Source organism: Corylus avellana, chromosome 2, assembly GCF_965113065.1.
Source record: "Corylus avellana chromosome 2, dhCorAvel1.hap1.2, whole genome shotgun sequence".
NCBI lineage: Eukaryota > Viridiplantae > Streptophyta > Magnoliopsida > Fagales > Betulaceae > Corylus > Corylus avellana.
The window spans coordinates 3,712,600-3,783,668 of record NC_142491.1 but is presented as its reverse complement, the minus strand read 5'-3'; the positions used below and the strand labels follow the sequence as shown (position 1 = coordinate 3,783,668).

The 71,069-nt window shown below is 36.2% G+C and overlaps 6 protein-coding genes across 6 annotated transcripts; 1 reads left to right on the top strand and 5 right to left on the bottom strand.

Moving 5' to 3' along the window:
- Positions 1–1,135: 1,135 nt before the first annotated feature.
- Positions 1,136–10,371, bottom strand: LOC132179023 (AMMECR1 family). Its single transcript, XM_059591639.2, has 5 exons — positions 10,005–10,371; positions 4,746–4,865; positions 3,105–3,219; positions 2,402–2,495; positions 1,136–1,698 (listed from the first exon to the last, which is right to left on the bottom strand). Exons 1-5 carry the CDS (start codon positions 10,106–10,108, stop codon positions 1,493–1,495), a joined length of 639 nt encoding a protein of 212 aa, XP_059447622.1. The 5' UTR covers positions 10,109–10,371; the 3' UTR covers positions 1,136–1,492.
- A 1,443-nt stretch (positions 10,372–11,814) lies between these two features.
- LOC132174535 (leukocyte immunoglobulin-like receptor family A protein) lies at positions 11,815–20,891 on the bottom strand. Its single transcript, XM_059586176.2, has 4 exons — positions 20,695–20,891; positions 16,051–16,140; positions 13,880–14,147; positions 11,815–12,282 (listed from the first exon to the last, which is right to left on the bottom strand). Exons 1-4 carry the CDS (start codon positions 20,735–20,737, stop codon positions 12,009–12,011), a joined length of 675 nt encoding a protein of 224 aa, XP_059442159.2. The 5' UTR covers positions 20,738–20,891; the 3' UTR covers positions 11,815–12,008.
- Positions 20,892–39,622: 18,731 nt separating this feature from the next.
- Positions 39,623–45,095, top strand: LOC132165038 (F1F0-ATPase inhibitor protein). The gene is made up of 3 exons (XM_059575550.2): positions 39,623–39,896; positions 40,448–40,546; positions 44,857–45,095. Exons 1-3 carry the CDS (start codon positions 39,750–39,752, stop codon positions 44,860–44,862), a joined length of 252 nt encoding a protein of 83 aa, XP_059431533.1. The 5' UTR covers positions 39,623–39,749; the 3' UTR covers positions 44,863–45,095.
- A 3,946-nt stretch (positions 45,096–49,041) lies between these two features.
- Positions 49,042–56,332, bottom strand: LOC132164972 (DEA(D/H)-box RNA helicase family protein). Its single transcript, XM_088512506.1, has 8 exons — positions 55,820–56,332; positions 54,402–55,042; positions 53,146–53,340; positions 51,859–52,046; positions 50,905–51,118; positions 49,961–50,092; positions 49,588–49,763; positions 49,042–49,469 (listed from the first exon to the last, which is right to left on the bottom strand). Exons 1-8 carry the CDS (start codon positions 56,166–56,168, stop codon positions 49,244–49,246), a joined length of 2,121 nt encoding a protein of 706 aa, XP_088368632.1. The 5' UTR covers positions 56,169–56,332; the 3' UTR covers positions 49,042–49,243.
- Positions 56,333–57,997: 1,665 nt separating this feature from the next.
- LOC148587208 (uncharacterized) lies at positions 57,998–59,680 on the bottom strand. The gene is made up of 3 exons (XM_088513858.1): positions 59,210–59,680; positions 58,603–59,149; positions 57,998–58,452 (listed from the first exon to the last, which is right to left on the bottom strand). The coding sequence occupies exons 1-3, from the start codon at positions 59,678–59,680 to the stop codon at positions 57,998–58,000; spliced, it is 1,473 nt and encodes a 490-aa protein (XP_088369984.1).
- Positions 59,681–61,894: 2,214 nt separating this feature from the next.
- Positions 61,895–70,840, bottom strand: LOC132182294 (uncharacterized). The gene is made up of 5 exons (XM_059595496.2): positions 70,446–70,840; positions 70,205–70,365; positions 69,969–69,999; positions 66,726–66,828; positions 61,895–62,224 (listed from the first exon to the last, which is right to left on the bottom strand). Exons 1-5 carry the CDS (start codon positions 70,806–70,808, stop codon positions 62,118–62,120), a joined length of 765 nt encoding a protein of 254 aa, XP_059451479.2. The 5' UTR covers positions 70,809–70,840; the 3' UTR covers positions 61,895–62,117.
- Between the last annotated feature and the right edge of the window lie 229 nt (positions 70,841–71,069).

Below are 71,069 nucleotides of genomic sequence, written 5' to 3'. Positions count from 1 at the left end.
TTTTATATGTATATTAGAAAAATATATATTAAAAAAATTGAGAAAATGATATAAGATGTTTGTTAGAGTTGATAAGAAATTTATGTTCAATTTAAGGATAATATCAGAAAATATTAAATAGATAAATAGTTATTTATAATATATTTGTAAGTATTTTAGAATTGTCTAGAAAATATGAATTTTATTTAAGAAAATGCAAATTCAGTCATGGTTCATTATATCTTTAAAGAATTAGTCATGTGCTTTGAATTTTATAGAATAAATTCATGTGATTTGCTTTTGTATAAAAGTAATATTTCTGTTAGTGCATATCTAACAAGAAGATAATGTCACGTGGCCACTTAGAGATGTCATAGATGTCACATATTATACATCTATCCATGTCAATATTGAATTCTTCATATGCATGTCACATTCGTAAATAACATAATCTAACCTAACTTACAATTTTATGCTAAATAAAAAAAAAATTAAAAACAAAAAAAAACAAATAAACAAATAAGGGTAACAATTGCACCTCATTTAGGTTGGCAAAGGGGTGGCCGCCCTTTTCCAATGTGAGCTATAGAGTCGATAATTGACAACTTAAAAAGTGATCGCTGAGAAACTACAACTAGAGTCAGAGTTAATATTTGAACGACGTGAACTCAACAAAGCTAAAAGAAAAGGAAGTGTGGTGCATGGTCAACAACACGCCTACCCCTAATTAATATATGAAATTAATAATAATACATCTTTTAAAAAATTTAAATAATATAAAATCATCTACACCAACTTTAAATCATAACCATAAAATAGATATTATCCATCTTATTTGAGATGGAGAAAATCCTTGTCCGTGATACATACCTTGCAATAGACACACTCAAAACAAACTTCTTTTTTCTTTGAAAGAATGACTTTTAAGATAACATTGATCACAGGAATTAGGTTGTAAAAGTTGGGGGTTATATTTTTGGTTTATAGATTTGTCAGTAAAAGTGCTCAAATTGAATAAAAAGTTATGAAAAACACAAACCTGTGATTCTCACATATGTCAAGAGAGACTCGTCACTTTATTATGCTAGTTTGCATAAATTAGCTACAAACTGATATCAACGGGTAGCTAATTTATGTAGGTGAAGATTGCCAAAGCTAAAGTACAATTCCAACAAATAATATTATTGGATACTGGAGCAGAAGATAAACATAATAAGATAAAGCACTCCGGGACCATTTTCAAGTTACAAACACAGCATTCCCAGAGAAGCTGCTAAACGTGAATATTGGGTATGGAAATCAAGGAAACCTGTTCTTTCTGGTTTCTTTCTCCAAAATCAAATGAATTTGAAGAATGATATGGACAGGTAACAACAATTACCTGGGTGTCAGGGCTGGAACACAAACAAATCCAGTCCCACCCAATTTAGTTTTTTTTTTTTCTTTTCCTTTTAAATTATTCTTGTCTAGACCAAACTAGCTTTATGGTCGTAGCAAGAGCTATTTTGGAGAATCAATGGTTCCCGGGCTTGGCCCCAACAATAGACGGAGCTGCTCCCCTGGTTTCCTTGACAAAGGCAACATATTCACCGTATTGCATTGTAAACAGTGTGCTCTGGTAACGGGTCAGTCGTATACGCTTCCGGAGTGACTCGGAAATAGAGCCATTGTAGCCAGCTTTTCGCATCAGCGAGTCTATTGCCTCTGTTTTTGTCCAACCTAAACCGAAGTAGAGGCAAGAAATGGAAACTTGATCAGATGAACAAAACTACACTTCACACAAACTTAATTATTGGTAGAGGGAAGAAAAAAAAAAGGGAAAAAAAAGAAAACTCAATGCACTTCAAGGTAATCTTTGAATAAACATCTTATTCTTCCTTGGAAAATAAACCTAGCACTATGGAACTCTACTATCCAAGAAAATGAATATACACTTTCAAAAAAGATAATAATCATGTCACCTGGCTTTCCATCGGAATATGTGGTCTGTTTTATACTCAAATCAATTTTAATTTGGAAGTACTAAAGCATGAGAGCACCACGAAAACAGATTTGCAGTAAAACTGGTGACTAAGTGACCCAATAAACAAAAAAGACGATACATTAAGGTTGAACTCAATCCCTTGGGACGACTAGACATGGGTTTTATAGAGGATCTTGGTTCATGTTCACCAAAGGGAAGTGGTAATAAGACCACCGGTGTAGTTACAGAAAGAAAGTAGCTGAAGTAACGAAATATTAAACAGAAACAGATAAACAAGACTTATGGTTCATCCACTCACTCAAATTTGATTCAAGAAGATTATAGTATAATCAGACAGCGTAAAGGTAAAAGAATTACCATCGTTTTTGACAACAAAAAATAACCAAAACGAAGTTCATGTAACAATTGAGAGACTTGTACCAAAGTGAGAATTGTTACCTTCATGGGCAGCAACATCAGGCAAATATGTGGCACTTCGCCTTGTATTATTGTCCGGATCAGTAAACTCAATAATTATACCATGCTTTCCAACCTGCAGTACGAACTCACTAAGTTCAGAAAGTGGGAAAAGACAACAAAATAAACATACTACAAGACTTCGCTTAAGCAAAACATAAGTATTCTCCCACTGTGAACCCATTTTATGCTGCTCATAATATTATGTAGCAAGAAAACAGATGCGCGTTGCTAGATTCAGCATCTGATCATCAAGCTACACTATGGTATTAGCATTACCAATTAAAATATTTAAACAATTATAGAGCTAAATGATCCAACCACCTCCAGGTTCACGACCATTAACCAATCTAAAAATTCCATCCATCCCATTATCATGGATGCATTTGGAAGTAGCTACGGAGAAAACAATATTCCACAAGAACATCTAAAATCAGCTTCTTCATAGAATTACACATTTGACAACTTCAATCAACCCCACTTTTAACATCATCCTTAATCAGTGACAAAGACAATAACACATCAAACTGTCAGGATCAACCGATGAGGTATCCTTGGGCAAAGAAATGCTATCAAATTGTATGAGCAGGCAATGGATCATATAGCAGAGGATAACAAACTAGATATGACCATACATCCTGATCTAAAGTGCCACAAAAGTCAAAACAAGTAACCAGGCAGATACCTCCCAATCAAGATAGTGGTTAGCGGTTTCATAATCAGTCAGAATGGAAACTGTACACTCCAAATAAGGTAACTCTTTAGCCTGTATAGGGGGAAACCTGCGGTCCCTCAAAGCGCTGCAATATATTACAGATACAAAGAAAAAGGTTCAGAGGCATGCAACAGGAATAACAAGATAAGGACTAAAACATAGCAAAAACAACATTTGCAATATCCTTCTCAATGCCAGACAAGCCTCTAGATGAGGCAAAGACAACCCAGCTTAACCTCAGGCCTAAATCTAGATCTCAATCACAACACAATCCAAAGAGCCATGGGCCCACTAAACAAATTTTTATTATTTCCTTTCCAGGGGGCCAGGGGCTCCATGACGTGTAATGGTCTTGAAATATGACAGTGATTCAAACAATGCATTTATCCCTTGGACTTCTAAGTAAAGAAATTTAACAGCCCCATATCTGGGGGATCCAATCCAGCCGACCGACCCCAACTGAATTTGGTCTGATTCAATCAGTTTCAGTTGGGGGGTTGGTTTAGATATTTAACTTCCAAAGGGTTATCAGGTTGGAACTTGGTTTCATGTGGACATAAGTCAATTTCCGGTCTGTGACCCTTTAGTATATAAAGATAAAGTTTTCCTGTTCCACAGACCAAGCGACTAACCCTAGCACCGCATGGACCCTGACCCCCATCTTCCAGCAGATTCCAGAACCCAGCCTCTCTTCTCCTATGCCAAAAAAAAAAAAAAAAAAAAAAAAACCCTAACACCACATCTAAAAATGTAAAAAATCTCTCACTGTCACAGCCTTTCTGCCACTGCATCGGTGTCCTCTCCCTCCCCCACAGTCCATCTATTCCCTTCACCTCTCAAAAAAATAATAATATATAAAACTTTTCGTTCTCGCAACTGCCGTTCAAACTTTAAGGGTCTGAAAAGAAATCTCATCTTCTCTTTAGGTCTGCCGATCTGAAGACATCTCTTCTGAAGGTACTTTTTTCAGTCTATTTCTATCTACAGATCTCCCCATCTGAAAATTTTTGTTTTGTTTTTTTTTTTTTTCTTTTTTTGTTGAAATTTTTCCATAGTTCCAAGTATATGAGTTATCTTTTTTTACCCATAGATCTGTTTTTTTTTTTTTTTTAACTCTTTTTTTTGGGAGTACCTGAAGGCTGAAGCTTGTTTGATCTGTGCTTGCAGGCTGCACTCTTCATAAGCAGATAAGGACCATGATAAACGCTACTTTCATTATGCCATGTGTGTTTCCATTTTCTTTTCAACGCCCTTCATTAACTATAGTTTAAGTGGCTATTCCAGAAATTTGTGTATGATTTTCTAGTTCTTTTAGAGTACACCATTATAATTTACAGGTTAAGCATTATCTACTTATGTTGACTTAGTATGCATTAATTATTTACAAAGATAGCAGAAAAAACAGAGCACAAGACAGTGCTTTTTTTTTTTTTTTTTTTCAATTCTTTAGTTTCCCTATATATATGAATATAAAAAAATAGCTATCATATATTGTCCAAGACTAACTCCTAATGAGAGGAGTACATATGCAGGTCCATGAGTGTGAAGTACGTGTCAAAACATACAATACCTGAATAGTTTACATGCCAAGTACATGTTTTATGAAAATACCTGTTTAGAGCATAGTCCCTGAATCCATTAATTAGCCAACGAGCTTCCAGAGTTCCAATACATCCACGTAATCGAGGCTCCCCACCATTCACCAATTTCTTCCAAGTAACAAACAATGGGCTGAGGCCAAGTATTGTTTGTGTCAGATAAGGATCATGCAAAAGAAAATTCTAGTGTGCATATTACAAAGCAATTCATCTCTTTCTTCATAGCATTCTTTAATAAAAACACATAATGAACAACACTATTACAATATATCCAATTACCATCAAAAAAATGCTGTACGAAAAATGTGTGATACTGTTATTGGATCCATTTAAAATCAAAAGGAAAAGAACAAACGAATGGAAATACACAAGCCATGTATTTGGAGAAGATGCTACAACTAAACTAAGAGAAAGAAAAAAAAAATCATTTCAGTGATGAAGAAAAATGAAGCAAAATGGCAATTAAGAGCACAGCCCATTTCAAAGAGGTACATTATTTATCCAAAAAAAAGTGGTATTGTGAACTTGCAAAGACACTATGACAGTGTGACAGCTACATCCCCATCTCAGTACAGTAGCAAAAAAGAAAAGACGGAAACCAAAAAAAAAATCCAATTCATGATAATTAGCACATTTTTAGCAGCATTATCTAGGTCTGAGAGAGAAAGAAAAATGCAAAGAAAGCCCTGGATGAAATTACTTCACAACTCAGATGTTTACAAGTAATAATGGAACACAATGCCTAATATAACCAATAATAGTCCTGTGGTCAACAATAATCTAAGTCAGCAGAAGAAATAATTCTGAACAACAGGACGTAAACAGGAAAAAGGAAACTTAACACTTATCACATGTTAAAGGCATATGCAAGCAGCAATGATAAGCTTTTACGAAGAAGTTGGAAATTGTAAACAATGAACATAATCCGCTGCTGCATTTTTATTTTTTTTTCTCTTTTCTTTTTTGAATAAATCAGGTTTGTATATATTCTAACTTCTAATCAAGGAGGCATTACTCCAAAGGCCACAAGCTCCCTTCTCTCAATCAGCTTATTCTTCTAAATTACTAAATACATTAAATTCTTCAATGTTCATCATTAACAACCATCCTTGGGGTATTACTGGCATATGCTATTTTTGCACAATTCTCCACAACTAATTCTCTCAAACACAAGTACCAAAAAAAAAAAAAACTCTCAACCACTGCTAGTTTACAAACCAGGCACTTTTTAGATAAACAAGTTCACATTGTCTCTTAATTGTATTTGATCATAAAAAGAATCACCAAATCCTTGGACTTACTTATAGATCCCATCAGATATTATTTCCATTGACAAAAAATTTCAAGATAAGATTCTAAAAGATTACATAATTATTTGCAGAACTTATTTCACAGCTCATATCAGTGTTTTCTAGCACAGAGAAGTCTCAATTAGTTATATCTTAATTAAAGCATTGACAAGGAAGAAGAGGAAAACTTTACATGGAGCATTCTAGGATTGAAGAGGAAAACTTTACATGGAGCATTCTAGGATTGAAGAGGAAAACTTTTCTGCCACCACTACATTTCAATCACTTGGTTGAAGAGAGGTAATGGAATAAAGGAGGCAACTTTTTCCAATATATATCCACTAATGTATATTACAAGTATTTACTGCATTTCTTATTGACATCTTATAGCATAAAAAGAGGAAAAAAAATGGTAATCAACTGTCAATGTTTTGGATGGGCTGCATAAACAGGCTTTAGGCATAATCATTAAGGTTTCCTAGAGCAAAAGTGAAAAGCAAGTCATGAGCCTCAATGGACTAAAGTGCATGTTCACATTCATGAACCAATGGCCATTGGGCCAACTGGCATCTCCTCTCCCCATAGAAAAGGGTGGCGGTTGGTTAAGTCATGGGCTTGATGTTGTTCAGGTACTTGACTTATAAATACTCACAAATAAAAAAAAAAATGCATGCCAAGCAGAGAGAGAGAGAGAGAGACCAATATGCAATGCACTCAATCAACATTTTAACTAGCAGATATCATAATCCTGATTCAAGCACATGACATCAAACTGAACCACTCAATCACATGGTTTTAAAATAGGCATGCAGAAAATTTACACATGCATTTGCACATATGTATATCCATGAAAAGATATCTACATTGATAATTTGAAGAACTCTAATATTGGAGAGTCAAACCTATTAACCATAACTAAAATTTTGAGCTGGTGTAAACATAAAGAAGGTCAGGGTTTCTTTGTCTACTTCGGCATTCTAACTCTGTACATCTTCCATATAAAAGTTGGAAAGCAATTCTACATGTCAGGTATATCAACCTAAAATATAATGCAGACCATGGCAATATGGAAAAGTGCAATCAAAATGATTGAAACATCAACTGATAATAATATCACTGAATAGAAAAACTGAAGACAAAACACACAAAAATGAGTGCAGTCTATGATATAATGCATATCATGGTAATATGGCAAGGTGCAATCAATATGATTGAAAAATCAACTGATAAGAATATCAGTCAATAAAGTGAGGGCGAACATACAAAAATGGAGGGCAGTTTGGGCTTTAAAAGGGCTGGAAATTGGAATCGAGCCTCAATACTAGGAATATTTGGTCTTTGTTTTGCTAAATTTGGTTCACTATGACTGCATGGGTAAAAAGCGGGAGCGCACACACACATATATTTTCTTCCCTTTTTGACAAATAAATGAATTTATTAAAAAGCGTATAAGGCGCAACCTAAGTACCCAAGAAGTATACAAGAGATACAACTAACTAGAAGAAGAAAATATCTCAAGAAAAACATGAAAACTATAAACATTAGAGAAAAAAACTGTTGTCTAGAGGTAAAGAGTCTAAAAGAAAAATTCCTTAAGATCCCCCATCGTCTATTCATGGTCTTCAATACATTAATTGTTTCTTTTCCTCCAAAGACACCACATAATGCATGACAAAAACATCTTCCACATAGAAGCATCCTAAAACCTACCACATTGCCCTTTCTAGCTTGCGAAAAGGTCGACTACTCAATTAGGAAGAACCCAAGCCTGAAAATGGTATTCCATAGGGCACTAGCCATCTAATAATGGAGTAAAGGGCAGTCCACTTACTCCCCACTCAACCACAACAAGATCTTGCTTTCTAAGATTATACATGGTTAGGATCTTCCCCACAGCAGCCGGCCAACCAAAGAAAATCACTTTCAAAGGAGCCTTATTCTACTAAATACTCCTCCAAGGGAATGAGTGCTATCGTGGGGAACAAGGACATTGTAGTAAGATCGAACAACACTCTCTTGGAATGGGTACCCACCAAAGCTTGTTTTCGTCGCCTCGTCTCAATTTGAGGGAGTACAAGAAGTTAAAGAACGAGTTAAAGAGATCCACCTCCCAATTATGAGCTGCTCTGAGAAAGTTAATATTTCATTAATAAGAGTCACTGAAAAGCACCAAGTAGTCAGCCATAGAGGCATCATTACAACGAGCCAAACTGAACAAGTTCATAAAAACTGCCTTGAAGACTTGATCCCTACACCACATATCATGCCAGAATCTAATTTTAGAGATATCACCAACCTCAGATCTAGTGTGCCAAGAGAACTCCCTCTAGCCTCTCTTGATATGCTTCCAAAGTTGCACCCCAAACGACCTGTAAACCTCATTAGAACGCCACCCACCCCACACGCTACCAAATTTAGTGTCCACTACCACCCTTCACAAAGCCTCTCTCTCATGAACATGACGCCAATGCACTCTCTCAAAAGAGTTCGGCTAAACAAAAGTAAATTATAGACCCCCAACCCTTCTCCTAAGTTCAGAGAACAGACCTCCAAATAGAATTTGAAGCCTTCACTGATACTACCCCACAAAAATTCCCATCGAAACTTTTAAATGTGGTTGGCAACACCAACTGAGAGGGGGAAAAAGAGACAAGAATTAAGCAGGCAGTTTAAATAAAGTACTTTTAATTAAGGTAACACCCTCCCACCCTTAGACAAATACATCATCTTCAAACCAGCCAAACGATGTTCTATCCTCTCAATAATGCCATCCCATATAGATTTGGCTTTAAACAAAGCACCCAATGGAAGGCCTAGATATGTCATAGGAAGAGAAGAAATTTGGCAACCCAAGATGCTGGCCAGAACTTCCACATCAATGACATTTGCCAACGGGGGAACTAACTTTGATTTAGCAAGATTAACCCTCAAACCTGAAACCGCTTCAAAGCATAAGAACAAGCAAAGCAAGTTACGGAGATGATCTAGGTTAGCCCGCAAAATCAAAGTATCATCCGCAAACAAAAGGTGGAAAATGTTGAAAACATCATCATGCCTAGAACAAAACTGAAAAACCTAAAAATAGACCCTCATTCGCTAATGCGGAAATCATTTGACTTAATGCCTCCATAACAATAACGAACAATAAGGGGGACAAGGAGTCTCCCTGTCTCAAACCATGAGAGCTACCAAAAAAAAAAAAACTTCTTGTAGTGTCGTTCACCTAAATAGAAAAATAAACCGAAGACATACAATGCCTTGTCCACTTACACAATTTCTCTCCAAAACTACATCTCCTCAGCATATACAACAACAAAACTTCCAAGTTAACAAAATCATAAACCTTTTCAACATCCAGCTTGCACAACGCACTTGACTCCTCGGATCTAATCCTACTATCAAGACACTCATTGGAAATGAGAATAGAGTTTAGGATCTACCTACCCCTGATGAAAGCATTCTATGGCTTGGAGTTAATCTTCTCCCCTACCATTTTTAACATGTTAGCTAGGATTTTGGCAACTATTTGTAAACTCCAACCACCAAACTAATAGGTTGAAAGTCCTTAATATCAACCGCCCCAAGATTCTTCGGAAAAAGAGTAATGAAGGTTGCATCAAAGTTCTTTTCAAACAAACCTCTAGTATGGAAATCATGGAAAACATTCATGATACAAACCTTAAGAACATCCCAACAAGCTTGGAAGAATGCCATAAAAAAGGGCTTTCACCACCTCAAAGACCTTTTCTTCCTCAAAAGCTCTCTCCAATCAGATGGCTTCATTCTCCCCAATGGAATCCAACAGTATGACCATCCAACCTAGGATCCAACTACGACATTCATAAACAAGCTATTGTAGGACTCAACATCAACAAACAAACTCAAACGACTAAATCGAGCTCCAAAAAAGCCAAGAAAATCCAAAAACAAAGAAGACGAAAATGGATGAAACACAGGGAGGCAGGGTTTTAGTTGAGAATTACTGGTGACCATCATCGAAGGCCGGGGGAGGAGCATCTTCGCTGTTGTAGTGAGCGACGAGCGTGTCGAAGCAGAACACCACCATCTCACGGTTCGCAGACACCATGTTCGCTCTTCTGCGAAACGTCAAACAAACAAACAACAAAAGGAAACGTTTTCTATTTCTTTAATGTATATATGATCAGATTCTTTTGGAGCAGATTTTGTCAGCTGTTGCTGCTTATGTTAATGGAGAGAGAGAGAGAGAGAGCGAGGGAGAAATTTGTCCCTGAAATGATTGCGGATCATGGAAAAGACAAGCAAGAGAGAGAGAGAGCGCACACAGAAGCTTTCGTCTTCTCCCTTGCTCTCTTTTTTTTTTTTTTTTTTTTTTCTTTTTGTGTTCCTACAGAGGTACACGCCTTCTCTGCAAATTAAAAAAAAAAAAAAAAGGAAAAAAGAAAAGAGGGTGGGTGTTTGTTTCTGAGAATACCCTCGAGAATAGGGTTAATTTCGGGAATAGCCTTTACGTGACCCCACTTGCTTCACCTTTTTCTTTAGTAGGATTCCTTGTCGGGACTGCACTGCACTCAGGTGGGTGCGTTGTGTCCGCTTTTGCATTTGCTCTTTTTTCTTCCTTTTTGCCTACTTTTTTTATTTTTTTTAACCGTCAAATAATAAGAAAGTACATTTATTTTTTTAAAACTAGCACTCAATTTTTAAATGTCATTTTCAAACTAAAAATTGCAATATCACCCAAATTATAAAAATATCCTTAATAAGATGTAAACTTTTGGTAGTTTAGCAATGATGCAATTTTTAGTTAGAAGGATATTGCAAATTAAGTCTTAGTTTGAAGAAGTATGTGTATTTTTTTCTTACGAGATAATAGTGATGACAAGTTATTCGAGTATTAAGTTCGGGTTATATCAATGCATAATAAAACTATATATGTTAATTCAAACTCAATCTATTTAATTAAATAAGTGACATTTCAACCGTGACCCATTAATTTCGTGTCGGATTTCCGGATTGGATAAACCTTATGTAATGCATTGAGCTCAGGTCATGTCGATATATGGGTATAAAACTATATAAATCAATCCTAATCTACTAATGTTACGTTCGGTTCGTGTCAAGTTTGCAAATCATATAAAATATTATTAATCTTTGAAAATTATCACCATACACTATAAGTATCACACAACTCCACTTTTTGTCCCTTTTCTTTTACCACTAAATTGGATTATGGTGTATAATCTAGTCAGTTTGAGAGTACAGCCGCATCAATATCCCTAGGGTTGGGGTTCTAACATACCCACATTCGCGCAGCAAACTCATAGTTGCACACTACATTTCATGCAGGGTCATTTTACTCATAATCCCAGTTTTGTTCACCTCCTTGAGTTTTGTTTTTGGTTGCAACTCTACTCACTAGCCATCAGTGTTGCCAAGTTCCCCTCTAATTTATCCGGACAAAGATCCTCCCAATTTCATTTGAAATAAATAATATTTATTTCATGGTCAAGATTTAAAATTAGTGCATCTAACAGTGTACATGATTCTACGTTATTTTTAATTTTTTTTAAAAAAAATGTGCCAACATTGATTTCACATACACCGTTAGAAACAATAACTTTAAATCATGTCCAATTTCATTTGAGGGTCTTATGCCAATTTATCCACCTCTTAATTTCCATTAATCTTGCTAGCTTCAATAATTGGGGTTTCATCCTTGTCACTTTCTGGCCCTATCATTGAAGTATTCTATTCACAGCATCAATATCCTGACGCTGTCTGTCAGTATATCATTGTGCCTAACAGGATTGAAGGTATAAAATGCCATACCATTTTATCTTTCTGGGCTATGTAAAAAAGACTCCGCAGGTCTGTCCGTCCATCGCCATCACCAGCACAACTACAAACATATAATCCTTATTTGAAATTACAGAGTACATCAAATTTAATTCCAAAAACTAATAAACAAAACCTACCACAACACATAACTTCAGATTTTTATTAACATATTAGTCAGAGTCCGAGTCATGCCTCCTTTTCTCCTTGTCTTTCCTGGGTTTCCTCTTGTCCTCCGAATCACGAGATCGCCGTTTCTCGCGCCTTTCATGCTTCTCTTTTTTCTTCTCTTCACGCCTCCTTTTCTTTCGGCTACTTTCATCCTCAAATTCCTCCTCTTGGCGTTTACTAGGTGACAGATCAGGCACAGCCTCCTTTTCTGCTTCAGGTGGAACATCATTCGGAGTGGGTTGAAGAGAACTTGTTTCTTCCCAAGCGCGGGGTGCCCTGCAGTACATAAAAAGAATTAGCACAATGGATTAAAGGGGAAAAAGAAGAAGAAGCAAAAAGAAAAGATTTAGAAGGCAGTGCATCACTGTTTGTACAAAAGTTGGTGTCAAGACTCGCATTTACATTCAATGAGCCTCCATAAATGAAACTAAAGGAACCAAAAAATAGTAAAAGCTACCAAGTTAGAGTTAACCAGGTAAGATGTCAAATGTTAGACAGTCTTTTCTAATATTAGAAAGAGCAGCTCTAACACCAAAAAATGATTAAAAAAAAATTCTGAACATCTTTTCTGAATGGCCTTGATAGCATTAGTTCAGTGATTCTAATGCTGATCATTCGTGGATGATTACGAAATTTTAGAACTGTATATACCCTATCCAAGTCCTTTAGTGCATGACAGTATGTCAGGTCAAAGAAAATAGGAAGTAGACAGCTACTATAATTCAGTTCCAATAAAACTTTCGCATAACCATCAGTAGGATATCCATTAGGATATAAAAACCATTCTCTAAATCAAGAACACGAAAAATGAAAAATAATGTGAAAAACGAATTTAGTATGGTGTATCCTTCACTTTCTGCCGGTGCCCCTACTTTTTCTCTAGAACTATTTCAGATTTGTTTTTCTTAAACTGTCAGCCCTCAAACATCAAACAGAATTCAAACAATTATGATTTACCTAATGGGGTATAAAAAATTCAGTCTTTCATCATATGTAATGTGCAATAAAATCATTTACTTTGAAACAAATTAAGCATAGAATACTCCAACAGAACTTAACCATTACAAGTCATGTTGCTTCTATAAGGAGGGTACAAACACAAAGACACATGCAGCCCAACCTTCAATCACACTAGAAATAACACCTTCAATCAGGCTCCATCATAAATTAGAAGCCCATTATAGACTACTTTCTGGAACTTTAATCCTTGGGCCAAGCCTGGACTCTTGGTAACTGACACTTGGACTGGTCCAAATCATTGAATACTAGATCAAGGAAATGGAGGACAAATATTTTGATATACAATCTAATGATGATTTAAGTCACTTGAATGGATAATTCTTATATTCTTTATCATATAGGGCCGGGCCTGCACCCAAACATACGTCTCTGGGTAGCTTCATGCCTTCACGCTGAGGCCAAAAGCCACCATCATGTTCTGTGAACATATATTTAATCTGTGAATTTGAATAGAATCAAATAGACAAAGCCAATTCAAACTTATCACTTAAATAGACCAAAATACTCAAATTACTAGCTTAATTCCATTTTTAAAGTAGACAAGCTTGACTGGTAGTTCAAGCATGTGGCATGTTATACCTTGCCCAACCAGTTTACGTCAGCCACCAGGTTACTGAACTTTTTAACAAACCTGTCATCACTAACCCTCACAACTGCAAGGGGAAAAAAGGATGACATCCTTCACTAATTGTACCTGGCAGAATGTTTAAAAAACTTTCTCCAAAAAAGTTTGTAAGTCTGGTATGCATCATGAAAAATCTAAATATATATATAAATTGGAATGGCATATCAGCAGAACCTAACCCACTTTTTCTTTTTATTTATTTATTTATTTTTGTCTTCAGACATATACCTTGCAAAACCAAGACCTTGAACCTGAGCAGCTTCAGCATGCCCTGCACCCAAGTCCTCTGCAGTAGAGCCTCGCTTCACAAGTTCAGAAAACTCATGCTTATCAAGCCGATTACCTTGAGGTCGGCTAGCACGCTTAGGAGCTAAGCCTAAAGCCTCCCTCATGGCCTGCTCCTCCTGTTCCTTTATTCTTTTTATTTCTTCTTTTGCAGCCTCCATCTCTGAATCCCGAGAATTTTTGTCCCTGGTATACCAGTGTAGATCTTTCCCTGTTGCATCATCAAAAGGTGCAATAAGAACCTAGAATTTGTCTGACCGCATGAAAGATAACATAAAGCTATATTTCTAAAATCCAGAAACAAAGCTTGTACTGATTTCAGCATCAAACCATTTTGCTATTGCTGTACAATCAGAGAACCATTTCAAATCAAGTCATCAGCCTGATACTGACGAAACTTAAAGAAATCTCAATTATGCAGCCAAAACTGGGAAAATGCTAAGTGACCTTCTATCAACATTTCCAGAGATGGACTTGTTATATAGCTAAACAATCAAACAAAGAAGCAAAAGTTTTGCACCTATCTATTTTGACCATAACCAGAGATTATCCCTTACTAGTAGCATGTTTGAAATTGTGTTGGGAAATAAAGCTTTTAAAGCCAAAAATAGCTTTTTAGAAGAAGCTTCATTTTTTAACTTTTCCCAAAAGTGCGTTTTGGCCCTTTTTTAAACTTTGTATATATGCAAATATCACATGCAAATAGCATACACTAGTGCGCTTAATCAGAAGCCAAAACCATGGTAGCACACCTCTTAGCAAGCCACGTATTGGTTAGCCAAGGGCATAGTCAATGCAATACTTCATCATTCAGAGTAGTAGAAATTATTCATCCAAAAAAACAAAAAACAGAAAAGAGAATAGCTGTAATTCTGACAGAATTAGTGGAGAAACCTCAACTCAAATCAATTAAGCCTTCATCCAAATAAATTGGGGTAGGTCTTATGAATCCTTGTCAACTGATTATGGTCACCCACATATTTTTTCTAATATCCTATCCAAAATCAATATTCTCCATTGGCTCCCAATATAATATATCACTGTCTACTAGTTCGCCCCATGCTATTCTAGGCTTCCCTCTGCCCCTTTCCACTCTGTCAACTTGAGTTAATCACCTTTATTTGCTGGTGCATTCACCGGTCTCCATTGCATATAACCCATAAAAAAAAAAAAAAAAAAAAAAAAAAAAAAAAAAAAAATTGCATATAACCAAACCATCTTAAGGGATTCTCTCTCATCTTTTCTTCATAGGAGCCAAGGTTCTTTTTTTTTTTTTTTTGATAAGTAAAGATATATTTATCAAAGGCGCAGAGGGGCGCAACCCTAGTACACCGGGAAAAAAATCTTTTTTTTCTTTTAATTTTTTTTAATTTTTAATTTTTAATTTATTATTATTATTATTTTTTATTTTAATACATTCTTAGTAACCAAACCTCTCAATACTTTTGAGCGAATGGTTTTATTCCTTTCCTTATATTTCTCCATTATTTTTAAACATACAACTCAACATTCTCATTTTGGTTACGCTCATTTTGTGAACATATTGTTTCATAATAGCTCAAAATTATGTACAGTCGAGCAAAGCAAGTTTTTATACCGGTACAATAGGAATTTTCTTCAACCTCATATATTCCACAGCCACATAATACTTTCGAAACATTTTAGTACTTCATCCACCCCACTCTTATTCTATGACCCACATCCTCGTGAATCTTCCCATCTTTATGAATTATCAACTGAAGATACCTAAAGTGATTGCTCTTTGGTAAATATTGAATATCAAGTTTTACTATCCCTCCAAACTTCCAACTTAGAGTTAACTCCTGTTTTAATCTCATGAACTAACACAATATCATTTTTTTTAAAAAAAAAACATTAAACATGGAACCCTATCTTGAATCTGTGGTGAAAGTTTACCATACATAATATGGATTTTACAAAGAACTGTAAATATAAAACAAATCCATACCCTGTAAAATGCTATGCAGAATAGAACTACGGGCTAGTGGAGTCTAAAATCTATTTTCAGAGAAGTAATCAAAGTGGTTGTTTCTGTTGATACTCTGGACATATCATGCTAAGACAATAAAGTAAAAGTAATGAGAAACTGTTACCTTTCTGCCATCTTCCTACAGGAGCCTTGATACTGTGACCAAGGTAGTTCTCTCGATGTTTATCAGCTTTTACATCCTCCCAACTAAATTCTGTGCATTACAAGCAAAGCACCGAAAATTAACAGAAAGATTCAAATGAGAAATTATGAATGGAAAAAAAAAAAAAAAAAAAGTATCAACAGAACTATCTTCAACAACCACATAGATGAATACTCGCATAAAAAACCTGTCTTTTGGGCAACATCAAGGTGACATCCTATCAAAACTATGTTTGATAGTAATGCCAATTAGAGAAAAAGAAATCCATCTGATAGTGTTTGTTTCAGTTCACTCAAGAGGCTTTCAACAATATCTATGCACTTTTCCAGAAGAATCAGATGCATTAATTGCTTACCACGTCACCAAATCTAAAGCAAAACCCTCAAGGTGATGAATTACGCTTATCAAAATATAATATGGGCAATGTACCATCACCCATATATGTTTTTTTTCCAAAAGAACTTGCAGAGCTATGGATACAGGGAGGTATTTCCCAAATAATTACAAAAGGAAATGCTAACCAATTACAAAACTAAACACAAGCACAACTTATAAACAGCCAATAAAAATGAGAGCAATTATGAACAGATGTAAGCAATATGAGTTCAAGCTGATTTGTGATTGGTCAAGGTGGCTAAGAGGAAACACGCCCACTCCATATTCTTTAAATGGGCAAGGCTCAGATACTGCATGCAATAAGTCTAAATAACTACTTAGATCTTGATTGATTTGCATTCCTTTCAAGCATGATTTCACCCTTAGAATCATTATGCTATTCCACTTAATCGTTGGCTCTGGGTTCAATAAGTCAATGCTAGATGCATTGCAGAATGACCTTCAAGAGGTGGACATGCCTTTGTTAATACAATTGCAATTATACACCTAGGTTTAGTAAAATATCTGTATTTCATGAAATAAAATTCTAAAAAGCACCAAAGACGACATGAGGCAAGGAAGCGATACAAACCAAATTTGAAGATAGGACAATTTTTGAGAAATTATAATATCATATAGTTGGCACATGCACATGTTAATTAATTAATCGATAAATATATAATTGTATGTAAATAATATAACAATTTCATGTATAACGCAATATTATTTTTCAATAGTTCCTCCATCATATTTTGACATATATAATTTTTTTTCCTAGTGTTATGTCTTTAAATCTATGTCTTCGATCAATCCGTTTATATCAGTATGCTTATAAATAGTAGCTTGCATCAGAGAGTCTAACCAAATTAATAGGCCTTCAAAATATCTATGCAATAAGAATTTAACACATACATATGTTATACTTTTCAATATATTGCTACTATATAAAACCTAATTAAAACACACTATTTCTGATGAAAGATGTCATATCGAGGGAACATCGAACAGTCCTTCACATAAATGAGGAACATCCAAAAGAAAAGGCTGGCAAGAGAGGTTAAATCCAATAGACAATAAAAACAGCCCAAGGAAGAGATGAATATATATATATATATAAGAAGGAAGGGCATTAAGTGTTGAGGAGAATTTGAAGAAGGCACAAATTGTTAGTGAATTGAAAAGATCCACTCTCATGGAGGAAGTGAGTTGGAAGCAAAAATATAGGATCTTGTGGCTCAAGGAGGGTGACACGTGCACAAAGTTTTTTCACATTATGGCTAACTCCAACAGAAGAAGGAACTCCGTTGACTCTTTGTTGATTGATGGCACAATTTCTTCCAATCGGTTGAAGATTAACGAGCATATTATCTAGTTTTATAAAAAGTTAAAAGCTCAGGTGGAGGCCTGTGGAGGACAGTTTTTTCTTTGATTCTATTGATAAGGTTGAGGCTAGTTGGTTGGAGCGAGAATTTGAGGAAAGGGAGGTGTGGAAGGTTGTGAAAGCTATGAATGGTGTCAAAGCGCCGACCCTAATGGTTACTCTATGGCGTTCTTCCAAGCTTGTTGGGTTGTTTTGAAAGAGGACATAATCAAGTCTTTCGTGAATTCCATGCTAGTGGTAAGTTCGAGAGAAGCCTTAATGCTACGTTCCTTGCCCTTATTCCAAAGATTCCAGGGACTGTCAACCCTAAGGATTTTCACCCAATCAGTCTAGTGGCTAGCATTTATAAGATTATTGCTAAGATTCTAGTGAACATGCTTAAAATGTTGTTAGAGAAGATTATTTCTATGTCTCGGAATGCATTCATCCGAGTTAGGTAGATCTTAGATCCTATTTTTATTTTGAACTAAGAATGCAAGAATGAGATTTCGAGACCTGGGGGTTACTTGTAAAATGGGGTTAGAAAAAAGCTTATGATCATGTTAAATGGGATTTTCTGCAGTACATATTGAGCAGATGGGGTTTGGGGGGAATTGGTGCTCACGGATAGCTCACTATATTTCCTTGGTGCGTTTCTCGGTTTTGGTGAAAGGGTTTTCCATAGGCTTCTTTAGCAGCTCTTATGGCTTGAGGCAAGGGGACCCTATGTCTCCTCTATTGTTTTTCATAGTAATGGAGGCGTTGGGAATGATGATTTCAGCTGCAATGAGTGGAGGTTCATTTTCTGGTTTCTTTGTGGGGACAAGGACGGATATCTCACATCTTTTATTTGTTGATGATACATTACTTTTCTGTGGGTGATAAGTGCCAAAAAATTCATATTTTAGCCCTTAATTTACACTTGTTAATCTTGCTAAGGTTTAATCATGCTCTCTTAGGTAACTAGCTATGGCGCTATAATCTTGAGAGAAAGGCTTAGTGGAAAGTTGTAGTGGACTCTAAATATGGTAGTTTATGGGGAGGGTGGTGTTCTAGTGAACCTGTTGGGGTGGGTTTATGGAAGAATATTAGGAGGAGTTGAGGGAAGTTTTGCAGTCATACCAAATTCAAGGTGGGAGATGGCACCACATTAGATTATGACATGATCTTTGGTGTGAGGATGTGGCCCTTAAGGAAGCCTTTCTAGTTTTATTTGGAATTTCTAGTGCAAAGGATGTTTCTTTTGCAGGTCAAGTAGATTTGTTTTGGAAGTGCCATGTAGCCGAACATAAGCTTTGCTAGAGCGGCTCATGATTGGAGGTGGATGCCTTTGCCTTGTTCTTCAAGGTGCAATATTTAGTGAGAATGAGAAGGGATGGAGAGGACAAGTTGTGGTGGGTCCGATGTTTAAAAAAGCTTTGTTCAGTGTTATATCTTTTAATAGTGTCATGGGTTGTAATGATAGTTTCCATTTCCCTTGTAAGAGTGTTCGGTGGACTAAGGTCACATTGAGGTAGTGGTCGGCAGCCATTAGAAAGATCCCTATTGAGAACAATCTCCAAAAGCATCGCGTTATTTTGGTGGATAAGTGTTGTACGTGCAAAAGGAGTAGGGAGTCCATTGACCATCTTCTTCTTCATTGTGAGGTTGCCTGTACCATTTGTTTTTTTGTTTTTTTTTTCCGGTCGATTTGGGCTGTCTTGGATTATGCCTAGACGAGTAGTCGATTTGTATGCTTGTTGATGCACTACCAACAATACTCAAAAGTGTTGTTGTGTAGAAGACGGTGCCTTCATGCCTTTTGTAGTGTCTATGGAAGGAAATTAATGATAAAAGTTTTGAGGACCGTGAGAGTACTTTGGAGGAAATTAAATCTTTATTTTTCAATACTTTATATCTTTCGGCAATTGCTTTTGTTTCTCATTTGGTGATTAATTATCATGATTTTCTTGTTATTTTTACTCCTAGTTAGGAGGTTCTCTTGTATACTTCCTAAGACTTAGGGGCACCTTATGCTTTTAATGATATATCGATTACTTATATATATAAATATAAAATATAAAATAAAATAAAAAAGTGTATGCCAATTGTGCTGTGTCTAAAAGTTTCTCAATCATGAGGATTTCAAAATATAGTTTAAGAAGAGTATTAGTAGAGATATGAACATGTGAGCTGAAAGTTTCTAGATCATGAAGTGGCAGAAAAGTTTTGGATTAAAACTCAAAAGGGGTACAAGAAGTTAAACCAAGATGCTATCATATGCTATCCAAACCACATGTCTAATGTAACCAAATATGATCCTCCTGATCTCTGAAAAACTAAGTTCCCCCGACACAGCATCAAATTTCTTGCCAATAATACTGACACTCGCATGCGTGAGTATATGTTGCATGAATCTGAGTATGCAACTACCACCTCCCCTTCATCAAACGGGAAAAGAAAATATGTATGCCTATTGGAAACAATCTATAAGCTCATCATCAAATATAGCAATGCGTCACACAAGAGACCCAATTCAATCACCGTACTTGAAGCAAAAGAGCAATTAAACATCACTGTGCCGTCAATTACCCAATCAAAACCCCATCATCTCATAGTCCCACTTACCCTTGGCAAAAACTAAAACAAATTTTCCTAAAAGCCTCACTTATATTTAATTCTTTTACATCCGCGATTTTTGGTTTTCTTCGCTTAAGCCGCAATTAGAGCTTAATCGAGTGAAACAACTAGGGTTCATAAAATCAAATTTACATCGGGTAAAACGAATTATGCGTGGAGAGAATATATATATATGTAGCTAAATCAAAACCCTTGAAACAATACAATACAATACAGATAGCGCCAGAGAGAGAGAAAGAGAGAGAGCTTACGATCTCGCCCGCCGCGAACGCCACCTCTAGTAGGATGATACATCAGGAGGAGGAGATCTCTTCGCCTTTCGCTGCTTCGGTGTTCGGTCGATGAGTCGGGTCATATTCCGAGTTTCATAATAACAATTTCCTAGCGGTTATAAGATGGAGAACGTTGCCGTTTTGACTACATTCAATTCACCGACAAGGATCCTTTTCCTGGATCGGGATCCAGCAACAGGTGGGAATTGCCCATGAACTTTTTTGCAAATCTTGGCCATTGAATTTAATTCAATGGTCTACAAATTGCCACGTATTCACTAATTAAAATATAATATTTTATTATTTAAATTTTAAAAAATAAATATAAAACAAAATAATATAAAAAATAATAAAAATTTTTGGGGTGGCCAGTCACCCTATTTTTGTCATAGGGGGTGGTCGGCCACCCTACCTGATTCAGCCACCCCCATGGGCCGGTTGGGGGTGGCTTCACCCTAGGGGGTGGCCAAAGCCACCTCAATGGCAATCGGACACCCCAAAATTTTTTATTATTTTTTTCATTGTTTTTATTATTTTGTTTTATATTTATTTTTTAAAATTTAAATAATAAAATATTATATTTTAATTAGGGGACACGTGACAGTTTGTAGACCATTGGATTAGTTTTAATGGCCAGGATTTGCAAAAAAGCTGATGGGCAATTCCCTAGCTATTGCTGGAGATCCCAATCCTCCTTTTCCTTACCGCAATGAGCTACTTTATTGTTATGGGAAGGTATGCATCTATTGACTCATCTATTTCTTTAAAAATTTATGGAAATTCTAACCATGGGTCGTGAGTGCTTCTCTCATGTATGCTCAGGAAGCTGCTTGATTATGTTGTTTTTTCTTTTTTTGTTCTCTTGTGCTCTCCATATTCTATGGAAAGATTGTTAGGGGTTGTCTTTGTTGGCTCGTGTTATTTGCTAGAACCTTGTGTGTGGTGTTATTTGCTAGAACCTTGTGTGTGGTACTTATTGGCCTATGTTTTCCTTATTATGTCTCCAAACACTCTCCTGTCGAAGGGAAGCTTTCAAAGACAAAGGCCAACAGAATTGAAGACTTAGGGTCCAACTCTGGTTCAAGAATTCGAACTCCCACGGGACGTGTTCCTCCTCTGAATCCCTCTTTAATTGCTGCTGGTGATGTTGGTTTTGCAAAGAGGCTTCCATCTGCTACTGATAAGAACTTCTCCAACATGTGCTTCAACCTTAGGACGATGATTCGTCAATCTAGTGAATGATCATTTCTTCGATGATCTTTTTAAGAATGGTCAGAACCCTCTAGTAACTCCTCGTGATGTCGCTACCTCAGCTACCCTTATTGCTCCGATTGATCCAGTTGATCCTCTGCAGCTTGCTAAAGTTGATCCTCTACAGCTTGTTGATGCAGAATCTGAAGACTCTGAGTAATCCAACCTTGTTATGATTCTTCCCTTTGTCCATTGTGACAAAAAGGGGAGAGAAGTGGTTTTAACTTTTCAAACAATGTTTCAATTTATTTGTGTATTTACTTGGTTTTTTGCTTATCTTATTGACAAAGGTTTTTTGGTTTAATTTAATTTGTGAATGTCTAGTTTTTGTGGTTAGCTTGTGTTTAGTTTTGATTATGGTGCAATAATGTCTCTTGTGTGACATGTTTTAGAGTATGCTCTTGAGTATGGCTTGAAAGAATTTTTTAGGTGGAATCTCTTGATCTCTTGTGAAATAGTGCAATAATGGTCTTTTGGAGTAGTGTTCCATGACCTAACATTTTGGTTTGGAAAGTTTGCACAATGGTTGTCTTTGTGTGTGTGTGTGATTTTTTTTTTTTTTTTTTTGCATCCGAGTTCCTCTTGTTGTTTTTGTAAAGTTTTAAACCTTGTTTAGGGTTTTGTCATTTAATGGCCAAAGGGGGAGATTGTTAGTGATAAGTGCCGAATGTTGCGCATTCAAACCCTTTAACTCGCATATTTGATTTTATTTGATTTTGTGTTTTCAAGTTCCGAATGAAAAATACAATCAATTTCATTAATTTTGAGCTTAAAGCACACTTTGAAAAGACCTAGAAGATTTGGTTAAGCTTAACCAATAATAATAGATGACCTATATGATGTGGTTAAGTTTAATCAAATCAAGAAAATTATTAAATCGGAATTTCTCTAATTGGAGTTAAAATCGGATTTGATTAAATTTTAGATTCTGCACATGTTATAATATTTTGATCATAACTTTCAACTCAAGTATCTAATTAAGGTAAAACAAGCAGCATTGGAAAGCTAACTCAAAATGATACAAATCATTGTGAAATAGGATTTTCCTAATTCCGATGTTTTCTATTACAAAATTGTCCCACAATATAAGAACGCAAATCTGGACGAATGATATTCCGATTTGTACTTTGATTGCTTCCTAATTTGACTAGGAAATTGAAATATGATTTTTATGAGATTTCTAGGGCTTCTAGGGTTTGTTTTACACCCTATAAATAGGTCTTTAAGCCTTGAAGAGAGACGTGCTTAGCTTTAGACATAAATAATCTTCTTGGAGGTTCGACAAGTTAAAGAGAAGAGGATCATGGTAGGAGGCCATCCAAGCACCACGATGAGCAACTAATTCTGTAATAGGACGTTGATGTAACCCTTTTCCAAGTTACAATGGTTTAATTGTATTTTAATTTGTACTTTTTTATATTATGCATGATGATTGTATAACTTCGAGAATTGATCTTAATGTTTATATTCAATCATTATGAATTTCTTATCTTGTCTTATAAAGTCTTCTATATTGATTGAACTCAGTTCTTCATATTTTCTGTGATTATGTGAATGATTTTTTATACAACGGTTTTAATTGACACATGATCAATAGGATTAGATAGGTCATGCCTAGGGAAGACAGATTGTACTATACCCTAGTTTAGTGTAATTTAGGTAGACAGTTCGTACCAACCGAAGATGGGTTATACTATTCCATTTTGATTGGGTGTATCCTACTAAGGAATCAGATAATCCATACCTAGGGAAGAAGGATCATACCGCATCTTAGTAATTAGGTGGACGATCTGTACCAACCGAAGATGAGTTATAATTACTCTTTAAATGATGGTATTTTCTTGATTACTCGAGTGAGACGAACCCTATATCATACATAATATGAATTTTCCTTGTTAATTTATGATTGACCATTGTTATGCGATTATTAGTGAGAATCAATCCCCTATTCTATCTCTCATCACATCTATTTTTATTTTTATGTCTTTAATTTTATGCATTTAATTTAGTAGTAAACAAAATAAAACAATCATCTTTTAAATTGAGTTATATTTAATATTGAAAAGCTTGATAACAACACCCCGCAATCTTTAAGGTTCGACACCCTCTATATAGCCCTATCCCACAAGGATTCATTCTATTGCTAGTGGTTATTTATTATTGATATATTTTTGCTTTAGAAAGACCGCATCAATTAGGTTTTAGGTTGGCCATATTCAATGATATTTCTTGTATATTTTTGTTGTTTAAAACTTTGTGGACTTGTTCTTAGGTTCTTAAGGGTTCTTGGAAGTGTTCTTTGTTTTCCCATCAAAAGTGCCATCAGAATGAGATAAGTAACGGGGAGTTATTGGTCTGTCATTAGGAGTTGGGTCAGGAAGTGGATATGACGGGAGCAAAAAGTTTGACTCCCTGATTTTTCGTCAGGAACCTCGTCAGAGGGGGACAAGTAACGGGAGCAAAGTTGAACTCCTTGATTTCTCGTCAGGAAGCTCGTCAGAACAGGACAAGTAACGAGAGAAAAGTTGAAGCTTTTGTTTTCTCATCAAGAACCCCTTCAGGACGGGACATGTAACAGGACCAAAGTTAGACTTCCTGGTTTCCCGCCAGTTGATTCGTTAAGACGGGATATATGATGAAGAGGAGACATTTGGTTTTCCCGTCATAATGGAAAAGCCTTCTCATTAGGATGTGGAATTCTCAGATCTGCGAATCTGTTCTTCCCATCATAGCAAGAAAGTATCCCGTTAGGACGTGACGAAGAAAATAGGTCTCCTCTATATAGTTTTCCTGACTTTTTGAGTATTATTTTCTCTGAGCACTGTTCACTAAAAGTCTCAAAGTATTTTCTCTCTATGAGTGTTGTGACTCTAGAGTGGTTGTTATTTTGGTGTAGATGTTTCTGTATTTGTGATGTTATTTGATTTCCGCTGTGCATGTTTCTATTTGTGTTAAATGGCTTAGTTCCCTTTGTTACCTGTTTGGCAAAAAGAGATAGAATACGATCCTAGTAATTTTTCAAAAATCTTCAACATAAAACAAGATCAACAAATCTTGGATAAAAGACAACCCACAAATAGCATATTTTTGGATCCAAAATGGTCCAATCAACATAACTTGAAAACTCAGATAAACAATAATACAAATCATTTAGTAAAGTGTCCATAATTAATATTATTCAATAATTAAAAGTAAATTTATTTGAAATACGAGTCAATTGAGAACTTCTATGCAACAAAGCCCAGTCTCATACATTGCTCTAAAAGCCTCCGATTGAATCTGAAACAAAGCATGATGTAAGTGTGCAATGCAATTCAGTAAATAAAATGCACAGTGAAGAATATGGAAATACATTCTTTTGGTTAGGTAAATTGAAAGCTAGTTACATGAAAGTCATGTTCAAATTAAAAAAAATACAAGAATATATATATATATATATATATATATATATATATATATATATATATATATGGAAAAAATATAATTGACTTAAATTATAAATTGCTCGTGAGGTATAAAAAAATATAAAAAAATGTAAAATCAAACTCTCTGGTTGGCACAACTGGTAGCCACCCCTTTCTTTTTTTCTCTTATTTATTTATTTAGTTTGAAAATTGAATTTTTTAGTTTTTTATTTTAGGAATTATAAAAAAAGATGTGTCATTTTTAACACACTTTGGTAGTTTGTTGGGCTACTTTAGCACATTTTGAATATCGTAAGGCTCTTTAAAAAACAACGATTAATTTGGAGGGCTTTATATATATATAAGCCAATTACACTTGTGGAACCACTAGGCATTTTCATTGTCAAAATGTTTTTACAAAGCTATTCACAATATTCATTTTTTGGTAGAATTCATTAAATGAGAACTTTATTCATTCAATTCAAATACAACTACTCTATCCGGTTTTGTTTTCAGCAATCCATGCATTTTGACAATTACTAATAAGTGAAAAAGAAAAAGATTTACTGACAATTGTTTTCTACGATAGTCATAAAAAATATGTTTGGAATTGCGTTTAAGTATTGAAATTACTAATTAAGTGTACCATAAATTAGAAAAGCTGTGTAAATCAACTTTTAGTAAATGTTAAGATTCTTGTGGAAGAAACAGTTTTCAATGTTTCGTGGTGAATAAAAAAAAGTTTCATAATAAACCTTCTATTACCGCCTTTAAAATTAATATTGTAAAAGTTGAAGATGCATCTTTTACTACATTTAAGAATATCAATAAGCATTTACTACATATGGATATGTTTTTCATGCAGATATATGAGCATTCTTTCAATGAACAAAGAAATAGGGAGAGTAGTTAGGAAATCTTTACCAGATCTAATTTCTCATGGATTGTGTGAGTGGTTTTTATGACCGTGGTTCTTGACATGTGTTTCATAACACTCTTTCAAACAACCTATATAAATAGGTGGGGGATGAAGCATGTAGTCATCCCAGCAATTACGTATGCAACTTACAATAGCACTTGATCGCTCATGACCGCGACTATTGAGGCATACTGCAAAACCCGTAAAGAGACAATCACCAAAGGCAGCTTCTTGTTCATGAATTGGCTTATGTATTTCCTTACAACGTTCATATTCTTTTGTAATGCAACTAAGCGTTTTTTGCTTTGGATCCTGATGCCCATGCCATGGCTCTTGTATTTTATGCCTTGGGATTTGAACTTTATCAAGTTCAGAGAAATCAGGAATCATGATGGGAACTGAATGAGTGAAAGAGGTCTTGTCAAGGTTATTAGCTTGTATTTTAACCTTAATAAGGATAAACAACTCCATCATAATGGCCATAAGTATTCCAATACATTTCATAGCCATATCTTTTCTCCAAAATTATAAGGCAAGGCTTAGTATCCTTTAACCTTTTATAGGAACTTGAATGATAAGACACCCTTCCAATAAGAAAATTTAGCCTGAGAATTGATTTGTTCTTGCATCAATTTTATTCAAACAAGTTTTGGTTAGTGGGATTGCTGAAAGTATGATCTCTTTTCAATTGAATGGCTTTTAGTTCAAGTAATACCTTTTGGCAAGAATCGCATGGTATCATATTAATATTTAATGTTAACCCGATATATTTAGCAAAAGTAAATGAACAAGTGAAAAATGGATGATCCAATAGCAACAATATGTTAGATCAATGAACCCATTTAAAAGGGTTTTGAAATAAAATATTTAATTGCAAAAATATGATAAATACATCATGTTCAAATAATTATTATTCATATATGAAAAGAGAATATGGAAGTTATTAATAAAACATGCCCCTTTTTTTTGGAAAATAAAAATTATAGAAAAATCCTTTTTGCAATTATTAAGAGACAATTGAGTAAATGAATAAATTGATTTGATCACATTAAGATATATGGCTTATAATGAGAATGAATGTATCGATTTGGTGCTTAATTAAGCAATGAAAATGCTATAGTGTATGACATTCACCTAAATATAGTTTTATTCAAATGTTACAAAGGGTGAACTTTGATAGAAAAAAAAAAGGGTATTAGGGATTATGAAGAGACATCTAAACATAATAGAATATATCAATATCATCAGTTGAGTTATATGACTTTGGAGAGGAATGAAACGAACTTAAAGTGATGTGATAATTATTAATATATGGTAACTTTGTATAAACATCACATGAATTCTTGGCCTACACGTTCAAGGGTGGCAGCAAACTCGCCTCTTTATTCAAAAGGACTAAATGCCTAGCCTAGTAAATATCATTATTTTCTCTCATTCATAATAGTAATTCGAAATTATCTGAGCTAAAAAGATAAAGTGAAATATATTTTAAGAAGATCGTTAAAAGCTATTGGGATGGGGAGATTTTTCCTTCCCTATAACTACCACTAATGTCATAATGCCCATGTAACGCCTAAGAAATTAAATCACATAAGATAATGACAAAATATTCCAAAAATGCATGGAATAACTTATTAAAGTGCTTGGTTATAAGGTACAAGAGTACTACAGAGAAAAGGAACCATGAATAGAGAAACAAGAAACATTAGCTGCCCCTAAAAGAAATAAGTATTTCTAGAAAATCGCTGATGATAACTTGAAATTGGGTTTTGGAGGTGAAAATGATAAATTTTGAGCTCTAAATGTTGGGAATAGATATGCAAATAAAATATTGCTAAACAAAAAATTAAAATTTCTAAGCCAGAACAACTTTAAGATGAACATGTGAAGAACAATTGCTATTTAAAATTTAGGTAAATATATTATAAATCTCTGAGTCAACGAGCCAAAACTGAAAACTCCTTAAACGTTTTTTCTTCGAATTTTTACTCACTCGCTCAATCGAAAAAGGAAATTAACTGAAACACCATAAGTTCAAAAGGTAGAGTGATTGGAAGCAATTGTAACATATTCTTATTCTTCTACCACATGTTTACTACAGTAATATAAAATCACTAGAGCGCTATAAACTTCCATTATTATGAAATCACAAACTCATATTAAGCGATGTAAAACACACTGTTTTACTAATATTGGTTTTGACTGTTTGACACTTCAAAAAAACTATGAAATGCACGAAATAAAGGCCCCATTTTTAACTTTTGTTTTTTGAAATTTGTGCCAACTTTAAACCTATCACATTTAAAGTCTAACATTGCAAACCCATGTATGTAGCCAAACAAAAAGTAAAATACAATACAATGCAACATATATGCCTGGGAAAAATAAAAACTACAATTCAAATCAAGCCTTCAATAATTCATATTATTAATTCAAATAATTTTTTCTACTTTTTCTTAAAAATTTGTAGGTACGTAGTCAAACTTTTACATTTGGTTAAGTTTTATATTTAAATTATTCTTTTAAATTAGTTTTTTTAATATATATATATATATATATATATATATATATATATATTAGTTGTATGTATGAGATATAATTGTAGTTATGAAGAACAACAATGATTCTACAAAGTTTTAACCAAATTCTAAATGAACTCGTATTGATGTAGATTTAACCAATATGTGAGTAGATCTTTACTTAAGAAAAAAATGTCTGATTGCCATTCAAGTGCTAATCTAAGGACTATTAACCTCATACATACCATTAAAATTTAGAGATAGATTCATTTTATATAAAAAAGATTTGTTCAATTTTAGTTTTTTATTTAGTAATTAAAAAAATGAAAATTTTCACAAAACCCCTTGAACTTCTACCTGTTTTGACATTTTCCCAATGTTCAAAAACTCTCAATTTATAGTATCAAACTTTCAATTATTTGCAATGTTTTCATTTCGTTATGATTTTCCATTAAATCTTATCAAAATTTCCGAAATATCCTCTCTTTTTTTAAAAATAAAAAATTTCAAATATTTAGGCATTGGCCAAGATTTAACGGAATTCGCAAAAATACCTACACCTGAATTAATACTTGTAATTTTTTTAATAAAAAAAAATGGCATTTTGAAAATTTTGACAAGATTTTATAGAATATTCTAACAGAGGGGACACTGCAAAAAATTGAAAGCTAGAGATACCTTGAATTCAACCTTTTTGAACATTAGGGGGATAATTTCAAATGCATGAAAATTGATGAGGGTTTTGTGAAATTTTTTCTTAAGAAATAAATTGACTCCCCGAACCAAAATCTTTGCTATGCCATTGCTGAAGTGTTGAGGAAAAAATTCAAAACACTGTTTTGACTTTTCCAATGTGTCAACCAACATCTTTACATGCGAAAGTAAATTCCTACTTTAATTTTTAAGCACTCACATGTCATGCTAAAAATTCAAGTTAAAATAGTCATTGCAGAAATTTCAAAAATTCCAGATTCGTCGACCAATAAAGAACGCACTCTAACTTTTTCAATGTAGATCGAAATACGAATCTGTTCAAACCATTGCGTCAATCACGGATTTTTCATATCAAAATAAGTGCCCAAATATTTTTAGGACTTATCTAAACATCCCAGAAAAATTCGTAATAACAGTATCCCTTTCTATGAAAAACAACAATACTCTTCTAGCAGGTAAGTTAAAAATAAAAAACCAAACGTGCTCCGTTTGACTTGAAATGTTCCATATCATAACCTTACATGGTAATAAACATGTTTTATGGTTTGGAGCCATCAATCAAAAAATTTGGAGCCTTTTGGAAAAACAAAAGCCGAAAACACCATGTTTTTTGGAAGATGGCTCTGATACCAGTTCTTGGGATCGTTTGCGTAAATTTCAAAAAAAATTCTTTTTACGCAGCGGAATAAAACATAATAATCTCCAAGAAATTTTACCATCAGTATAAACATGTTTAGATTCAAGAACAAACACATAAGTTAGATTACTTACATGTAGCTTTGGCCTCTCCTAGGCATTGTGGCATAGGAGTATGCATCCGTTCTTCCCAGGGTGTGGGGCTAAGTAGTTGAAGCTCTAGCATGCTTGCGAACTCTAGGTATAAGTCAATACTCATTGCGTTCTTCAGTTCTTTGCGTTCTTCGTGTTCTTCATGAACTTGATGGACATGCATCTTGATGTTCTTCATTGTGTTCATAAAGAACTTCTTGATAACATTGAAGTTCATCAAGAACTTCAAGATCTTCGAACAATTGAGGAGAAAATTCCTCCATTAGATCTTCTCTTTGATGACTGAATATAACTATGAGTGTGGGCTCACAAAGTTTTCTCAAGAACTAGAGAAAACTAGAAGCAAAACTTAGAGAGAGAATTTCTCCCTAGGCCGTGTATTCACTATTGAGGGAGAAGAGTGCTTTTCAATTCTTATGTTGAATTATGTGTTGTGTCCCTTTTGCTTCTCAATTGGACCTCTATTTATAATATTGGGATCGCATGAGAGAAAAGAGTTACAAACCATGTGGGACTGGGATTAAAAATCCCAGACATTGTAGTACACGGCCAAGGGGGTCAAAATGACCTCCCTTGCCTCTCCACATAATCTACAACAACTACCGAACGAGCATTTTCAATAATGAAAATTGTTAAAACACGACTTCGCAACAAAATGGAGGATGATTTTCTTGCAAATAGTTTAGTTCTCTATATTGAAAGAGAAATTGATGAGAGCTTCGATTTAGGTTCGATACTTGATGATTTTGTACTTCTAAGAGACTGTAAAGTGCAGTTCTAGACATTTTTTTTTTTTGTATTTATGTCTTTTTGATATAGTGTCGACATGTTACATTTCTAATATATCAATTTGAGCACATATTTATGAACTTTATAGATATTTTTTGTGATGCATATATTGTGTGAATTACCAAATTTTTAGGGTGGAGAAAATTTTTAGGACGCCAAAAAAATTTTAGCGGCACCCCCATTATAAAATGGCTAGTTCCGCCACTGCATGTGCAACGTCATTGGCGTGCTTACTGTTCAAGCACGCCAGTTGCCCCTCTATCACTACTCATGAATGAGTAGGTTAATTGATAGACACACATATGTGGTTTATTTGTAAGTCACGCAGATTGATAGACACACAAATAAGTTATTTATCTCCAGTGATTAGGTTAGTTGACAAACACACATACTTTATGTTCGCGCACATCATATATATATGTGTTATGGCATTAAAATTACTCATTCACACTAGCTGTTTTCATTACTCTCTGACTCCTCTTCCAACAACCTCTCATAGTCAGCAACCTCTTATTTCTATTTTCTTGGTTTATTTGTAAGTCACGCAGATTGATAGACACACAAATAAGTTATTTATCTCCAGTGATTAGGTTAGTTGACAGACACACATACTTTATGTCCGTGCACATCATATATATATGTGTTATGGCACTAAAATTACTCATTCACACCAGCTGTTTTCATTACTCTCTAACTCCTCTTCCAACAACCTCTCATAGTACGCAACCTCTTGTTTCTATTTTCTCTACCTCTCCTTCCAACAACCTCTCTCAAGCGGGGAAGGAGATATTATTGAAGGTGGTGATCTAAGCTATCCCAACATATTGTATGAGCTTTTTTATGCTCCCAAAATCTTTATGCTTGGAGATCAATTCATTGATGATGAGGTTTTTTTTGGGGACATAAAGAGAAGGAGAAAAGGATCCACTGGATGAGCTGGAACAAAATGGGCTTATCAAAGGCTTCGAGAGGCATGGGTTTTCGAGATTTACATTGCTTTAACAAGGCTCTTTTGGCCAAGCAAATCTAGAGAATGTGGAAGAGGCCCGATAGTTTACTCTCACGCATCATAGCAGACAAATATCATCCAGGGTGTTCAATCTTAGATGCTCCTTTAGGGAGCAATCCGTCATTTGCATGGAGGAGTATCCAAAACTCGTGTGATTTAGTCCGGGAGGGGCTATTTTGGAGAATCGGGAATGGACAATTAGTGCGGATTTGGGAAGATAGATGGATCCCAACTCCATCCACTTTTAAAGTGCAATCACCCCCAAGGATGCTTAATCCTCAAGCTACTGTTAGCAATCTGATAGATGGCGAGACGCGTTGGTGGAATCAATTTCTCTTGGAGCAACTCTTTTCCAGGGAGGAAATTGCTACAATCCTTTCAATACCTATAAGCCACACGAATTAGGAAGACAAACTGATATGGCGCGGCACGGCTAATGGGGTTTTTTCGTTGAGAAGTGCCTATCATCTCCAAAAAGAGCGTGATATGGCTTCTAAGGCCGAAGGGTCTTCTCGGGTAAGCACACGAGGATTATGGCGCTCTCTGTGGAAGCTTCATGTCCCCAACGCGGCAAAGAATTTTTTATGGCGGGCATGTCATGAGATTCTCCCAACCCAGGACAATCTTTCCCGACACAAGATTATTTCTACACCAACGTGTCCCATATGCGATCTCGAGCCTGAGACTACCTTCCACATTTTGTGGCAATGTTTGTCGGCGAGGGATGTTTGGAGTGCAGGGAATGCAAAATTTCAGAAGAGTGTGTATGCAGGACCAAATTTTACCCAGGTCGTTGATGGCATGCTTCGGAAGTGTAGTGACGCGGAATTCCAGCAATTTGTGGGAGTAGCTCGTGGGATATGGCATCGGCGGAATGAGTTTGTGCATGGAGGTTCCTTTATCTACCCAAACTATGTTTTACAGCAAGCACTCCAACCGTCGGAAGACTTTACCTCTCTGCAAATGATGGCTCAGGGGAGTTCTTATCCTGGTTGTAGTGATACGCTCAAATGGAAACCTCCCCCCTACGGGTGGTATAAAGTTAATTGGGATGCAGGAGTTGACAGGAGGCATGGAAGACTGGGACATGGGGCTCTCATTCGTGATTATCAGGGGCACTTGGTGGCTGCAAAAAGTTTGTCCCACCCGGGTCTTTTGGATACCACAACCATAGAAGCTTTGGCTGCTTTAATGGCCATTAAAATGTGCAAAGGCTTGGGTTTCCAAAACCTGAAAATGGAAAGTGATGCCAAGGAGCTGGTGGACGCAGTGAATTCCACAGAAGCGGATGACAGTAATAGAGGTCATCTAGTGGCCGACATAAAGTTTTCCTTGCTGGGAATGCAGGGCTGGGAGATGGTTTATATCCCACGTAAGATCAATTGGGCTGCTCATGCTTTAGCTAGTCTGGCGATGTCAGAAAACTTAGATTGTGAGTGGGGATCTGTCCCTTTGATTGTATTTGCAGAATTCTTGAGGCGGATCGTATTGGATCTGTGTCCTCTGAGTTGATATAATGAGAATTCAAGTTTTCTTTTTCCAAAAAATAAAAAAAGGATCCTCTCCATTTCAAATTTCCTCAATTTCCTCCATTTTGAAGGGTAGTCTTGTCCAAAAGTTTTAATGATGGTAGTGCATTAAATGCACTACCCTTCAAAATGCACTAAATGGAGGAAATGGATGGGATTTGAAATGGAGAGGATACTTTTCCATCTTTCCTAGACCATGTCACATGACTCTATTTAATCACAGTTAATCCCACTAAATAATTGTAACTGCACTCTAATGAGTATTTTTCATTTAATCAATTGATCATTTTGGTTTACTTATTTATTGCATGTTACCCCTCCATGGAATCATTCCGTAATCGAATCAATGTTTATGAACTGTCACTTTGTTCACTGATGATAGGTCTCACTCTTTGATACATCTAAGTAACCTACACTCCATATATGAGTTCACGAACTACTTATGATTTAGAGTAAATGTTATAAGTCGTCGTACATGTACATCATTTGTTATGACAATATAAACAAATGATGACTCACGTGGTCGTGTTCAGTGTATAGCATAAATGTGCTAATACCCCAACATATTTACTTGAAGCTTACCTGCTTCTCATGACCTAGACAAGTCATTTGACGCTTAATATGTTCTAGTCTAATGGAGTTCTCAGTACCGTTTACGATTACGAACAATATGTTTTATAATTTGCAAGGACCTTTGAGTATAATTTTCTGTGATACCCACATTATCACTCAAATACAATGCATCTTAGGGATCTCACATGCATATAACCGGACAATATACAATTACACATATATGCCATGCATGAATATAAATGTATATTTCTTTATTCTATAATAATAATCAAAACATTATACAATCAATTGGAGTTTTGGACACCATTCCCAACACCATCCACACGCATTCCATCATCTCTTACAACTGGTGTAATGCATGTTGGGTCATCTACTAGAACTCCTGGGTCGTTTGCTGGAACTCTTGGAATTTGGCTCTCGAAAGACCCTCCCTTTCACAAGCGGCGTTGTTATGAGGATTGTCACCGTTGCACTGATTGGCCATGATCAGGATAAAGCATGCTCCTTACCAATTGACGTAGCAGAAGACTAAATAACAACAATCAGAAGCGTCTGCGTCTTCTGACCAAAATATAAAACAAGCTCGCAGGCTTAAAAGAAAGATAAACTCTGCAAATTGTTTGAGAGAAATTCTCTGACTTGATAATAATTCAATTGATTGAATTTTATATTATAAGCTAGCCTATTTGTAGAAGAGAAATACGTGCAATAAAGTAAATCTACTTCTAGTAGTCAAAGTAAACATAATCTTAGTAAGAAAAGTGTAAATAATCCTAGTCGGGAAATGATTTACAATAAAAATAAAATAAATTCTTCTTTTTTTTAGCTTTTAGGGCTTTTATGTCCTACATTAGTTCTCACTTGAGCTAGAAGGCTGCAATTGCATTGCACTGCATCCAGATTGAATCACTTATACATATGCCTCCAAGGATTACTGTATGCCTTTTTCAACTTTCCGTTGCAGATGTCATCTTCACTATTGATGACAGTTTTCCAATGAGTGACGTGGCACGATGTCTGAGGAGTTGTCGGGCTGAAAAAAGAATAACAAACAATAGAATAAAAGCTGCCGGGATGTGCCGGTAGAGGATAGCTCTGATGCCTAAGTCAGTAATGTATTTGAGAGGGAGAAAATAATAAGCAAGAGAGCTTGTGAGAGAACTTCAGATTACCAAATAATGAATTGGAGCTTCCCTTTTATAGGCATCAGGTAACAGTTGTCTCCTTGGAATAGTTAGTCCCACATTGCCGAGGATCCACGTGTGCCATGTTGGCGAAGTGGATCGTGGGTTGTGGGTTACTCTGCGATCATGAGATCGTGAAATACGTTAGTGGGTGGCTCGGCCACGTTTGTGTCAGACGTGGGTTCCCGAGTAATTCTCGGGTGCACGTGTCTTGATTTGGTGCTAGCAGCTGTGACACGTTCTGGCGAATGTGGACACTAGGTGAATCCCACGTTCATTGTTGAACGTGGGTCTTCTTTAATAGCCGAATGACAATCGTACCCTCGATAAAAGACTGTTATGCCCTCAGTGGGTTGACCATGCATCGGGTTGGGCCGATTAAGTCTCGGCCTGGGCTTGGTTTTAGTGGGATTGTATAGTTGGCTGGGCCTAGAGGCCTGTTTGGACCTTATGTGGCCTATCCATGATCCAACACTGTCGCCTTTGCCCAACTTTTTTTTTTTTTTTGTTCATTCTTGTCTGTGAAAGTGAAGAGAGCAATATTATCTCTCTTCATCAAATACCAAATGTATCATCTTAAACGGGTGAATTTTGGGCTTACGTGTCAAGGGAGACATGTAGGATCGGATTAAAAGGCAAATGTTGACGTGTATTCTGATTTGTCACTTCACAAAATGGAGCATATTTGACTAGGTGGAGCCGTGGAGGGGCATTAATAAACTAGAGAAAAAGTACGTAATGGAATAACCATTTTCAAATTTCCAAAAGACTTACGCTATTAAAATTGAAAAAAAAAGAAAAAAAAAAAGCATTGAGGAGTATTATATGTTTTAGTGCGTCGATTCAAAAATTAATCTGAAAAATACCAACTTTCTATAATTTGCGCATCACATGAATATTAAAAAAAAATGGTAAAAATGGTACAATAACATTTATAAAGTGCCATGGTCCATAATATTTAAAGTATTTATTTGAACGTAGTACATGCCGCATCGTCAAAAAAAAACAAGAGAAAAAAAAAGTTCATTAATGCTTCATCCTTTTACTCTCATTAAGGATTCTTTATTTTGATCAAAGTAGATCATAAAATCTATTCGATACTTCTCAATAACATGTTATTGAGAAGTATCGAATATATCTTCTTATAGCTTTTGCGAAAGTTTCTTCCTATATATTTAGCTTCCGCATCAAGTACTCCTGTCACACGCATCAAGAATGGTAATGAGAATCTTCTATTATAAAATAGATGGAAAATACTTACGAGTGTGTGTGTGTTTTTTTTTTAAAAAAAATCTTTTAAACCCAAATTTCTTAAATATTTTATAAATTAAATTTTCAAATGTTTTCAAAACTGTAATAAATGCTAAAGATAGAGAAAGAGAGAGAGGTTTTACCAAATTCACATTATCAAGCCCTCACGGTTACGGTAGTAACGTCGAATGCAAACCGGCACACATGCATCAAAACAAAGGCTTTGGGATAGAATTGAACAGAAGTTTTGCATCTTCTGGTTCTGCAATATGTTCTGCAATAATCAACTATCCTATAGTGTAGACGATTCAATTCGGGGGGTGATGGGAGAGATTCAAGGCGACGGGTAAAAGCGAAAGGGTGATGAGCATTTGGCAGAACTAGTAGAAGCATAAGCAATCCCATTATCATCATCACCTTGAGACTCATATTAATCTATAGCTCCCTTCACCTCCTTGATTTTGTTTAAATAAGGATATATTAGCTTAAAAATAAATTCATCTACCCAAGAACTTTTTATTTAATTAAAATATTTTGATTTGGAGGAAGAGCCATTTAAAATTTTGTCATTTGGAAAACCTTAAATAAATAAAATGAAATTTACTTTGAGTCATGTTTGCAATTAGTTAGGGTCATGCATAAATTTAGTTGTCTTCTATTTGTTTAATATATATATATATATATATATATTCACATTAATCGGTGAGGATGTGACCCTAACCAGAGATATATGACTTAATTATTGTTATACAATGTATTTAGTGGAAGCATTTAGATGAAATGAATGTATTAATTAACCCATAAAAAAGAAAAAAAAATTAAAAAATAAAATAAAAACAGAAAAAGCTTATTTGTTTATATGGAATACCTGTTAGGCAGAAATAGGGGCATGCTCATGAGTAAGAACTATTTGTTTGTGTGGAAATGGATTCTTGTCAATAACATAGGGGCTGAAAAAAGTTTGTGAGAATCATTTATGTTAAACTCTCACGAAACTTCACTCGTCCTCTAAGGATGCCTAGGAGTTTAAAAGGCTTGTTGCATATGCTAAATGCAATTGTCTCTCCTACGATAGCGGATTTATGTTTTTTGCTTTTATTTTATTTTTCGTTTTGTTTTGTTCAGAGACTAGCAAAATGTAAATTTGGGGGTATTTGATGAGTGCCAAACATTGTATATTTGAGCCTATTAATTTATATTTGTTAAGCCTTTAGCTGTATCTTAGTTTTATGGTGTTTTAGTGTTTTGCAGATTGTTAAGGAAAAACTGCGGTCTTAATGTGAAAGATTGAAAGAATTAGAGAAAAGAGCATTTCTGGAAATGCACGATTAAGCGCATCTGCGCTTGAGTATAGGCATAACAGCGCACGAGCGCAACTGCGCCACTTAAGAGGAACTCATGCACGAGTGTGCTCGAGCGCACCCGTCTTGGGATCGAGGGCACTCGTACTCAACATCAAGCTAGCAGCACCCAAGCGCTGCATCGCAGGAGACCTGATACCCGAGTGCGATCGAGTGCACTCGACTGACCTGACAACGTCAAAACCCTAATTAACATTATAAATATCATATTTTTATGGGAAAACTAGGAGCCGTCATACAGAGGCCGTCCAGGGGGCTGCTAGGGATGAATTTTGGATAGAATATGAGCGAAAAGGCTAGGGTTTTCTAGTGTTTTTGGTGGTTTTCAATTAGATTTTTCTATTTGTAAGCCTCAAACCTCTATGAATTTCTACATTGTTGTATTTTCTTTCATTTTCATGAGAGGCTAAACTCCTCAACTAAGGTTGAGGATGAAGCCTCACAAATGATTAGCAACTGATAACTTTCATGTAAATTGACATTTTTCCAGTTATATGAATTATATTTCTCATTGTTCTGTTTATATTCAATTAATTGTTGATCACTTTTAATTGATTGCTTAGTTTATTTGCTTAAATATTGGATATTCATTGTCTTTTGTCCAACAAATACATAAGATCTTTTGGTTTAATTTGTATATCACTTATGATTTGTGCAAAGCACGGATACATTGGATGATTTAAACTAAACCAGATATCCTTTGTGATTTGTTCAAAAAACGAATACTTTGGATGTTTTGATACATTTATTTTGCAAAAATAGAACATGCATAAAATATGTCGTTTGAAACGTTGAAAAATATTAATGAACATGACAGTTGTTGTTATGAGTTTGTGGGGGCTAATTCTAATACTTTAGTATTTTATCCATTGATTAATTTCATTTTGTTTCATATATTTTTGTTTATTTTCAATTAACAAAACCCCAAAATTTCGAAACTAGATTAAAATATAACTAGTTTAGATAAAAGTTTATTTATACGAACACAATTCCTTGTGAATTCGACCTCACGCTTACAAAAACTATATTGCAAACGATTCGTGCACTTGCGAATAACATTAAAACTCACAACACCTTACTATTTTCGGCAGTGATTATGGGAGCATCGAAGAACGTGATCAAAGATTCAAAGTTTCTGGAAGAACATGCGATTCACCTCCTCTAAAAAAATGCTCTAACAAATTCTAATGAATAATCTTTACATTATCTTAATACTTATTTCTTGTTAAAAAATTTAATATCCCTAACATTTTTCAAATAGATATAGTATCCGTCAGCCCAAAATTAAGGACCTAAAATCCTCCCAACCCCACTTAAAAAAAAAAAAAAAAAAAATCCTCCCAACCCATTGCAACGAGAGGAATGATAGATATACAACTTAGAGACATAATTTTGGCTCAATTTTTCTCTTATGAGGTCATTTAAAAAAAAATTAAATGATTTTTTTCCTTCGGAATAATGACCATTTAAAAAAAAAAAAATACACTTTTTTTTTTTTTAAAAAAAGGACCGTATAAAAATGTTATTACTTCATTTTTTTTTTTTAATTTTTAAAAAATGTCAAGAAAAAAGTTGAGCAAAAATTGTCAGTATAAGGCCAATCATTTTTCTTGTGACAAATAGCGGTGCAATTTTTAATCCCCACTTGAAGTCAAAACCAAGTGCGCCGAAACTACACCCGGTTGCTTCTAGATTGCTTTCGAGGAACTTGACTGGGAACGAGGAAAAGCTAAAATCGTGAAATGGCCATGAGATCCGTGCTGAGCCGATTCTCAGTGAGTGTGACTCGTCGGATGGAGTCGACTCGGGGTGCAACACGCTGCTTCAGCGACGACAAGGGCCGGGTTCTGGGCGAGGAGGAGCGCGCTGCTGAGAACGTCTACATCAAGGTATTCTATTATTTTTCTCTTTGTTTTGTGAAGAAAAATGAAGAAAGAGCTGGAAAAAATAATCACGCTACTGTTTGTCTCAGAAATTATTTCCATCAACCAATCAAAGCGATTCTAGTCCAACATATTAAGCGAACCTCTGTTTGGATGCTGAGAAAAACTTGGAGAAGTGAAGAAATTTTGATATTGAATGCTTACTTTTTTATTTTTTATTTATTTATTATTATTATTTATCTTAGCCTCTTTGAACTTTAGATTTTGTTTGTTTGTTTGTTTGTTTGTTTTTTTTTTTTTCTGAGCCTTTCTCAAAATCATCAGCCTCAGTTTAATTTTTCGTCCTATTCTAGTGTAATATATTTTGCTTTTCCTTCTTTTTTTTTTTTTTTTTTTTGACAGTGGAAAACTATATGATTTTTTCTTTTGTCTCAGCTTTCTCAGTAACCAAGCAGTTCTAATCAATTCATTTTTCGTTTCTGTAATCACTTTCTTGTTTGGCTTTGTCTCCCTTCGTTCTTGACCATTGATCAACCGATTTGTTTCTTTGTGCGAAGAAAATGGAGAGGGAGAGGTTGGAGAAACTGAAGAGAATGGGTGAGAAAGAGAGAGCAGAGAAAGAGAAAGCTGAGAAAGAGAAAGAGAATGCTGACAAGGTATGGACCCTCCACATCATTCTTGCAAAAATATATGGAGGCTTATGTTATTATATGTTGCTCTGTTTCTAAAGTTTTTCCAGGGTTAATGACTCGGATGCAATTTCTGATTGTCAACTTTCGCTTCTAAAAATAAAATAAAATGAAATAAAAAATAAACAGAAAAACGTGTGAATAATTGCGAATCTGCAACCAAATGAGCCCTTAGCTCTTGTGTTGATCCGGATTCCTGAGTTTAGATTTGCTTTTGAGCGCATTTAAAATCTTGAGATCAACTGAACAAGCTGGCTAACTTCATTGTCACCGGAATTTTCCTTCTGCACGGCATGTTTATTGCTCACTAGGTTTCGTAGAAGCTCAGAGTTTGTGGACAGAATATGATATGCTCTTTTTTATCTGAATAATGGTGTGCTTGGATTTTGTTTCCATAAATCAAAATTTCTGCTAAAATGCCACATAGTTGTTTTAGGGTCAGAAAATGAAGTTGTCTCCTCTTGGGTTGTAATTCTCCCTGTAAAGTTTCATATTTTAAAAATTTTGATTTATTTTCTTACTTTACCTAGCAGTGAAATCAAGAATTGGGGTTCCAAGTGCCTGTTATATGAATGTGCAGTTATAGGGCTATAATTGAGTCGAGTAGAGCAGAATATTGAATGTTCAAGCTTGGTTTGAGCTTGTTCACAAATTACTTAATTAACATATTCACTCCATATGTAAAGTAAATGTTGTGATTGTTTTTTTTTTTTTTTTCTTAAATCTAAACTAATTATTAGTTATTTAATTATTGTTAAGATTTATTATTTGAGTAATTAGATAAATTAACTCGAATCTTAAACAAGCAAATCTCGAGTCTATATGCTTATCCTATAATATGTATATACATTCATTACAAACACACATATATATGGACACATAAACCCACTCATGTACATATAAAGAGAGGGAAATCAACATATAATGGAGTAGGTGTTGCAATGGCCAGTGACAGAAGTGTATTGTTGTCATCTAGGTTGAACCAAGAACATCAAGTCATAAAAATCATATTAATTTGTTTGCTAAGATAGGCATCTTCTTAACAAACATAATTGCACACACAAAACTGAACTAGTAAAAGTATGGTAATGATGGGGATGATCAAGTATTGCCTCACAGTGTGTAACGACCTAAGGAAAAGTACTAGCCACATCTGCGCTATCACTCCAAAAAGACTAGTCAATTTTGAGCTTCCCTATAATTCATTATAAAGCCTAGTTTCACCTAGTAACTAGGCAATATGAGACTTAGCTCTCATGACTATGTTTACAAACTACCCACTCTATGTAGGCTACTTCTCATCTTCTCAATATGGACCAGGATGTTACACAATGGGAAGACATAGTTGCTTGGGTTCTCTATTTTGTATTTAATACTCAGGTTGTTCATTTTGTCTGGTAGTTGGGCATCCTGAGCTTTTGCCAATATTTGGACTATCCTTTTTTCCTTTTGGCATTAAAAAGAGGTATGAGAGAACCTAATAGTTTGTTCTCTTCCATCAATTATGACACACAGTGGAAGTGCTTCACGTGGGAGGAAAAAGGCGAGGGCTCAAAGTGGTTTATTATGAAGCCAAAATTGCTTTCGTGGAATGTAAGAGGGTTAAATGAGGGTAGCATGAGGTTGACGGTCAGAAATATTTTAAGGTAGTGGAAGGCAAACATTATTTGCTTGCAGGAAACTAAACTAAAGCTTATTTCTAGCAGTTTATTGAGAAGCTTGTGGGGTTGTCAACATGTTGATTGGTGTTATTTAGCTTCTAGTGGGATTCTGATGGAATCTTGCTGATGTCAGAGCAGGGTTCCATGGATCTCCCCCTGCAATGGGGTTGTTTACATGGTCCAATAATTCCTCTTGGTCAAGATTTGATAGGTTTATTGCTTCTCCGGATAGGGAAGCTAAGTATCCTGGTTTGTTGTAGAAGATGGTTCTTAGATTGTGCTTTGACTATTTTCCTATTCTCCTTGATTGTGGTGTGGTATTCAAGGGGGGCAAAATACCATTTAAGTTTCAGAATATGTGGTTGAAGGCTGATGTGTTTGTGGATAGGGTGAGGCAATGGTGGTCGTCTAATTGTTTTCAAGGCTCTCCTAGCTTCATCTTGGCTAAAAAATTGAAGGCCTTAAGTTTGAACTTAAAAGCTGGAACAAGCAAGTGTTTGGTAATGGCACTCCGTCCGGTTTCTTCAATAGTTCTTGTGGGTTAAGCCAATTGTCATGGAAGCTTTGAGTAGAATGATTACTGCTACTGTTGACAGATGTCTTCTCTCAGGCTTCTTTGTGGGTTCTAGGCCCTCTGGTGTGGTTAATATTTCTCACTTCTTGTTCGTGGATGATACTTTGGTTTTTTGTGGGGCCAACCATGATCATCTTTGCTATTTGTGGGGTTTATTCTTATGTTTTAAAGTTGTTTCTGGGTTAAAGGTTAATTTGGCCAAGTTAGTGTTGGTTCCTGTGGGTAATGTGGGTGTGGATGGGTTGGCTAGCATTTTGGATCGTGGAGCTTCCTCTTTCCCCTTGAAGTATCTTGGTTTTCCACTGGGAGCTTGTTACAAGGCGAAGTCTACTTGAGATGGCATTGTAGAAAAGATTGAGCATTGGTTGGCTATCTGGAAAATGATGTATCTATCTAATGGTGGTAGGGTTACCCTTATTAAGAGCACTCTTTCCAACTTACTTACATACTTTTCTCTTTTCCCCATTCTTGTTGGAGTGACAAATCGTGTAGAGAAGCTCCAACGAGATTTTTTATGGGGAGAGTTTGGTGAAGAATTTAAAGACTACCTGATTAGCTGGACCAAGGTTTGCTCTCCTATTTTTTAGGGAGGATTGGGGATTCAAAACTTGAAGTTGTTGAATACAACCTTTTTAGGAAAGTGGTTGTGGCGTTATGTGCATGAGAGAGGCATGGTGGAAAGTTGTTGTGGATGCTAAATTTGGTAGTGCTTGGGGCGGGTGGTGTTTTATTGATCTCCCTGGGGCGCATGGGGTGGGGATTTGGAAGAATATTAGGAGGGGGTGGTGGTTGTTTTGTAGCCATACCAGATTTGAGTTGGGAAATGAGTCCAAGATCAAATTTTGGGATGATGTGTGGTGTGGAGAGATGACCCTCAAGGAAGCTTTCTCGGATTTATATAACATCATTCTTGTGAGTCTGTTGCAGTTAATTTGGACTCCTCTAGTGTATCCTTTAGGTGGAATGTTAGCTTTATTCGTGCGGCTCGCAATTGGGAAGTGGATGTTTTGGCTTCCTTCTACACCTTATTGTATTCCTCTAGAGTGAGAAGGGAAGGGGAAGATAAGCTTTCATGGGCCTTGTCTCACAAAGGAAAGTTTAACGTTGGCTCCTTTTACAAGATCCTTACTTGTAAAGATGCTTCTCATTTCCCCCTGGAAGATTATTTGGCGGATAAAGGTTCCCTTGAAAGTGGTTTTTTCATTTGATCGGCGGCTCTAGAGAAAATTCTTATCATGGACAATCTTAAGTAGAGGCATGTCATCGTGGTCAATTGGTGTTGTTTGTGCAAATAGAATGGGGAGTCCGTGGACCATTTCATTCTCCATTGTGAGGTTGCATGCTCCTTATGGAATGCCATCTTTAGTTGCTTTGGGATGTCCTAGGTTATGCCTAATTGGGTGATTGATTTGTTTGGCTGCTGATGGATGGGTGGTCGCTCTCTGAGTGTTGTTTTGTGGTAGATAGTGCCTTCTTGCTTTATGTGGTGCTTGTGGAGGGATCGAAATGATAGAACTTTCGAGAACCAAGAACAGACAAGGGAGGAGTTCCAAGCCTTTTTTCTTTTCTCCCCTCTTTTCTTGGACTGCTGTGTTTTTAGTTCCCTTAGTATTAGCTTTAATTGTTTCTTGTCCTTTTTTCTTGGAAACCAATCATGATCAAGTTTTAAAAGTTCCGGAAAACATAAATTGTGCCTTCTTCCTCTTTATTCAAGGTTCTGTTGCCCTCTCCCACAACCCCACCCCATTCAATTTAAGCCAAATGATATAGCCTTGTTCGTTTAGATAATATAATAGCTGTTGCACCGTGCAATGATACCTGTATGCATTCTAGCTGTAAATTTTTGTTTGATTTATGCGTTGACACAGGACAAGTCTTTCTCTTGGATGATCTTGGGCACTTGAATAGTTTGGTTCCACTTAAATCTTTTCCTACGTTTCTGCTTTTCTTTTTCTGTTTCTTCTGGTGTTCTCATAAAATGGATGGCAGGATCTAATATTTTCTTCTTTCTTTATTTATTTATTTATTTATTTATTTTGCAGAAATAATTATGAGGGGGAACCCATCAGGGCTGAAATGTTGAAGTGCACTAGCTGATAACTTGTTGCTTTGGAGATGATGACGAAGAATAAAAAATGAACCAACTTTGATAACTCATGGCCAGATTTGGAGTTTGTACAAAGTATGGGTGCTGATGTCTTTAGACTGAAATTGACATAACAGATGTTTGTGTGTGGTTCTTTCTTGTTCATCTTAATGTCTTTTCCCTTTCCTGGTTTCAGTCCGTGAAGTTTAAGAATGTTAACAAATATTTCCTGTTTGAATAAAAGTAGGGCTAGAAGTCACTTTTAAGAATGATGTGAATCTTAAAATCACCATTAAACTTGTAATTGATCATTATTTAATTTTGATCAAATGGTGATTTTAAAATCCACCTCATTTTTGAAAGGACAGAAGAGTAACATAAGAAGGACTTTTAAAATTACTCAACAAATAAGGTTTTTTTTTTTACTCTCAAATCAAAGGCAATTATTATTAATAGAGGGTTGCCCGTCTTTATAATCAGCAATTAATTTGTAGGATGCAAATCAGATTCACCAATTTAAGGTTCACCCAACCCTAAAAGGTTGTTAAGGTGACTATTGTGCCATCAATGGGGCAATTCATCCTTAGGGAATCTTGGCTCCGTTTGATTGACGAAAGAGAGGATTGAAAAGCAGAAAATAAATTTGCTTTCCTGCATTCTTGGTTGCCAAGAGAAAATATAATTTCTTTCTTCTTTTACAAAAAAAGAGAAATGAAAACAAAATGAGTAATTAACAACTAGTATTTATTAAATAGAAAAGTTTGGGACTCACCCTTAAAGGGAAAATTCATGTTTAATCCTTTAGTTTTCCTGAAATTTTTATTAAGTGTCTAGTTTTTCAATTTCAACAATAAAGTTCTTTGAATTTTCATTTGGTTTCAAGTATCAACGATGGTCTAACACGTCATGTTCTAATCGTACTTGTCATGTAACACAGTTATTTTAAATTACAAACATACCATAAATAAAGAATTTAATTTTTCAACTTTTTATTTAACCCCTTGAACTTTGGATGAAGTGACAAACAGGTGCATTCCGTTCAAATCTAAATAGAATCAATCCAAAAGTTAAGAGTACTAGTAAATTAGTAACAATTTTTCTTAGATTTTCTTTAAATTTAGAGAATCAAACTACTTTTTGCTTCTTTATTTAAATAAACTCCACAATAGCTTCCATTATCATTTTTCTATACCATTTAAATATTCTTTCAAATAAATGTAACGGGAAAAAGAAAGGAAAAAGAGAAAAGAGAAAGTCATTTAAATGTTGTTTCAAATAAATATCATGAGAAAAAGAGGGGAAAGATATGAAAGATAAATCCTTTTTTTCATATAAAAAAAATAAAATAATGGTAAGGATAGCACCATTGCAAGGGGCATTTTGAGAGTTTTTACTACAATTAGGAAAGAGAATGAGATTTAAACACTTTCTCCTTCCCTCAATACTATTCACTTCATTTTTTCAAAAAAATCAACACTAAAATATTATTACTTTTTATATCACATTGTTTACTTTTTACTACTATTAAAATAAAAAAATTCACTACAAAACAAAATATTTCCACTTTTTAATACAAAAAAATTCTAACACTATCACATCAATTATAGTGTTGGAGGGGAAGGGGTTGAAAGTGTTTAACAAACAAGGCCTTAACACTTAAAAAATGCCGGTTTGGAAAATGAAGCTATGCAGTAGTACTACATTCTAAAATGAACTTACACTTGTATGTAATAACTCAATGAAAATTAACTCTTTTTTCCAGCTGAACTAATCGCATAGCTGTCATACAATTAGAATGACATGGCAATAAAAATCAGCCATTAATTTTTTATTACAAAGTCATTGTTGATCCAAAAGCTAATTTTTCACTGTCACATCATCAATATTATGTAACAGTCATTTACTCAATCAACTTATTGCATAAATAATAAATAACAACACAATCAGCCAATTTTTGCTTTTAGGATCACCAGTTTCTTCTTTCTTCCCTTTCCAGTAACCCTTTCTTTATTTAATTAAAAAAAGAAAAAGAAAAATAATAAATAAATAAAGAACAACATAAGTTGGATCAACTTCATAATAGGAAGAAAGCATGGCGGGGATAGTGAGCCATCCTAGCTTTTGTTAGTTGATAGGCATGAATGATTTGGTCGACAACGTCGTCACTCCGCAATATTACCGCCGTGTAATTTAAAAGCTTCTTCCCGCCAATATTATTATTCAGTGGGACGTCGGAGGTGATGATGTCTTCAGGGTTGCTTTCTAGAATGGCGTTGTTGGAGAAGACAATGGTAAGCACTAATCCCAGAAAGAGAAGTGATATCATCAAATTCATTAAGGCCATGGTTGATGGAGATTGTGTGTATATATATATATATATAGATAGATAGATAGATAGATAGGAGCTAGGGAGGTAGGTGGACATGGTGAAATTTACAATGTTCAGATGTATGGTTTTTACCTTCCTATGCCAACTGAACGATAGACGCAATGTAGACAGCTCGTTGCAAGTTCAGCCTGGCTGAAGTTTCTTATGCAAAGTTTGAAAATGACACCTTATTTCTCTCTCTCCCCCCCCCCCCCCCCCCCCCTCTCTCTCTCTCTCTCTATCTCTGATGCAAGCGCTCGATGAATTTTCCTAAAAAGGTCATATCTCAAGTTTTGGATATCGAATTTGAGAAAGCTTGGTGGTGTTAGAAAGCCAATTCAAAGATTTACAAAGTCATGTTTCACGAGTTTTGGCTAACTTCGATGTTTACTAGGTCAAAACCGGAGCTGCAAATGGAAGATTGAAAACTGGACGGAAATAAAGGTAAGAATCCAAGTAGAGGGAAAAACTTTATTGCCCTATTGGGGACTTTAATGAATATTTTACTCTAGCAAATCAAATAATACAGCAATAAAATATATTTTATTTTATTATTTACGTTATTTAAATTAGGATTTTATTTAATTGCTATAATTTTCTTTATTATTCTAGAAATTTTCATAATAGGCGGCTTAGGTTTACTTTTGCTCTAAGTTTACTTATTGTTATAAATACAGCAAACCTAATATGTAAGAGGCAAAGTTTATGTATTTTGATTAATTTATTAACACTCTATAAGTGATTTTCGATCCCTTTTCCTTGATTTCTTGATACAATTTTGGTTTAAAAAGAGTTTTGATTCTGTTGTTGTTTGCTATTGCGAACCCACTACGCCACCCTGCATCTCTCTCTCTCTATTTAATCAAGCCCACAGGACATAGCTCAACTTATTATGGCTTGTTTTATGTTACCATGAAATATTCATAGTGAAATTAAAGTCATGTACACTTTTATTTTACTATTTCTTTCCCCAATTTAATCTCTTGATTATTCTCATACTCTTGAAATCATATTTCACCAAGTACATTTAATTTTAGTAACTTTTTACTAAAATATTCAGGCCTGAGATTTAGAAAAATCAATTCCTATTAATTTTATCTCAAGGAGATAATGCATCTCTTTGATTCCAATCAAAGTGATTATGGATTTCATTTTGAGTAGTATTCATCCAATGTTACATATGACCATCCAATATGCTGAAATTTTGACCATAAAGATCTCACTCCTGAATGAATGTATCAAAATAACCTACACTTCACACTTGACTTCACATTCCTCTCAAGATTAAGAGTCAAAGCAGTCGTAAGTTCAAGTTATCCAATTGCCACTAGCTTATAGAATAACAACTCACATGGTCTAATTAAGTGTATTGTAATCACACCAACATATCAATAAGAAGTTTCCACTTCCATGATTAAGATAGATCATCACGATTAATATGTTACAATCTTACCAGATAGAATGTTCAATTCCATCACTGACTATGAATTAGGGTTTATAAATCATAAGGTATTATGATTTAGATCTGAAGTGTAATAATTTCATTAACACACCTAAACCATATTTGATGTAACTTAAGGACTGCATATACATAAACGTCACATACATGTATATCAAAATCGTTTGATTTTAAATTGCACTTTTTATCCGCAAAACCATAATTTCAAACGCACTCTTAATCTCATAGGCAGTAACCGTGACCTTATTTGGTCTATTGGAGACCGAGCTGCAGGCATATGCTGCAGCAAACGTGGGTGACGGGAGAGGATAACAGAGTTGTGCAAGTATCTTTTTCATTTTCCTTCTTTTCTTTTCAGATGAAAACAATACAAAGTAGCAACTATGTAAAACATTGGCTGGCTGAGAGAATGAAGAAACTCCAAATATGGAGCATGTTTCCCCAGAATGCAGTGCATCTGAAAACTAAAACCAGCAATTGCAATTTGCATGAGCTATTGAGCTCTCTCTCATTCACCTAACATGCACATGGCAAGTCGTGCAATGGGTGACCCTTCTGGTTTCTTTCCATTATCTTTCGTGCAAGGGAAACTTGCTTCCCAACCACAAAGATGAATGCTGTACCCTTCCCACCGGCACCTCTAGCTGTTCTCCCAACCCGACGCACGTATTCACTTGGATCACGCGGGAAGTCGAAGAGTACAACATGATCCACCCCGGTAAAGTCGATTCCACGGGATGCTCTGAAATAAAATTTTAGCTACATCAAAGCTGCTCTATTATGCATTTCGTTTCATAGAAAGATGCTGGTGCTATGAAGTTGATTAAAGGTAAATAATGCATAAAACTCAAATAAAATACCTATCAGTGCAAACCAAAAACCGAGAGACTTCATCTGCCTGAGAACGGGTGAACTCCTTGAAATTTGCAAGCCTTGATTCTTGAGCCACAGCAGCATGGAAGGGTAGAACTTGGACGCGGGTTCCTTTTCTATCACAACGTTTTAATACATTCTCAACTTTTCTACATGTGTCAATCTGCAAATTGAAAAGGTATAAGCTACCATAAATCAGAATGATTCAAATAACTTACGAATAAAATGTTAGATATATGTTTTCTTTATACATGTTGATCAAGTAAGAAACTGATAACCTAGCAAAAATCACAGTGAGACACAAGCCAGCGATACTAGAATTACACAGAGAGCCCCAAATGCATAAGAGCTCGAATGTACCTTGTTACAGAAAACAATTGTCTTGGAAACTGGCTTTCCCTCCACCAGATGCAGAAGAGCAGATTTCTTATTCAAAAAAGCAGTTTCTGGATTTCTTTCAATCTCATCTTCTCCACTGCAGTCTACAAGAACCTGGACATGCGACCTTGTAATTAATTCATGATCAGAACATTTTAGACATTTTATATTCAATGCTTACCCTTGTATATCTTTAATGCTTAAAGAAGTAATTTGTGTATGCTGTGCATTATTGGACCCACCTGGACACCTATGCCAACAACAGAATAAAAATATGAACTCTATACCATGAAAAGAGTCAAATTTTGAATGGTCTCTGACCAAACTTTATTGTTACTTTGCTTTCTTCCAGGCATTTCTTTCTTTTTTCACTTTAATACTTCGAATATGATGGAGCACTTTGCAAGATGGGGGAAAATCTGAGTCCAATCCCTGAACTTGTACCACCGTTGGGAACTTTGAGCTCGCCTTTGCCGTTGTCATCCTATGTGGAATTGTCAATGTGTCTTGAAGATTTTGACAGAGAAAGAGGTACTGAACAAACTTGGTGATTGTAGGATTGTAACCATGCAAGAGGGCTGGAGAATGGAGAGACTGAAGAGAGAAGGAAAGACAGATTATTTTGCTCTGTTCTTATTCCTAGAGCAATTTTTCTTTCACAATTTTTTTTTTTTTTTTTTAAATAGTAGGACATTGTTTTGACAATCACATGTAAGTCGCACAATATTTAACAAAATCTAAACGAGAGAAATGAATGGATGGATTAAATTGACAAAATATGAAACTTTAGGGTAAACACCACCCAAACTAGAAACCTAATGGCCAAACTGACAATTAAGCTAACTTGGAAGAATCAAAATGTAATAAGGCCTAATAACAACAATAATAAAGAAGAAAGGGAAAAGGAAAGAACAATTGAAACCAACCTCTTCAAGGCCAGGGCTTACACGGTGCATACCAGGTCCCATGATCACTTCACAATCAGGGAATACTTCAACTAGTTTGTTGTATATCTCTCGTGGTAAAGTTGCAGTCACAAATAGATATTGTGTAGTAACAGGTGAAGAATTTATCAACCTTTTCAATGCCACTTCAAAATCCTCATCATTGAAGAGTATATCAACCTCATCCAAGACAGCGCTGCAACACAATGTTTTAATTAATTTTAGCACTGGCATAATATCTCGTAAAATATAGCTGTGCCATGCAGGTAGATCCATCAATGCAGGTAATGAAGATTATTTGATGGGTCACAACTAGGAGTTCCCAAAACAAAAATTGGTTCCAATGGAAGACAATAACAGTGCAGCTGCAGCTCCAAAGGAAAGATACAAAGTACATTCAGCACAGCTACTGTTTAGCTTTTGTCAGATTAGAATGGCTACATACCAGCCAGTGAAAGAAACCAACATGAAGTATGTCCTAATCATGTTGCACATGTTATAAGCAAAACATAAGTTGAATCACATTCATTTTCTAAGCAGCCATGAGGTAAGCAGGTACTATATAAATATCCCTATTAAATGGGTGAAAGGCACTTATTTACTTGCTACATAGCATGTCAGCTCTAGTTCTCAGCCAATAACATGCATTAAACAATTTCATATGGAGAGAAATCCACGTCAAAAGTAAAAATTGGTTGCCAAGTTTCAACACTCCTATAGCGTGCTACTACAAGTTCACTTCATACAATATGCATAAGTATGACGAAGACTATGCTGCTACTTATTATACACTTAGAGAACAATATACAAGATCAAATGGGATGGCACGCATTGCACAAAAATTCATATTAAAATGCTTATAATTCTCTAAAATCACAAATAGGCCCAATTATAGGACAAAAAGATATGTTATAAATTAACGGGAAATTGGGTTACCATCTTAGATTTGTTAACTGCAAGAAGCCTTCTTTGATCAGAAACAAGAACCGGCCAGGTGTCGCAATTAGAATATCGACACCTTGTTGTAAATTTTCCAATTGAGTTTTCTGCCGAAAACCACCGGTCACAACCATAGATTTGAATGGCACACCAAATTTTGAGATCGCTCTGCAATTACACAAAACCTGCAATGGTTTTCATTTAAATTAACAGCCATAACATATCCAGAACCATACATCAAAATATTTTTCTTAACTTAAATGTAAACAAGCATCACATTGCATTCATAAATGGTGACATTTTTTCATCATGGTCGTGATTACCTATTCAATTAACAATTCTATATAGCATAACAACTAGTTTCCCTACAAGCAGAGGGCCCGTAGTAGAAATGATGCAACACATATCCCTAATGAAAATTCCTATTTCCAGCATAAGGATATTGAGATGGTTTTTGTCATAGAAAATATAGAGAACAAGGGTCCAATTTGAAGGAAGACATTACGTACAATGAAATTTTTATATTCAAAAAGTGAGTTATGGGTTCATACAAATCAAAAGTTTATCGAACTCAGGGTGGTACCAACACACTTCAAAGGAAATAGGATTAGAGATTCTACATCACAAGCTAATACATTGACACATTTACAACAGCTTACTATCGTATTATACAATCACATTGCATCACGATAACCAATATCGAATGAACTTCATTGAGTATCATCTCAATAATGGACAAAATCCATTTTTAAATCCACAAACTCAAATATCTCTTGATCCCTATTATTTGCAGGCTTCATGACTTCCAGATCACAATTCTGCAACATATACAGTTTTTTTTTTTTTTCCTCTTTTGGTAAGTACCCTTATCTAGGGACGTCCAATCTGTAAATATTATACACACGTCGGTAGGTGTAACTACCTCTTCCATGTCCTCTTTTTTCACTCATCCAAGCGGCCCTGCAACTTGGCATTTCCTAATCGCTTAGTTTATTGGAGAAGATAAATTCTTGAATAAGTTCAAGAAGAAAGGCCGCAAAGAAGGAAAATGAGAACAGAATTAGATCTAATATTAACAAGTCATGGTTATGGTTCTGGTTCAAGTCAACAAAATTTACAATTCACAAGCTTACAATTTACAATTCATGATGCGTGGTTACCAGTCGAGTTTGAGCAAAATTAAGTAGAAAACTAAAAACCAAATATAGCAAAATGAAGAAAAACATGCAAAAGTGATACAGCAAAGCAGTGTGCTGATATGAGCTGAGCACAACAGCAACAGACCTGAGAAGCCAACTCAGCAGTTGGTACCATGACAACAACTCGAGGATTTTGTGATGAGCTTTTGCTAAGTTCTTTCATTTCTTCTTCCCTAAGACACTGAATTATTGGTGCAAGATATGCCAATGTCTTCCCAGATCCACTTTGATCGGCTATAATACAGCTCTTCCCCTCAATAACCGGTGGAAATGTCATTGCCTGTTATTCAAGATGTTCACCATCGGCATAAGTTGCAGTCAACATTTAAGCTGAATGAGCTTTCTTTGACAAATATGAGTTTTAGCCAAAAAAAAAAAAGAAAAAAAAATGCTTTAGGGCACGCACACCTTTGTACAATTTGAATAACTTCATAGCCCAGTATATTAGATGTAAATCATACAGAACTCAATTCAACTAAGCCTTAGTTCCAATTAAAATAGATGCATATCATAAAGCGCAAACAATGATAGGGACTTTCCTAACAAACTACCATCTGAAATGTAACAGCTAAGGTACCCTTTTACTTGAACCTAGAGCAGGAGGTTGTCATAAAAATACTGGTATGATGTTAATCCAGATAGATGCAAGATGTCTGACATCACCTCCCAGAAATTGGAATGCAATATGACTGTCAGCACAGACACAAATCTAAGCATCTTAGTTTTGTAATGCAATTACATAACCCAAACCAAAATGAACCAGAAGACAATCTATAACTCAGTTTTGTTTTGCCGTGGGGGGAGGGGGGCAGGGTAGAGAGAGAGAGAAGAGTAATGTTATCCCAACGGAAGTAAACAGCTTTTCCAAAGATTGAATTTGCATAAAAGGACAGGGTGGTGAAACGTAATTACAAAAGTATACAAGAACAACTACAATGATTAATATTATGAAAGATCCACCATATCACAAAAGAAGCAAGCTCTTGAAATCCAATCGGATAGGAAGAAAATAGAGCATGCATAAGACCACATATTGTATGGTCAAATGGCAAGTGAGCAGATAAGATGACCATAAAGTCAGATACCTGTTTCTTTCAAGTAAGAAGCTCTGAAGTACAAGAATAGAAGTGGCACTAATTCATAGACCAGATAATTGACAAGAACCTCGTAAATTTGCAGGCAAATATTATGAATTGGACAATTCTGGAATTTAATAGGACCCAAAATCATGTGCCCAACCAAATTCTTTGAATGGAGATAATATTTACACCCACCCACACACACACACACATACCTATATATAGCTTAAATTTGGTTAACATGAAGATAATGTCGATATACCTGAATATGTGAAGGGCGCAAGAAAAGCAGCTCCCTTAGAGATGCAATCATAAATTCACTGCAGCCCAAGTCTCTAAAGGATTTTTTACTAAAAAAGCCATTGCCAGGGGACAACTTCCTCCTTGGCTTTAGAAAGTCTGACGATTCAGATCTAGAGTTATGCATGGAACCTCCCCTGCCCCAACCTCTTAAGTTACGAGCAGAAACTCTTGGAGCTGAAATTTCCGATATCCGAGTTTCAGTGTCAGATTTGTAATGTTTAGCTGGTTTGTTTTGATAACCTTGTTTCGGCGTTATATCAGAATGATCAAAATCATCTGACGTCCCTCTTACTTGCATCATGTCGCCGACTTCTTGAGACTGGGAAGCTCCTGCAACTATTCCTCTATTTCTGAAGGCATTTTCTTTCTGCTTTCTCCCAATATCTTCAAGTTTAGGGTGTGAAATGACAGACTTACCAAATGACCTATTTTTCACAAATAGCTTGTCATCATTTTCACTTACATTTTGCTTTGTCTGAGAAGTATTTTTGACAAGAGCTCTCACTCTCTGTGCTTTTAGCCGCCCAAAATTTCCTGCAGACCCCCTGTGAAATGCTGTTAGAGAACCACTGGCTGTAGTAGCTGGCACACCCTCAATTCCTGTCAAAGAAGAAAGAACCTATGAGGGCATTGGATTAAACGAATAAACATGAGGTTATTAAGAAGAAAAGAAATGAGAAAGAAAGACGAAGCTTAAAGGTTTTATTGCACAAATATCAAGGAAGATGGTACATATATGAGGACAACCTACTGGTCTTGTGAGTCAGATTACAGAAGATGAAAAGCAAATCACTAGCTCAACATAAAAATTTACAAGTTTAATGCATATGTTTGAGAAAAATAAATCATTCAGTGTAGATGAGGTATAAAATCCAATTGCAATTGAATTCTTTCAAAACCATACATTTGGAAAGCAAGACCGATAAGTTCAATTCATTTTGGGGCCAAGACAAGAAATGGGTTTTAATAAGGATAGAAGCCAGAACTACCCAGCAATCCACTTCTTCACAGCTTACACAATGCATTGGAGCCCATTGCATGGAAAGTTGAACCAACCCATTTCTTCACAGTCTCTCTCCTCTACTATTATGATTTTCTTAGCAGATAGAACCAGAGAAAAATTAGAATTTTCTCTTTATTGCTATCTATAGCTTCATTAACTCTTCATCTCTGTTTTTCTCTGAGGCATTGAGATGTTAAATAAATGCTTCCATACCATTTGAACGAGTAACTATGGAATGGTCATACATTTTGATGGATTAAGGGATTCAGCCAGAAATTAGTTCAATTGGGTCTAACTCAATGAAGTAGGGTTCCAATGCATTGAGCAGAAATTGAATAATTGGGCAGAAAGAGCAGCTTCATTAGCATAATTACCAGTAATAGAAGTCGTTGCATCTCTAGCATCATCCAGACGATTGAACTGTTCCTTTTTATTCAAAGTGTTAGCGGTGGATGGTTTCCACGAGAGAATGTCTTTGGAAGGAGAAGGAGAATCGTCACTTCCTCCCCAAACAATGAACTTTTCACCAGTGTCATCATCGACAAGCTGATAAGCTCCAGGAGTTTCCATGGGCGTACGAGTATACCCAGCTCTGACAACCAATCTGAGACCCCTCTCATACCGTTTGAACGATGAATTCCAGTTGGGTTCAAGGAGTCTTGGTTTAGGTTTGGCGCTCAAGTTTGCAGGTATTGGAGCAGGAGGAGCTTTTGCCAGCAGCATTTCCTCTGCTTCTCTTGTATTTTATCAATCACAAAAAACAATAACAACAAAATTCAAGACATTTCTGCAATAGCTGGGAAGAAGAAGAAGAAGAAGAAAGAAGAAAACAAATTGAAATTCAATAGTTGAAGCAAAGGTTAGGATTACTGTGGCAGATATGCTTGTTGGAGCTGTTTCTGCTTCTGGGTTTGCGGTGAGAGTAAAGATAAAGATTACTGTGGGCCTGGACTTCCAACCGTTGCCGCTAACTTGGGCCCATTCTTTCGGAATAAGTCCAACCACTTCCAAAATGTATATATATATATATATATATATATATATATATATATCTTATGTGCTACTTTTATCACATTTTTTCAAAGATTAATGCTATTTTGCATTTTTTTTTTCAACATTCTCTTAGCGTATTCAGATGATGTTCAATTTACCCTTTAATATTTTTTTAAAAATTAAGATTGATGTAAAAGTGGATTGAGCATGTCACGTTAAACGAATATGTTAGAAGAATGCAAAATAGTATTTCTCTTTTTCTTCTGTACATTGTGCACACAAATTTTTTTTTTTTTTTAATGATAGAAGGCTAGAAGCTCTCAACCTTTTCTTTAGAAAACCCTCATTTTGGTGGAAACCGATCCTCTCTATTTCATTTGAAATGGAGAGGGTCCATTTAGTGTATTTAGAGGGGCATAGTTGTCCATTTAGTTTTTGAACAAATTTTTTTGGACAACTATACCCCCCCTAAATACACTAAATGGACTCTCTCAATTTCAAGTGAAATGGAGGGGATCTTTCTCCCGTTTTGGTGAGGCTTCCCACCATTACATGCGTGTGCTTTGGGGGAGGAAGGATGAGCTTTATCTCTTCCCTCTTCCCATCTCCCGCCTTCCTTCCCCTTTTTGTTTCTCAGTTTCTGTTTCCTCGCTTTCTCGCTAGTTTTCCAACCTAATATATAACTTCACCTCCTCCACCACCACAAACTCGATTTCTATCCACCCTCTTCAGCCTCTATTCTTCAACACCATCCATTTTTCACTAAGGACCTGTTTGGGATTACGTTGAAAAATAAAGCTTTTAAGTCAAAAAGTGCTTTTGGGTAAAAGCTTCATTTTTAAACTTTTGTCAAAAGTGTGTTTTGGCCATTTTTAAGTTTTTGCCAAAAAAGTGCGCTTTTGCCAAAACGCAATCCCAAACATGCTCTAATAAACTTCTTCAATGAATTCGGCCAAAAGCAACTTCTCCACCTCTTCAGCAATGGCCATGTTTTGCTCGAGAGCAAACTTCCTTCTCTCTTGCTTCACTCGCTTCATCAATGGGTCCACATTCAGCTAATGGACAATCTCATCGAGACTAATCTCAGGCATGTCTTCATGTGTCCATGCAAACACCTCCATATTTTCCCAAAGAAAGCTGATGAGGCCTTCTCGGATTTTCGGGGATAGTTGTGAGCCAATCTTCACAACTTTGCCTTCCCCCATGAGTACTTCTACCAGCTTCTCTGCTGGTTCACCCTTCAACTCTCCCTCATTTCTGCTACCCACATTGTTGATCGTTAGGGTAGTAGATCCCGAGGGTTTCGTCAGCGAAGTGTTATAACACTTCCTTACTGCCACCTGATCTCCTTTCACTTCTCTGACTCCTTCTTCTGTCAGGAACTTCATCTTCAAGTGGTAAGTTGAAGTTGCAGCCTTTAACTTGTTCAATAAGGGTCGACTGATGATTGCGTTGTAAGCATATGGTCGGTCGATTACTAGAAAGTCCACCATGATTGTTGCTTGTTTATGAGTTGTTCCTGCCGTAATAGGAAGGGAAATCAACCCCATGGGTTGGACTTACTCTCCAGCGAATCCGACTAGTGATGATCCGAATGGTTTGATCCTCTCCCGATCAATGCACATTTGTTTGAAAACTGGCCAATATAGGATATCGGTCGAGCTTCCATTGTCTACCAGGATTCGGTGGATGGCATGATTAGCCACTGTCACTGTCACCACCAATGTGTCATCGTGGGGCATTAAAACCCCCTCTGCATCTTCTTCAGAGAATGATAGAATTATCGGATCCTTCTTTTGGGCATTTGAGGGCCTTTCAAGAAGAAAAACCTCTTTTACATTTATTTTTCTCGCATGAGCCTTCCTCGCAGAGTTGGACTCTCCTCCACCAGCTAATCCTCCCAAAATTGTATGAATCTTGTCTATCATATCCTGATTCCAAGGATTTTGGCAGTTGTCCCGATCTCTCCTCGGCTCATTGCGTCTTTGCCGCTGATCTCGTCCCCATTCGGGGCCTTCATTATTCGCCTCCAGCCGCAGAGGCTAGTTCTCTTGAGGGTTTCTATCCCTCTTTCTTTCTCCAACCAAGAACCTCACCAATCATCCATTCTTGATGAAGTTTTCAATTTCCATTCGCAAGGATATGCAATTCTAGGTCAGGTGACCGTGATTGTTGTGGTATTCGTAAAACTTTTGGTTGTTGCACTTCTGCGGAGGAGTTCTCATCTTTGATGGCCATCCAAAGTTGGGATCCCTCTTGATCTCCATGAACACCTTGGTGATACTAGTATTCAGATGAGTCAATCTTTGGTCCCGTTGGTGGAAAGGCTGTAACTTCTTCCCCGAACTCTTTAGGCTCATTTTCTCCTTTCTCTTCTTTTCGGAGCCCCCAAATGCTATCCTGCTGCTACTAGCTTCACCTTGACCACTTTGCCTTTTTAACTTCATCAGGACACCAATGGTTTCCTCCTGGTTTATGAACTCTTTGGCTTTGTTCATAAACTGACGAAGAGTCACTAACGTAGGTCTTCGAGCTAACTCGGTCATCAGTTTCCCCTCGGTTCTGATTTCGTTCATTAAAGCTGATAGCACCATTTCTTTCTTCGGGTTTTCTACACTAAGCTTTTCCCTGTTAAACCTAATCATGTAGTCCTTCGAGGACTCATTCTTCCCTTGCACGAGGGATAGCAAGTAGGCAAGGGACTTCTTCCTCTTTCGAATTGCCAGAAATTGAGTTAAGAACTAGCGTCCGAGGAATTCGAAGTTGTCTACGAACTTGGGAAGCAACTTCTCGAACCATTCTCTGGCATCCCCCTTCAAGTTTAGAGGGAAGGCTCGGCATGCGATCTCGTCGAGAGTGTAATGGAGGACAAGGTGAGCTCGGAAGCTCTCCATATGATCAGTCGAATCTCCGCTACCATCATATATGTCGACACATGGGACTTTAAACTTCTCGGGCAGGGGAAACCTCATTACTTGATCAGTAAATGGCAAATTCATGCTTTGCATCAGATCCTCTACGACCGAGCAGTCTTCTCCTCCATGAGCCATTTGCCGAGCCATCTCCGCATATTTCAACTTCAAATCTCTCACTTTATCATCAACATCGGTGGTTTCATGCCTCTCATGATGAGAACCACCTTGAATGGTTGTTTTATGGTCGTCTCGAGCAAAACTATCTCGATCATCGTGTGGTCGCTTCTCTCTACGTCTTGCTTCACGTTCCCGTTCCCCTCTCATCATGAGTCGAGAAGCGAGATCTTTCAATTTAGAGCTTCTCTATAATTCATTATAAAGCCCAATTTCACCTAGTAACTAAGCAATATGGGACTTAGTACCCATGACTATTTTTATAAACCATCCACTCTATGTGGGCTTCTTCTCAACTTTCCAATATGAAATCGGGGTGTTACAAACTCCCCCTTTTAAATTCATGATGTCTTTGTCAGGGCCACATCATGTAGTGCTCTAGTACCACATGACCTAGCGTTACTAAGTGGCTCTAATACCACTTGTAATGACCAGAGAAAAGCGCTAGCCACATCTGTGCTATTACTCCAAAATGATTAGTCAATTTGGAGCTTCCCTATAATTCATTATAAAGCCCAGTTTCACCTAGTAACTAGGCAATGTGGGACTTAACACCCATGATTATCTTTATAAATCAGCCACTCTATGTAGGTTTCTCTTCTCAACTTCTCAATATGGAATCGGAGTGTTACAAACTTCACATCTTAAAGTGTTGACGTCCTCGTCAGGGCCACAGGGCCACATTATGTAGTGCTCCAATATCACATGACCTCGTGTTACAAGTGGTATCATAACCACTATGCTAAAGAAACTCCGAATGCCTAAGTTAATTCCTTGGAGGAAGAGCAATTTATCGAGCAATTTGATAAACAAAGCTCAAGAATCAGATCTTAGATTATGAGAGAATTCTCAGAATGTCTTTGTACCATGTGTAGGGGCCTATTTATAGGCTTAAGAGTTGAAGTGAGCTTGAATTGGTTCTCCTGAAGAGCAATGTGGGACTTAACACCTATGACTATCTTTATAAACTACCCACTCTATGTGGGCTTCTCTTCTCAACTTCTCAATATGAGATCGGAGTGTTACAAACTTCCCATCTTAAAGTGCTGATGTCCTCGTCAGGGTCACATTATGTAGTGCTCCAATATCACATGACCTCGCGTTACAAGTGGTATCATAACCACTATGCTAGAGAAACTCCGAATGCCTAAGTTAATTCCTTGGAGGAAGAGCAATTTATCGAGCAATTTGATAAACAAAGCTCAAGAATCAGATCTTAGATTATGAGAGAATTCTCAGAATGTCTTTGTACCATGTGTAGGGGCCTATTTATAGGCTTAAGAGTTGAAGTGAGCTTGAATTGGTTCTCCTAAAGAGCAATGTGGGACTTAACACCTATGACTATCTTTATAAACCACCCACTCTATGTGGGCTTCTCTTCTCAACTTCTCAATATGAGATCGGAGTGTTACAAACTTCCCATCTTAAAGTGCTGATGTCCTCGTCAGGGTCACATTATGTAGTGCTCTAATATCACATGACCTCGCGTTACAAGTGGTATCATAACCACTATGCTAGAGAAACTCCGAATGCCTAAGTTAATTCCTTGGAGGAAGAGCAATTTATCGAGCAATTTGATAAACAAAGCTCAAGAATCAGATCTCAGATTATGAGAGAATTCTCAGAATGTCTTTGTACCATGTGTAGGGGCCTATTTATAGGCTTAAGAGTTGAAGTGAGCTTGAATTGGTTCTCTTGAAGAGTTATCTTCCGAAGAGTTGAGATAGACTTGAACTGGTTCTCCAATTATCTCCTGAAGAGTTGTGATTGGATTTGGGCTCTTTTAGATAAACTTTGAATTGGATAATCTATAACCCAGATTATCCGATAGAGCTTCAATTGGATTGCATCTCCTGTTATTTAATTAATACCAGAGGCCTAAGGCCCAAAATTTGATGGGTTTGTAGAGTTAATTTATTCCCAACACATATAAATTAATTATTTAAGATATTAGTTGATTTCTCTAATTAATCTTAACTATAATTAAATAAACAGTTTGAATTTACAAAAAATAAAATAAAATATCTTGGAAAGACTGTCAAACAAAGGTGCGACTGAGAACGATGCTCCAGCCATTACTGTAATGGGCAATAATGGCTGAGAACGAACCCCCACTTGCATCAGTGGGCCTAAGGGCCACGACGCAGTCAAGTCACACTCTAATCGCACAGCCATGGTTCATCATCATCCAGACTATCTCGAGATAGGACAACGTCGCTATGTAAATAGCTCTTTTGTTTCATAACTTTTCGATGTGGTACGCTGCGCTTTGTTGTGAAACGTTTCCTCCAATCTAGCAGTGATTGCTTGGTTTAATCCCTGCCATTATGTTCAATAGAAAACGGAAACAATTATAGAAACAAAAAGAAAGCAATCCAAGCTTTTGTTTGGCATGTACTTATTATTATTCATACCAAAAAGAATGAGAGTCTGGCAATATCTATCATCGAGTGTAGCACACACACTATTCAAAGATTACATAATTAGTTGAGTTAAAATAAGATTTCCTACTAAGGCTATGCCGCTAGAGTAGAGCTGGAGAAAAACTGAAGCAAAATTGTCCCGAGGCCGGGTCTCTCCTTTTCTTTGGTTACTCACTTTCACTTTGGGAGAAATATCTCTGAGCATCAAGTGGCTGCTTCCAGGAGTTTGAATCATCTACGTCATAAGCATTTCCTCCATTCATCGGTGCAAATGCTGTGATAATAAAAAAAAAACAAAAAAAAAGCACACACACATACACACAACACACATCAAATGCATTAGCATTGCACCAAAAACATCCCAATTCAAAATGGTTGTCAAAATAGAACAAAGAACCATTCAGCTATTGGGCAACTACACAAAGGCACAGGCAGATATCCCAAGCAATTTACAGCACTAAATACACCCCAAGTTTGAAGGGAGACTAAGTCAGGCATTTAGATGTCACATGATAATGAAATCCTTCATCTTTGTTTTACATGACATTTGAATCTATGTAGTTTTTTTAAAATAAGTTATGATCAAATAGTTTTACAGGCAGCTATGGTGGGCCTAATCCTAAAAGTGTAAGCTAGGTAATGGGTTTGATCCCTGTAAGCATTTCATGAAAATGTCTTTAATAGTCATTAACAAAATCTCTGCAGTGTGACCCTAATTTCTTTAATTAATCCAAAATAAGGAATAAGGTAGCCCCCATTCTCAACACAAAGCACAATGAAATGATTCCATTTCTACTCTAGTAATATCTTAAATTTACTATTTCATATTGTGGGGCAAGTGAATAAAGCATATATAGCAGAAGGTGTGCAGTGAACAAAAATTGCTTTGCTGCAGTTACCAAAGAGAAGTCAACTATTAGGGATGCTTTTCCAATGCTATAATCGCACCATTGAAGGATATGTAATTATAAATCAGTTCCAATTCAATCAGTGAAATGTAGCTTGATAAAACCGGACAGCCAAATGCTTGCCGGAAAATTACAATTAGCACAGATTTATTGGAGGAAAAAAAAAAAAAAAGGAATAATTACACTGTACCCACCAGTTCTATTCTGATTTGCCAGCCTATACATATTCTTTATTATTTTTTCAACCCTAAATTGTTAAAATTCGGATGTTTAAGTCACTTGTCTTAAAAAGAAAACCAGAAAATACAATACTAAATATATTTTACTTATTTACAATTTGAATATATTTTGAACTCATGAACCAAGCAAATAGAATTAGACCTCAATTGGATAAATTTAACTTTCTAAAACACAGGATAATAAATCAAACTCAACCCAAACCACAAATGGTAAAATATCATCAACCTAGAAAATTGAAAACCATAAATGAAAACCTATAAGTTGAATCAAAGCTTGAATATTGGGCCATATATCCCAGCTGAAGTATTATGTCATTCAACTTGATACATTTACTCTAGGAGGAAGATGTGTCATTCAATTTGTCTCTTATGAAGTTCCTAACTCATAACAATGTGTTTCACAGGTTCAGGCTTGGCTTGGAAGAAAACTTTGTATCTCATGCTTTTATCAAAAGCCCATTACCGAAGGTCAAAGCCCACCATGTGTTTAAATAGAAAAAAGGCCCGCCTCCACAACTAGTGAAACACGTGTTTCACATTAAACCCCCTTTTAAGTGGGTTATGAATTCGCAGGCTGGGGAGGTTGGGGAGGCTCCTACTTCTGGTCAAGACCCAGTTGAGGAAGCAGGTTTGGAGGTAAGGGATATGAGTCAAGTGGATCCGTGCTCTACCCAGCTCTATGGTCCTCTGGTAGGCTCGCTGGCAGCCCTTGATGCCTTGGATGCTGGAGTGCTAGACACGTAGACTTCTCCGGGGGATATTGACATTGTGCTTGGCCAACCAAAAGCCAGCCATCTACCGTAGAGCCTCTGATGATCCAGCCAAAGCATTTGACTCTCCCCCCTCCATCAGATTTTGCCGTTTGAAGATAATTAGAATACAGGTATTAAGAGATTGCATGAAAAGGTATTCTTGGAGGGTGAAGCGAAAATTGAAAACATGGTGGTGCTGAACATGGAATTTGAACAGAATGATGCTAGTATTACATTCTCCTCAGCCCTTGCTCCTCTTCCCACTCCTCGCTTCTTCTTCAAACTATGCCCCATTCTCACCACACCTCCACTCCAACCAGACCCCTTTTTGCTTTTTCTTCAAATACAAACCAACCCAATTCACCTCTTCACCAAAACCCAAAACCCACGCCTCAATTTAGAGCAGAGTTCAACGGCTCAACGTGATTTCAAGGCCAAGATCATATGAAAAATGTTTGAAATCACAGAAGAGAGATGTTTTGAGAGAGATAGAGAGTAAAATGAATTTTATATATATATATATATGAGTGCTAGAGTCGCTTTTAAAACAAGTGCCATTTTGAGGGATTCCCTGAAACGAGAGCAAGAACTGCCTTCTAGTTAAGAGTCTTTTGGAGTTGAGTTTTGGGGTCTTGATAGCTAAACGGGAAAACTACACTTACCCTAGTTGCAATGTACCCCCAAACATCAAAAAATTGCAATGTCCCTGCTATTTTACTAGCCCCTTTTAATTACCTCATCAGTTATGATTTTCTATTAAATCCTAACAAATGAAGCAAAAATACCCATTCGTAAAATAAAATAAAAACGAAGTTAAAAAAATAAAAAATAAAAAAGCAAAAAAATGACCCACGGGTCATCAATTTTTTTTTTTTTTTTAATAAGTAACTCAAAAAACGCAGAGGGACACAAACCTAATACACAAAATATACAAAAGAGCCCCTAAACTCCAAAAACATAAAGAAATTAGAAGTAAGCAATCTATTAAACGTTACTATCCATGTATAAAGGGTGTATAATGGGCATTTTACAAATTAGGTGATATGCAGGTATAATGGACATTTCATACGTTAGTCATCTTAGTCAATGAAAAATGTTAACAGGCTAGCAGAATAGCAGGAGACATTGCAACTTTTTGAAGTTTGAAGAATATTGCAAATTTAGTGATAGTTTAAGGCGAGCAAGTATAGTTACCCAAGCGAAAATTTAAAAATTTTGATCTTTTCTTTTGGAGATGCTCTTATGCCACTAAACTACCACCCACCAAAATGCAAAATCTATGGTCGAAACAATATCCTACCCACCCACCAAAACCAAAAACCTGTCATACAAGCTTTCCAGATTTTTCCCACAGTTTTGTAATGGTGGGGAAAATTCAAGAACCCGTTATACAACTTGACCCTGCGTGAGTTTCCCAGGTGCTTGTGGTGATAAAAGAGGAAATCCCCAATGACGGTAAGATTAGAGACAATCTACACTCACAGTGTCTTAAGGCATTCCTGGAATTGTGTTGTAACTACTACATTTCAGATTACAAAACAAGGGTATTATTGACTTTTCACACACATTATTGGGATTGATACAGTCAATTATATCTAACTTTTTATACATTTTCTTTTTTTTATATAGACTTGAGGCAATTCTGACTTTTGATAGAAGTGGAGGGCACTATGGTCTTTTCTTGCAATGTTATTTGAGTCATTTGAAGTCAAACAATTAGAGGTGACTCATCATTTTGTATATAAAATAATCAAGTGTATCTTATGCTTTTGTATATATTCAACCCAAGTACAACATGGTCGTTTCGTGATCTCAAATCAAGGGCAAAATGGTCATTTTGAAGGGCAAAAACTCATGTGGCACATCTTCTGTCCGAAATACAGTAGAATTTGACCGAAGAGGAAACTGAAACTGAAACTTCAATTTTGGGGTAATTAAGAGTAGGGTAGTAGCTTAGAAGAGTAAGTGTAATTTACCCTAATTAAATAATAAACTTTGTATGTCAGGCCTTATTAACTTCAAAAGCTTTTGATTTTTGCTCATTATAATTTCAGGGCTGATGAAGGAGATGCATATCATATAAATATACACATGGTTAGCAATTTATGTCAATCACATGAAAGAATCTAATCTTTTGCCTCCGCCCCCCTCTCCCCCTCGGGGGGGTCAAAATTATTTTCGATATGTAGTTCTTTTACTCCATTGCCCTTTAGTGATTGTACCGTATGTGGATGCTAGACAACTTATGCTTGAAATCCAGGATTTCTTCTAATTATCTCACCAGTGTTTCAGGAGTCTTCCATAAAGGACTCTTAACCAAAAAACATATATCAAAAAAAAATTGGGGGGGAGGGGGAGAACAATTCTTTATGATAATATATGGTTCTTTTTCTTCAGTTTCCTAAAGTGATTGTACCATATGGCTTGACAACATATGCTTAAAATCAAGGATTCTATCTAATTATCTCATTAATGTTTTAGGAGTCTTACATAAAGGACTCTAACATAAGACTTAGGAGGGGAAGTTTCAGCACTAGCTTAAAACTATTTGGTGATAAGTGGGAAGTTCTTCTAACCAGCTAAGGGGCTAAAGTTAACGCCAGTTGCAAAAAATTACATTTAGCAAACTCACCTACACGATGTCAAGTGGTATTTGAGCTCAAGCACATTTAGATATGAAGCTGAAGACTGAGCTTGAGCTTGGACTCCTAGCTACAAGTTAGGAAGTTGATAGATAAACCTAGCTCAAGCTCCTACTTAGAGTATTGTTTTTACTTACAGCAATGGTATGTGGACTAGTCCCAAGAAGTTGGTGTCACCAATCATGAAATAAGATTTTGTGCAAAAAAATAAAAGCTCAAACACATTGGATGTACCTTTATCTCTCATTCGTTTCTCTCTGTCATATTCAAACTTATCCCGAATTCGGGTGACCATTTCCCGCGTATCACCTTGCATGTTCCTCTTGAAACCCTGGTCCTGCATTAAATCCAGTCATTTGTGTCGTAATGTCACACATAAGTAGACTATACATGAAGTGACCAAAATCTCAATCTGAATTAAAGGATATTTCTAGCACACAAACACATATGCAAGTCTCATAGCAGAATTTACAAAACTGAAACTGCACCCGTCTTGCATATATAAGGGTCATACTAGAGATAGATTTTTCCCTTTTCCTCTTTTGAACTATTCTCCCGGAAAAACTAGAAAAGACATGAATGGAGAGATAGGGGCTGAGCACCAACCCCTTAGGATTGGTATATAGCCCCTACCAATGGCCGTTAGTAGATGGTCTTTTGTACAGTCCAACCCAGGGGGTTGGCTACCAGCACAAACCAAACCCATCAGTTTGGTTGGTAGTTGCGGTGCCAACCAACCCAACAAGAGAAAATCTTAGCGGCCGACACTGTTCTGGAAGCCCTTGCAGTCACGAAGGGATTTGATTGTTTTCAAGAATTGGTTCCACAACCAAGTAGAGCCAAAGTAGAGATGTCAAGCACAAATGATGGATATGGATGAGCACAGATGATGATAAGTCAACTAATTGCAAATTTTCAAGCCTTCAATCTCAAGCCTATTTTACTAGTAAGGAACAGCAGCCGCGCTAGTTTTTTAAAAAATAAATAAATAAATAAAAGCAGTCTCAATGATGCCTTAAATCACAGCCAAGAAAAAGAAAAGAACGCATTAAATCACAGCCGTGTAAATTGTCTTTTACACGTTACAAACATGCAAATCTTATTCATTAATAAAAAATGCAAATATCCCTCTTTTTTCTTTTTTTATTCTCTTGATGATGCCCAAGTGAATGCATTAAATCAGACAGCCGAGTCGTTTATCCGTGTCTATCACCAAGGGTTTTTGCTCAGGAAAAGAAATCATTCACGAAGGATTCTCTCCGTTTGTACTTTGCTCCTTCATTGAGCACTTCCAACTACACAAGACTCTCTCTCTCTCTTGCTCTCTAACAAATTTTTCTCTTGCTAATATTTTTTACTTGTTTTTCTTAAGAGAATTCCTTTTTGGAGTTGAAATTTTTTTTTGATTAGTAGGGAGAAAGTGCTGAATCTTCATCCGTGTGTAGGTTCAGTGGACTCGCCTTCGAATTCCATGGAAATGGTAAGGGAGAAGCTTCTACACGTCTCTGGAAGCACAAAGGAGAGCTCTGGAAATGGTCTTGCATATATATACATATACATAATCGGATTGGGTTTACCAACATCCTAAACCGGACAAGTGATACCCTCAACGAGTTACCTACCGAACCTTGTTGGTTCAGGTCAGTTCGTTTGGGTCAACTCAATGATCACCCCTAATTGAGATGGTCATATACAAGACCATATAGCAGTAAATGTTACTGCATTCAAGTTGCACTTGAGCCTTCTAGCAGCAATTCCATCTAGTGAATCATGACTAACAGCCATTTTTTTTCTTTCTTCTTATGGAGCAATGTTCTCATCCAATTAGCATAACCACTAGCCAGAAACACTTACTTGAAGGAGAAAAACAAAATGCATGCTCTAGTGTCAAACACAGTAATTCCTCATTTGCAAATAATTAGTTTGCCAGATCTCCCATCTCAATTATTCACTGCAGAATACCAAAGAAAAATAACCAGAACTAGCTGAAGAGGCCATATTCAACAGCCTATCGGTATCACTCCTGTTCCCAATCATGGATGTCTATTCTGCAACTTTGCTTTTCTTCCTTTAGTAATAATTTTATCAAAGTAAAGAGGAATGTAAAGAGCAAGTTCTAAACTTTGTCTCCACAGAAAAACAAAACCTTTTTGTACCTTTACACATCAAACCACTAACAACAGTTCATAAATAGAAAGTAGAAAGTAATATGGTTAAATCTTTACAGATCCACAACTCTAACATCAGAAAATCTACCCATACCGGCTTTTGTGTGCTTGTTCGCATGCAATTATGTGATTGCGTGCTAAGGGTTGCGCCCCTCTGCGCTTTTTATTGCATTTTGACTTATAAAAAAAAAAAAAAAATTTATGCGATTGCGTGCAGATAACTTTTAAATAAAATAGCAATTGCAATCAAGTATAAGAGCTTGACTCTGTCATTCCTATCTGAAACTAAACTGTCTACCAGCCATCAAGCCTATGTGAGTTTTATGTGCATACAATATTGTGATTACATCCACGCAAGCAGCTGTGACACACAGAATTGAGTCCACCAAATCATGGTGAATTATCTATTTCTAATTTTCGAAACTGTCCAAAGTTTTCTTTTGATAAGTAAACGAAATATCATTAAAAGTGCAAGACGCAACTCAAGTACACGCGGATTATACAGGAGAAACAACTAGTTAGAAAAAGAGAACTAGTCAAGAAAATCATAAGAACTAACTAAGCACATTATAATCTAGAGCAGCTGCTAATGATGAAGAGTTTGAAAAAGAAAGCCATTGTCCTCTCACTGTTTTCAAAACTTGTATAATTTCTTTCCATCCAAAGATACCACAAAAGGCAAGATGACACCATCTTCCACACAGCTCTAAGGACTACCTCCCAACCCTCTCTAGCATGCAAAAAAGAACTCTCTTAGACACAAACCATCACGACTTTAAAACGCGTTGTTGTCATGAAGGGTGTAAGTATATATATGTGCACATCTCCGTCTCCATGCCCAGGCGATGTGGGACGCCACAAATTAGGCAATGTGCTTTTTATTAAGGTAATCCTTCCACTCTCATACAAGTACATCATCCTCCACCCGGCTAAACAACACTCAAATCTTTTCAATAACACCATCCCAAATAGCCTTGGCCTTAAAGGAGCTCCAAAAGGAAGGTAGGAGGAATATAAACCCATCAGTGTTTTATGTTTTAATGAAGTGTACAGTGGTACCTACATAAACGCATCAGCAACCCTATATCCGATTGTGCTTTCAAGTAAGACCCGTTTACCCAATCCCAAGTTTCTTAACTCTATCAGCATCATAGTCGAACTGTGTTTCTATGGTACTTTATATCAGAGAAGTAAGTCCCTTAATGAATTCAATTCCCAATTCCAATTCCTACCCATTTTTCATAATTTCTTGTTTATGATATTTCCAAAGCAAACAAGATGACATATAGAAGGCAAACCAAACCCATACCTTCACTGGCTCAGCAGCAGATCGCCTGCTCCTGAAACACAATCAAAAGAAAGGTAAAAGTAAGTGTTCATCGTCAACAGTAGATACTCCTACTACAAGCTAATTGAGCCGTATTTACTAAAATATTAAAAAATAAGCATATTCTGATATGAGTTACATTCATCAATGAGTGAAGTAGAGTTGTCTAAAATCTTGAATATTCTGATAATTCAGCCGTAGAAGGTGAAAAGGAAAACCTGTGTGGGGAAAAATCGTGATCATCATCTTCAGCAGAGTCGTAGTTGGCATGATCTAGGGCAATTCTCTTGGAGTAGCCTTCATCCCAGTACAGCCTCTCCCAGTTTTCTCTAAGTTCATTATACAACTCCATGTACTTCTTGCACCAAGGCTCGTGCTCCTTTATACAACAACAACTTAGAAAAGAAAGAAATAAAGAAGGGTATGCCTTAGAAATGAGAGGAAATTGAGGACTCTGACCGATTCCTTGAGGACGAGACGAGTGCGGCGCATGAACTGCTCCCGCATCTGCTTGCGGCGCTTGTTAGGGATGTTGTCCCTGGGTATCACGAACCGCTCACGTGGAGGCACGTGATCACCGATCTCGTGCATCTCGCCGTCCACTATCCACCACTCCGACTTCTCCTCCCCCTTCTTCGCCAGGGACGGCGAACTGGGCCGCCGCCGCCGCCGCACTGGAGATGGGCCCGCCTCTGTCCTGGCCCACCGGAGATGCTGGGCCGCGGAGCGGAGGCATGGAGCGAAGGCCTCCACTCGTTTGGTGAAGGAGAGCATGGGGATCGTCGTTGCTCTGTAGGTACTAGAGTATCTGTGTTGGTGCATACGGTGTGCCAACCTCCGGTCGTTATTGCATCTATGCCATATATATATATATACTTTTTCAAAGTTTTAAATACTAGTAATGCTACATATGCTCTCACTTTCGCACATAATAGTGGTTCCTCTTCATTAAAAAAAAAAAAATTAGTGGTTCCTCACTTTCACACATAATAGTTGTTCCTATCCATAGTATTTTGTAGAGAAATAATTCCATGGTCGGTTGAGTGCATAACACAAACACATCAATCCAAAGCCTCTAGCTTC

Coding starts and splice junctions, on each gene's coding strand:
- LOC132174535 (XM_059586176.2), bottom strand. CDS start 20,737: ATGTATCATCCTACTAGAGGTGGCGTTCGCGGCGGGCGAGATC. Junction 16,141..20,694: donor CGTTCGCGGCGGGCGAGATC/GTAAGCTCTCTC, acceptor TGTAATGCACAG/AATTTAGTTGGGAGGATGTA. Junction 14,148..16,050: donor TGTAGGAAGATGGCAGAAAG/GTAACAGTTTCT, acceptor ATGATGCAACAG/GGAAAGATCTACACTGGTAT.
- LOC132165038 (XM_059575550.2), top strand. CDS start 39,750: ATGGCCATGAGATCCGTGCTGAGCCGATTCTCAGTGAGTGTGACTCGT. Junction 39,897..40,447: donor CTGAGAACGTCTACATCAAG/GTATTCTATTAT, acceptor CTTTGTGCGAAG/AAAATGGAGAGGGAGAGGTT.
- LOC148587208 (XM_088513858.1), bottom strand. CDS start 59,680: ATGATGAGAGGGGAACGGGAACGTGAAGCAAGACGTAGAGAGAAGCGA. Junction 59,150..59,209: donor AGAAGTTGCTTCCCAAGTTC/GTAGACAACTTC, acceptor GCAATTCGAAAG/AGGAAGAAGTCCCTTGCCTA. Junction 58,453..58,602: donor CGAATACCACAACAATCACG/GTCACCTGACCT, acceptor CGAATAATGAAG/GCCCCGAATGGGGACGAGAT.
- LOC132179023 (XM_059591639.2), bottom strand. CDS start 10,108: ATGGTGTCTGCGAACCGTGAGATGGTGGTGTTCTGCTTCGACACGCTC. Junction 4,866..10,004: donor GCCTTCGATGATGGTCACCA/GTAATTCTCAAC, acceptor ACTTGGCCTCAG/CCCATTGTTTGTTACTTGGA. Junction 2,496..3,104: donor ACCACTATCTTGATTGGGAG/GTATCTGCCTGG, acceptor TTCGTACTGCAG/GTTGGAAAGCATGGTATAAT.
- LOC132182294 (XM_059595496.2), bottom strand. CDS start 70,808: ATGCACCAACACAGATACTCTAGTACCTACAGAGCAACGACGATCCCC. Junction 70,000..70,204: donor CACGATTTTTCCCCACACAG/GTTTTCCTTTTC, acceptor ATTGTGTTTCAG/GAGCAGGCGATCTGCTGCTG. Junction 66,829..69,968: donor CTGCTGCTGAGCCAGTGAAG/GTATGGGTTTGG, acceptor GATTTAATGCAG/GACCAGGGTTTCAAGAGGAA.
- LOC132164972 (XM_088512506.1), bottom strand. CDS start 56,168: ATGCTGCTGGCAAAAGCTCCTCCTGCTCCAATACCTGCAAACTTGAGC. Junction 52,047..53,145: donor CTGCTGAGTTGGCTTCTCAG/GTCTGTTGCTGT, acceptor AAACCATTGCAG/GTTTTGTGTAATTGCAGAGC. Junction 51,119..51,858: donor CAGTTAACAAATCTAAGATG/GTAACCCAATTT, acceptor ATTGTGTTGCAG/CGCTGTCTTGGATGAGGTTG.